General features: G+C 38.9%; 3 protein-coding genes and 1 non-coding gene across 4 annotated transcripts; 3 read left to right on the forward strand and 1 right to left on the reverse strand.

Moving 5' to 3' along the window:
• Positions 1-6,327: 6,327 nt before the first annotated feature.
• On the reverse strand, positions 6,328-6,415 carry LOC117279624 (small nucleolar RNA SNOR75). Its single transcript, XR_004510035.1, has one exon. It is a non-coding gene; the product is annotated as a small nucleolar RNA SNOR75 (small nucleolar RNA).
• Positions 6,416-16,174: 9,759 nt separating this feature from the next.
• Positions 16,175-17,853, forward strand: LOC138899089 (uncharacterized). Its single transcript, XM_070185205.1, has 2 exons — positions 16,175-16,346; positions 17,432-17,853. The coding sequence occupies exons 1-2, from the start codon at positions 16,175-16,177 to the stop codon at positions 17,851-17,853; spliced, it is 594 nt and encodes a 197-aa protein (XP_070041306.1).
• A 7,329-nt stretch (positions 17,854-25,182) lies between these two features.
• Positions 25,183-58,110, forward strand: LOC138899090 (uncharacterized). The gene is made up of 5 exons (XM_070185206.1): positions 25,183-25,677; positions 26,149-26,597; positions 26,984-27,041; positions 27,341-27,706; positions 57,961-58,110. The coding sequence occupies exons 1-5, from the start codon at positions 25,183-25,185 to the stop codon at positions 58,108-58,110; spliced, it is 1,518 nt and encodes a 505-aa protein (XP_070041307.1).
• Positions 58,111-66,587: 8,477 nt separating this feature from the next.
• LOC104108267 (protein JINGUBANG-like) lies at positions 66,588-69,007 on the forward strand. The gene is made up of 2 exons (XM_009617256.4): positions 66,588-67,284; positions 67,676-69,007. The coding sequence occupies exons 1-2, from the start codon at positions 66,736-66,738 to the stop codon at positions 68,522-68,524; spliced, it is 1,398 nt and encodes a 465-aa protein (XP_009615551.1). The 5' UTR covers positions 66,588-66,735; the 3' UTR covers positions 68,525-69,007.
• The last annotated feature ends 3,082 nt before the right edge of the window (positions 69,008-72,089 follow it).

Consider the following 72,089-nt stretch of genomic DNA (forward strand, 5'->3'; position numbering starts at 1 on the left):
TCACTCAGCATTGTCAATCACTCAGTACTCTCAATCACTCGGCACTCGCACTCAGCACTTATCAGTATCTGTGCTCACTGCTAGTATGTCAGACTCCAGAGGGACGGATCCTGCCCAAGCGCTAATATAAGCGAACAAGGCATGTTGCAGCGTACAGCCCGATCCCATCATGAATCAATAAAGCCTGCTGCAGCGTGTAGACTGATCCCATAAATATCACTCAAAATCAGGCCCTCGGCCTCACTCGATCATCAATCTCTCCAGTCTCTCGGGCTCACAAATCATGACAATCAGCCCAAACAATGACAATATGATGTAACAATAAATGGCAACAAAGACTAGGATATGATATGCAAATGATAGATGCCACTGAGTACATAACTGCAATTTAAGCAAATAATTCGATAGCAGAAACGACCTATGTGGGTCCCAACAGTACCAGCATATAGCCTAAACATAATATCTAACATAGATCACAACTCAATTCCTCTAACACGTGGAGATTAAATGAATAACAACAAGATTAAGTAACTACACAGTTCCATGGAATCAACCGAGTCAAAATTACTACGGTGCACGCCCACTCTCTCGTCACCTAGCATGTGTGTCACCTCAATACCAACCACATAACACGTAGTTCAGGGGTTCATATCCTCGGTACCAAGTTTAGAAGTGTTAGTTACCTCAATCCGCACAAATATCTACTCCAACAAGTGCTTGCCTCGCGAATCGACCTCTGAACGACTCGAATCTAGTTGCATATAACTTAATACAATCAATACGAGTTATAGGAATCAATTCCATATGATAAAGCTAGGTTCTTTAATCAAAATCAAAAGGTCAACTCCGGGATCGTATCTCGGAATCTAACAAAATTTACTAAATCCGAACACTCATTCAATAACGAGTCCAACCATACAAAATTACTCAATTCCAACCTCAAATCATCACTCAAATTCCCAAATCTTGCTCTCCAGGCCCTAGTCCAAAATTTCACAAATTCCACCTTAAACACACATAATCTAGTTGAGAAATTCAACGGGTAATCAATATCAATGAATACAAAATGGTCAAAGGTAGCTTTCCTCTTGAAATCTAGTGAAACCCCTCTCAAAAATTGCCACTACCCGAGCTGGCAAAGTCCAAAATGAGAAAAACCTCAAAACCCTTGATTTTATGAAGTCTGCCAGGCATCTCGCACGTGTGAGCCGAAAATCCGCTTTTGCGAAACGCATCTGCGGTGAAAGCTCCGCACCTGCAGAACTTACTTGGAGTTCCTACACTCTGCATTTGTGCCCTCAAGACAGCATCTGCGGAAGAGCTTCTGCGCCCAAACGTCCGCTTTGGCAGAAGCATCTGACCACCTCAGCCTCACCAATTTCCGCTTCTGCAGACCACCTCTCACATCTGCGACCTAGCAGCCCCCATCTCTCCTTCGCACCTACGCCACTCCTTCCGCATGTGCGATGACACCAGACATCAGGTGCTTCAGTAATCTTCTAAGTGCAAATTTCAATCCGTTAACATCCGAAATCCACCCGAGGCCCCCGGGACCTCAACCAAACATACCAACAAGTCCTAAAATATGATACGAACTTAGTCGAGGCTTCAAACCACATTAAACAATATCAAAAATACGAATCGCACCCCAATTCAAGCCTAATGAAACAAATGGATTTTCAACTTCTACAACCGATGTTGAAACCTATCAAAACAACTCTGATTGACCTCAAATTTTGCACATAAGTCATAAATGAAAAAACGGGCCTATTCCAACTTTCGAAACAAAAATCTGAGCCTGGTGACCACAAAGTCAACTCTCTGTCAAACTTCCCAACTCTGCAAACTTCAGTTTTTCCAACTTTCGCCAATTCAAGCCAAAATCATCTACGCACCTCCAAATCAATATCCGGACACACTCCCAAGTCCAAAATCACCATATGGAGCTCTTGGAACCATCAAAACTCCATTTCAAAGCCATTTACACATGAATCAACATCCGGTCAACTCTTTCAATTTAGGCTTCGAACCTTGGGACTAAGTGTCCCAACTCATTCCAAAACATGCCCGGAACCAAACCAACTACCCCGGTAAATCACATAACAACAAATGAACATAGAATAAGCAATAAATGGGAAAATGGGGCTAAAATACTCAAAATGACCGGCCGGATCGTTACATCTACCTTCCTCATGCTTGACGCACTTCACTTGGTCCAAGTCATGGGCCTTCCTTTCTCGCACCTTGGCTAGCATGTACAGCTTCTTGTCCTCTCCCTTGCCACTAATTTCTTCATACAGGCGTTCAAACGCGGCAGTCTTATCTGCTGTTGTTGACCGCCAATTTTGACCCTCCTTTTTAAAATTAATTTATTTATACTTAATAATTTAGAATGAATGTTTTGAAAATATTTTCAATCAATAAATACCTATTTTACAAAATTAACTAAGTATTAATAGTTGGAAATTAATAATTTAGTATTAGTGTTATGTAATTACCAATATACTTACTATTTTAAGATTATTAAAATAACGTATATATACACCACATAGGCTTTATAATCAATTTAACGAATTACTCCTTAATTTATAATTAATTAGATTACTATCCTAATAATTCGAAATTAGTATTACAATTTAGAAAAAAATTATTTTACAAATAATTAATTGCACTAATTAATAGTATATTTCATAATTATAATTTTACTATATTTTATTAAAAATGATTAATTTAATTTAATTTCAAAAGGGGGTTAAAAGGCTTAAAGGCTATAATTGTAATTCATAATCAAAACACAAAAGGCTACCATTTAAATTAATTCTAGCCCAATACATAAGCCCAATCCGAAAAATGACCTAGGTGCAATTACCTTTTCTCCACTTTTACAATTCATACCACTCCCATTAGACCAATCCACTCCTGCCATGTCACCCATCTCCCATCCTCACAAAACAAACACAACAAATCTGGACCGTCCGTTTCTTAGATCAATGACTCACGATTTTAACCATATTTTCTCTTTAATCTTTTAACGCCCTGAGATTTAATCTCGACCGTTGGATCTCAAGGATCCAACGGCCATAAAATTTTCCAACAAAAAATATTTTAACACCAAAATACCAGGACTGTTGATAATCTGATCCAACGGCCCAGATTTCGTCTCCCCATATTAACCTAGAGACGACCCCCCCTCCCCCCCCCCCCCCCGCTTCCCAACTCTCTCTAACCCTAAATCATTTCTACCCATACTCAGCCGCCCCTTCTTTCCCTTTCCTTTCTATTATCTCAACTCCCATCACCCTAATCAATCAAGAAAGCCTTGCACAAATTCATGCAAGGTCTCAAATCACCGAGAGATTCATCCTTACTGTCTCATGCATCCGTGAGTCCCGCTGAACCTTTCCTCTTTCACCGATCAAATTTGAAATCCCCAAATCCGAACCCTAAGACTCAAAGGTTAAATTTCAAATCTCTAGATTTCTTTGTGCGCTGTTGAATCAGATCATGCATGAGCACACTTCAGAGCCTCATCATGATTATTCGAGGTCCAGAGATCAAATGAAATGACCTCTAGACATTGGGGCTTACTCGATGGTCCTTGCCTTCAAACGGCCAATTTCCGCTCAAGTAAACTTTCTTCATCATTTTTCCCTCTGTCTCCTTAGATTTTTCCTGATTTTGCTTGCATCACCACTCCTTATCACTCTCCACTGTCGTGGTTTGAATCTGAAACCCTAATACTCAACGGCTTAATATCAGTCTTAAATGCTCTAAAGAGAAACACACCGACTACATCTATCATTTTGAGAAAATTAAGATACATTAGAGTATTGCTTAGAAATTTTCGTTTGAAGTTCGAGTTTTACTGATCTCTGCTTCTCTCTTTATTTCTTGTTCTGAGTTTTTTTACTAGTTGAAAGCTGAGCTTTTGGTTTCCTAAACGGCTCATTTGAGTACTCATTTGGTTCGCTGCCACAAAGGAGGTCAGTAAAACCTCGACCCTATTCTTATTGTCCGTTTAAATTACTAAGTATAAATTGTTCTGTTATTGAATGATATTGTTAGTAATGTATTAGTGGTTGAATGTTTTATATACTTGTTAATGACATATTGTTGTTAAGTAGGTTCTGAGATCATGAATTTCCTTTAGTTATTGAAATTAGGATTCTATAATGATTCCAATGAATATTTGATGACCTATCTCTATTGTTAAGTCTTAAGAACAGCTTAATAACTTTCAAACTAGCCTGATATCTAGATAGTCAATCTGAGTCCTGCCTATCGAACTCTAAAAAGTAACTAGGTGTTCATCCTTCTTCGGGAAACTAGAGTTAGCTATCACCAAATCAAACACCTTGGCAAAATCCAACAACGAAGTTCCACCTCCGTTCCTAACTCAAAAATCAAAGCCTCCATGCACATCATCGTAACCCCCAGATGCTGCCCCAATATGGCCATTGAAATTTTCTTCTATGAGAAGCTTCTGAGTGTGCGGGATACCACGCACAAACTCATCCAAGTTTTTCCAGAAGCGCCTTTTAACCTCCTCGTCCAAGTCCACTTGGGGAGCGTACACACTAATCACGTTTAAGGTAAAAAAAAAAAAAAAAAACATAATTTTAGAGTACCATAACTTGTTCTTACCAGATATCCCTATCAACCAAAATTCCTACCTTATTCTTGCTCCTCACGCGACTAGAGTACCATAATTTAAACTCGTCTATATCCAGTGTCTTATCTCCCACCCATTGCGTCTCCTGGAGACAAGCTATATCGATCTTCCTCTTATGGAGGGACCTTACCTTACCATCATTCAGAACAGTCACTATAAGCAAGACATATGTTACTTGAGATGATAAATTGGTGCAAGTTTAAGTAATCACGAGGCCGCTTTGACAAAATAGTAATAATAATAATAATAATAATAATAGAAGTTCACTACTAAGTCTAAATATTACTCCCAACAAGTAGTTATCACCTATATGAATTTTTCTCTTCAATTCTAACATTTTTTAAGCCAAGTCTATATGTATTCCAAGAATTTGTAACTTTTTCGAGACAATTTATTTCAATGTAATGTAATGTTTACCCTCTCTCTTTTCAAACCTTTCCCGCCGTAGTCATAACTATGGACCGGTACAGTTGAAAAAATATTTTACTTGTGCAAACTCAACATCCTAAATTGCTAGAGTATTATGAGCTAAGTTCATGTTGTACTAAGTTAGGTATTATAACTTTTGATTATGTTTTTGCAAAAGAGAAAACTTCAATTGTTCAAGAGTTGTTTGTTATACCGATTAGAGACTTAAGATCTACAAAATCAGGTAGTATGTTTTTTCAAATCTTATCCTAATTATATATAATATGCTGGGGATTACACAAAACTTATAACAATACATTTGATGTAGAAAGACACTCTTTTGCAAAAAGAATTAAACTTCAAGAAACACAAAGGACCATAAAAGGATGAAAAACTTATTAATTTCTTTTTATTATTTTTGCTACGACATTAGATTGGAAAACTTTGCTTCTATGAAATTTGAGAATCGTTTTAACATAGTTGATTGATTAATTGTCCAAAAATCACTAAACTGCCCACTAAGCGGAAAATCATCTCCCAAAACTATGCACATAAATTATTGTTCTTTTTTTATGTAAATAGAGATACACTTTTCATAAGAATTTTGCTAGTTATACAATGTAAAACAAAAAACCAGACACAAATCAATTGAAAAATCAAGCACACAAATTATGAAAGAAGAATAATCATAAACATAATTAGCAATAATTGCGGTCAGAGTTCAAACTTCAAAAGTACTAGAAAAAGAAAAGGCAGTGGCTCAAAAGTGCTTGAAAACAATCATAGCTACCCCTCAATTAGTTAAATGAAAGGTACCTCAATCGTTTGAGAAAAACAATTTCTCATCATTGCCACATTAGTCATAAAAATATCGTTTATACAACCTTCCCAAAAAAATCTAACAAAGATTATTTTTCAAATATACAAAAGTTTTGGAAAAAAACAATAACAAAAAAAATATACTACATCCATCCCTAAGGTCTACATTTATGTGACTATTTTATTCAATAAATGTGATTTTACGTGATTATAAATTAATTCATTACAATAAAATAATAATTTAAAATTAAACTAATAATAAATATAAAATATAATTCTATTAGGACAGCCAAAAAAAAATATGTCATTCAGTCCACTTGAAACTAAATTTGTTTTGTTAAGAACTAAACCAACAGAAGCAAAATCAAGTAAAGGGAAAGGCAAAGAAAAATAACAACAAAAAAATGAAGAAAATGGGTGAAATGAATTCCTCTCAGACAAATGCCTCGAATTGTCTTCACGATTTTAAGAATGGATTTCATCAGACTCGTCATCTTAGTTTGTTCATCACAGAGGAATCAAAAACAAACACACACACACACACACACAGTGGAAAGAGAGTAAAAAAATACGAAGAAAAATGATTGCTCTAATGATATATGAAAAGGAAAATCGATTACTCTCTGCAAAGAGATAGATTGAGCAAAGCTGACGAACTAGTTTCTACTTATAGGCGTGACTTACTTTAGGGTTTAGCTTTTGGGCTTTCTATCCGGAAAGAGCTGCTTAGTTGATTTCTCTCTCTCTCACACACACACATAGTGGGCTAAGATTGGGTAGCTAAACTCGGTCATGTGGGCTTATCTGGCCCAGTTCGTTTTCGAAATTATCTGGCCCATTTAGCTACACAGTAGCAAAAAATTACAGAAATATGGCACTTTTTGGAGCGGTCCTTAACTTTTGACTCTGCTTGCTTTTTGCATCAAAATTTTAAGGTTAAAACCTAAAAGTATTGTGCATGGGACAAGGGAGGGACAATACTTGTTAAACTTGAATTTATGCCCATAAGATAAGCGGGGATAAAAATTTAAGATCATTAACTATGAGGAATATTTGTGTACTTTACCCAAACAGTAGAGCTAAACAAGATTTAAGTTGTACACCCGAATTATGATAGGTAGAAATAGCCACGGATTTGTTTGGAAACAAATGGAATTAAGGTTGTTGACTTGTTGTATTGTTGATTTGGATTTTATTTTACGATTGAAACTCAATTTGCCTAGTGTTTTGGGGCTTAAAAGGTGACGAAATCCATTTGAAACTTTGTTTAGTGCGGTGAAGAAACTTGGTTCTTAGAAGGGTAAAGAACGAACAGAGAGGAGGAGGAGAAAGAGAAAACAAGGGGGAAGGGATAAGGTTTATCGAATTTGAGAAAAATAGATTTAGAAGCAGTTTTTAAAAGTTTGGTCAAATAATAATTGCTGCTCAGAAGTGCTTTTCAAATTAATTAGCCAAACACAAACTGGTTCTAACCAAAATTACTTTTGAAAAAAACACTTTTGAGAAAAAAGTACTTCTCAAAATAAGCTGATTTTTGCTATAAATAGTGGGGTAAAATAATGTATCAACTATCCGTTAAGTAGTAGTGGATTGAGAAGATTCGATTTCTCATTAAATGCAACTCCAATTAAACAGTACGTAATACCTTTTTATTTATTTATTTTTGACATATTTAGAATTACTAGAACAAATGATATTTGTCGGAAAGTGCAAAATTGTATGGATATGATTTTTATTTTGTATCTTGGTGATGTTCGACAAAAAAAATACAAATATTTAACTATTGTTGCCTCATATTCTAGTCATTTTAATCATCTTTTGAGTATTAATTATATTACTTTATACTTAATATTATATTTTAACTATATAAGAATAAAACGGTACGAAGATGAAAAGATTTGGAGCAAAATTGAATAAAACTCGAAAGAAAAACAAAAGAATAAAGAGTAAGGAGATAAAGGGGACACCCTTTCGTGTTTGTCCCCCCCAAGTAGAAGACAAAAACAAATCAGGAAATACAATTCAAAGTAAGCTAGGAATTGGAATTGCAAATCGTCCCTGGTTCCGGCGCTAGGCCAGCGCGTCGCGCTTGCCTGGATGCTGTGTTGGGTGATTTTTCCTATTTCATTTGGGACAAGGTTATTTCGGCTCTATACTGTCCCAATTCGTATAAAAAGAGTAATAAATCTAATTTGAAGGGGATCTAACATACTTTAAAGAAGAATTCACGTACGGGAATACAAATCATGCTTGGAGGAGGCTTTTAACTAGCTTTTCTTCTCTTCTCTTTCTTTAATCTTATAGTTTATCAGTTTTAGGGTTGTGAGTGCTACATGAACGTTGTAGTTTGAACCTTGAATTGTTCTTATTATTTTATCTTATTAGTTTATTTATTCAATCTTGCGCTTAATTATTCGATTGCTTGATCACCAATTGAATTCTATTTATGAATCTAGGATTGAACTCGAGAGAGGGATTTCTATATTGCATATAGGATTGAGTAGAGTAAGATCATGAACCTTAATTACGGAGAATATATTTGCGGTTAGAATAGAGATATGCTTAATCACTATTGCTTGGTTACTATACGGCAATTATTAACGTGTTCTTGTTAATCCTAATTCCATAGGAATATAGGTGTTATGTTAGTTTAAATAGGCGAATAGCACTTCAGGAGAATACTACGAGTAATATTAACCCTATCAATCAATAAACCAGATAAATTAATTAAACAGTTTAAGTAAAAGACTCAATGGGATTGTTAGTTAACCCATAGCTCTCGAATATTTTCTCCCATTGAATTTGTCTTTAAGCTTACCGGCTTGTTGTCTGTAATCACTTAGTTTGCTACTCTAGAGTAGTTTTAGTTAAATATTTATACTTTAGAAAAATACTTGAATAGATTAATTGTCTTAGTTTAATTTAGTAAATAGTTAATCACAAGTTCATGTGGGTACGATATCTGGACTTACAATCCTATATTACTTGTACGACCATGTATATTTGCGTGTGCGCTTGGGAGCAACACGTTTTTGGCGCCGTTGCCGGGGATTTAGAAATTAAATATTTTACTATATTAGATTTTTATATTTTATCTATTCAAGTTTTTAATTATAGTTTAGTGCAGTGAGTATTGCATGTGTTTACATGACATCTTTGGAAAAAAAAGGTGGTAGAATTGTAAGTATTCTTATTTTTGTGATCCTTGTCCATATTGTAGAGGACCCCGCTTGTGACAATAATGTAAAAATATTTCCAAGACTGAGTTGTGTGCATCATCTCAATCCTGTACTATTTGTAGTGGCATTGGAATACAATTCAAAGCAAGCAAGGAATTAAAATTGCAAATCATCTCTGGTTCCAGCGTTAGGCCAGCGCAACGGGCTGGCCTGGACGCTGCGTTGGGTGATTTTTTCTATTTCTCCCGGTACAAAGTTGTTTCGGTCCTACACGGTCACAATTCATATGAAAAAGGTCCTAAACCTAATTTGGAGGGGATCTAACATACTTTAAAGAGGAATTTACGTACGGGAATGCAAACCACGTTTGGAGGAGGCTTTTAACTAGTTTTTCTTCTTTTCTCTTTCTTTAATATTATTATTTATTAGTTCTAGGGTTATGGGTGCTACATGTACATTGTAGTTTGAAGCTTGAATTATTCTTATTATTTTATTTTATTAGTTTATTTATTCAATCTTGCGCTTAATTATTTGATTGCTTGATCACCAATTGAATACTACCTACGAATCTAGGATTGAACAGGATATGGAATTCTACATTGCATATTGGACTGAGTAGAGTAAGATCTTGAACCTGAATTACGGGGAATAAATTTGTGGTTAGGATAGGGATATACTTAATCGTCTTGCTTGATTACTATACGGGAATTATTAATGCGTTATTGTTAATCCTAATTCTATAGGAATATAGGCATTATGTTAGCTTGAATAGGCGAGTAGCACTTCGGGAGAATACTATGAGTAATATTAACCATATCAATCAATAAACCAGATAAATTAATTAGACAGTTTAAGTGAAAGACTCAACAACATTGTTAGGTAACCCATAGCTCTGGAATATTTTTTCCCATTGAATTCGTCTTTAAGCTTGCCGGCTTGTTTTTTGTAATCGCTTAATTTGCTACTCTAGATTAGTTTTAGTTAAATATTCATCCTATAGAAAATTGCTTGAATAGATTAATTATCTTAGTTTAATTTAGTAAATAGTTAATCTCAAGTCCTTGTGGGTACGATATCTGGGCTTACAATCCTATATTACTTGTACGATCACGTATACTTGTGTGTGCGTTTGGGAACAAGAAATTTTTGGCGCCGCTGCCAGGGACTTAGAAATTAACTATTTTACTGGATTAGATTCTTACTTTTTATCTATTCAAGTTTTTAATTGTAGTTTAGTGTAGTTAGTATTATATTTTTTTTACATGACATCTTTGAACAAAAAGTGGTGGAATGATAAGTATTCTTGTTTTTGTGATCCTTGTCCATATTGTAAAGTACCCCAATTGTGGCAACAATGTAAAAATATTCCACGACCGAATTGTGTGCACCATCTCAATCTTGTACTATTTGTAGTGGCTATTGGAATAATTGTCCTAAGTGTTGTTATCCTACTCCAGTCCCTTATTATGATGATTCTAATAATTCTTGTGAGTTTGACAAGAGTAATGAATTGGATGATGTGGAACATGATGTTCTATTTCTTGATATGCACAGGAAATTATCAAAGGACTATGGAGGTTTCCGTGAAAATATTATGAATGAGATGCAACACTTTATAGAAGGAAGAGTTAAATTGAGACAAGAGATCGACCAATTTGGTAGTTCTATTCACGGCTTGGAGGCTCAATTGTGTACAAAGGTTGTTGCATCTAATACCCAACGAAATAGTTATGAGTTGTGTGAAGCTGAAAAGGAGCTTATACGCCAAATTAAGGAGCTAAAAGTGAAGAGTCAATCATTAGACCGTACTTTTGTTGATGATGTCAATTTTGAGAAAAAGTACACTAGAGTCATGTGAGGAAGTATATAATATTGCACTTGAAGACTCTAGAGTGTGTACATATGAGAATGTCAAAAGTAAAGTGTTTTTAGAGTTGAAGTATATTAGACCTCATTCTAAACACTTTTCAACATTATGTTTGGTGGGTGACACGAAAATTGATCCATCCGAGCCTATGGAGGAGTCAATGGATGAGGAACAAAGTGCTTATATTATGAAATTTGTGATACCTAGAACACAAAATGACATACCTCACTTAAGGGCCAAGAAGTGCAAGATGTGATATCTATTGCTTGGTTCTTTTATTTTCACACCACCGCCCCGGGAACGTGATAGAAATTGATGCAAAATTGGGGGTGCAATTCATATCCTCAAAGTGGAAGAAAAAGTGGTGAAAGTGATGGCATCATGCCGTGACGTTAAATCAAGCGCTTCTTGGGAGGTAACCCAACTCTACTATTTCTTTTTGTTTTTGTTTTTTTTTTAATCGTGTAATTCTTTGTATTGCTGGTTTTATATTTTTTGTAGGAGTAGGAGTATGGAATCAAAGCCATTAGGCATGTTAAAAAGAGAGCAGGTGGTTGGAAATAAGTGTGGGATGACCGCACAAAGGACCATATTTGGGAGAAGTCTAAGTATCCCGTAAGTGGCTAATGTTTCGGCCTTTGGCCTACCAGGGAGGACCTTTTGCCCTCTTGTTATTTATAGTGTGTTTAACAACCCGACCAGTTGTTTTGATTTCTAGATTCTCGTTCGCTAAATTAAGACTCCCCGTATGTGCTTTTACTATTTTATGACTTGCGGGGATGGTTGGTTTGATTTTGGAAAGGTTAGGGTTGAAATCAGAACACTTAGTTCCTTAATAGTGGCCTAAGGTGGCCAAGTTTGACTTGAGTCAACACTATGATTAAATGACCTGAGAACCGGGATTTGATGGTTCCAATATATTCATATGATAATTTTGGACTTGGGCATGTGATCGGATCAAGTTTCAGGTGATCCGAGAGCGTTTCGGCACTTAATGTTGAATGTTGGCACCTAGAAGGTTTTCAAGTTTTTTAAATTTGGTTTGAAGAAGACTTTGGTATTATCGATGTCCGTTTGAGATTCCAAGCCTGCGAATAGGTTCGTATGGTGATTTATGACTTGTATGCAAAATTTGGCGTCATTCCGAGTTGTCTAAGTATGATTCATCGCATTCAGAGCTAGTTGAAGAAGTTTGAAGTTCATACATTGATTAATTCGGTTTTAGGGTGAGATTCTTAGTTTCGATGTTATTTTATGAGTTTCGAGGCTTCGAGCAGGTTCGTATTAGTTTTACAAACTTGTTGATGCATTTGGACGGGGTCCCAGGTAGCCCTGGTGAGTTTTGGACCACTTAAGCTAAGTTCAATTTCAGAAATTTGTTGTTCTAGTTTCCTTCTTCGCAAACGCGGAGAGGGCCTCACATTCGTGAAGAAAGAAATAGGGATGGGGACTTTTATTCTACGCGTTCGCGATAGCAGGGTTGCGATCGCAAAGCTTTGGAACACTGGCCTCCACGTTCGCAATCCCCTGGGCACATTCGCGTTCACGTAAAAGGCCTGGGCCTTGGGCTGGTCAAGTCAAATGCCCTTCGCATTTGTGAAGGGCGGGTCACGTTCGTGAAGTTGGGCGGGGTATGGTCTTCACGTTTACGTGGGTCTCTCGCGATCGCGAAGAAGCTTTTCAGGGGCCTTGGTAGATTTGCCTTCGTGATCGCGAGGGGCATATTCGCGATCGCGAAGAAGGAAGGCCTGGGCAGTGTCAAGTTTTAAAAAACAGGACTTAGGCCATTTTCTCCCATTTTCACTTTGCTTGGCCTATTTTGGAACTCTTGAAGGGGGATGTTTCATCTAACACTTTAATGTAAGTAATTTCTACCCAATATGAGTTTAATACATATATTATGGGTAGATTTTAATATGTAAATTGTGAAAGTTTTAGGAATATGTTGAAAAACATAGGTTTTGGTAAAAATGAGATTAAATCCCGAAAATAATTATGGAATTTTGTAAAAATTATATATTTGAGTTCGCAAGGTTATGGGTAACAGTTATTTACGAAAGTTTCCGGAATCTGGGTACGAAAGACCGTACGTAGCTAAAAATCATGCTTATATCTAGGTAGACTTAGGACCTTACCATGCAATACTTGTATTATTTGAACCCAACTTGTTAGTTTAATTACTTAAATTTATAATTAAAATCAGATATGGAATTTTATGAGATCGAGCTTTATTATCTTGAGTTTTGGTGGAATACTTGATTGATGGTGGAAATTGTGCCTTCTTTGAGTATTATTCCTGTGTTTTAGTCATTGAATGTAGTTTGTATAGTTCCCCTATTCATGTGTATTGGTCTGAACACCTCGGCAGTATATTTAGATGTATCTATGGTTCGTACCGGTTGACCATCGACAATGTGCACACTATTCAAGATCGGGCCGTACGACCTCTGCATAAATTGTGCGTGATATTGCTAGGAGTCTGAGAATACTTGATAATTCCTTCTTGACATGAGATTTGATAATTACTTGGTGGCTCTTCCGTGCAAAAATTGGCATGTGATAATTGGAAGTTTTAAATTGATATTATGTTCAAGAATCATTATTTATTGTTTCTTCTTCCATTGTTACTGTTGTATTTCATGCCTATTTATAATTATTGCATGTTATTTATTGACCTCTAGTAAGTGTCGATGTCTACCCTTCGTCACTACTTCTTCAAGGTTAGACTAGATACTTACTGGGTACATGATGATTACGTATTCACGCTACACTTCTACATAAATTGTGCAGGTACTGAGGCAGGTACATCTGGTGTCCATCCAGGCGCGCATCCGTTATCTGGAGGGCTAGTGGTGAGCTACTTTCCATGCTCTATTCTGCAGTACCCAGAGCCTCCTCATGTTGAATTTATTATTTCTATCTATTTTTCTTCAGACAATAGTTGTAGGGGTTTTTGTATATTCTACTAGATTGCTCGTGCACTTGTGAGATTGACTGGGTGATTTTTTTGTGCTATCTAAGTTAGTCGTAGTACTCTTTCTTTGTGTAATATTTGTTTTTAAAAAATATAGGTCTCACATAGGTCTCACAAGTCATAAGTTCTAGGTTATGACAGCTTGGTAATAGAGCAATAGGTTCACATAGGTCTCACAAGTCATAAGCAGGCCTAATAGAGTCTTGCGAATCAGTGCGGAGACTTCGGTACTTATCTTCGAGAGGCTATAGTGTGTTAGGAAACTTCTCCTTCTTCATGTCCCAACGTGTAGTTGATGTTGTGCTAAGTATATTTCTCTTATTCTCATAGTGATGGTGAGTACGTGCACGACAAATGTACTCGACGGTAAAGGAGCTGCTCCCCCTGTTGGTAGAGGCTGAGGCAGAGGCCGAGGGAGGGCTCCGGCTCCTATTAGAGGACGATGGAGTCCTAGAGTTTCTCTCGTTGTACCACTAGTGGATCCAGTGGAGGATCCTGTCATTGAGGAGCAAGGTGAGGTGCCTGCAGCTGAGCTGACCCCGATAGATTTTATGACTGCACCGACATTTCAGGAGGTCATGGGCCGTATGCTGCGGTTCATGGATTCTATGACATATGCTGGTTTATTTCCCGCAGACCCAACCACATCTCAGGAGGGAGGGGAATCAAAGACCCCTACCGCTCAGGCTGCATTGCATGCTGCTTCCGTATATCAGATCCCAGGTGCACTACCTGCGGGCAGGGCTCAGCCAGTACAGAGGCTATACCAGAGCCCAGACCAGCCGCGACCGTCAATCAGTAGAAGCAGTTCAACAGGTGGACCAGGCTACATCCCCTTGTCTTTGGTGGTGAACGACATGAGGACCCACATTACTTCATTGATTGTTGTAGGGACATGCTACATAACATGGGAGTATTGGAGTCCAACGGGCTGGACCTCACCAAATTTCAGTTGGAGGGCAAGGCCCGTAGATGGTGGCAGTCTTATCTCTGTCGCAGGCCAGCAAGTTCACCTCCCTTTACTTGGGATTAGTTCACACGTTTATTTTTGGAGAGATATATTCCACCCTCTCAGAGGGAAGAGTTGGGGGGTCAGTTTGAGCAGCTCCAGCATGGTCATATATCAGTGTCTGATTATGAGGCGATGTCTCTGAGTTGTCTCGCAACACACTTATGATACTTCCCACAGATACAAAGAGGGTGCGGAGGTTTTTTGCGAGCTTGCATTACGGCATCCAGATTACTATGGCCCGAGAGGTTGAGATAGAGACTTCTTACGAGTAGGTTGCGGAGATGCTCGGACGATCGAAGGTATCCATCAGCAGGGCCGAGAGCATGCATCGAGGGACAAGCGACCTCGATATTCGGGAGGATTTAGTGGTGCTCCGTCTGGGGGTAGAGGCCAGTTTATGAGGGGCCAGTCTAGCAGGCCCACATATTCAGCACCACCGCCTTCTCGAGGTGCTCCAGCGCGGACCTATTTCAGCGCCAATCCAAAGACCTCCTATCGTCCACCGACTGTTCAGGGTTCTTTCATTGGGTATTCAGGTCACCAAGATCAAACCCAAGGTTAGTCATCTTCTGCATAGAGAGGTTGCTATGAGTGCGGGGAGCTTTGTCATACGAGGAGATTTTGCCCCAGGCTTCGGAACAAGGCAGTACAGCAGGTCCATCAGCCCATGAACACTGCACCAGCTGCCGCATCGCCCGTCCGGCTGGCCAGAGGCGGAAGGAAGATGAGTAGGGGTTACCATAGAGGTGGAAGCCAGCCAGGTGGTGTACCAACTAGGTTCTATGCCTATCCAGCCAGACCAGATGCAGTAGCCTCAGACGCCGTCATCACAAGTATTATTTCTGTCTGCGGTAAGGATGCTTCGGTACTATTTGATCCAGGGTTTACATATTCATATGTGTCTTCTCTATTTGCTCCTTATCTGGATGTATCTCACGAGTCCTTGGGTGCTCCTATATATGTATCCATGGCTCCACGCTATTAGGTGATTTTGTTGTTGTGGATCGGGTTTACCGATCCTGTGTTGTGATATTTTGTGGTTATGAGACCAGAGCAAATTTTATGTTGCTTGATATGATTGACTTTAAGGCCATCCTGTGCATGGACCAGTTATCTCTGTACCATGATATTCTATATTTCCATGCCAAGACTATTACCTTGGCGATTCTAGAGTTTCCTAGATTGGAGTGGAGGGGTTCATCTAGTAGTACATATAGTTATCTCTTTCTTGATGGCTCAACATATGGTCAAGAATGGTTGTTTGGACTATATATCTTATGTTCGAGTTACTGCTGCAGACACTCCCACGATTGATTCAGTGCCCATGGTGCCAGAGTTATCCGATGTGTTTCCTTCTGATGTAACAGGCATGCCACCTGATCGTGATATCAATTTCAGTATTGATTTGGCACCAGGTACCCAGTCTATCTCTATTCTACCGTACCGCATAGCTATGAATGAGTTGAAGAAGTTGAAGGAACAACTTGAGGAGTTGCTCGCGAAGGGGTTCTACAGGCCGAGTTGTCTCCTTAGGGTGCACCGATATTGTTTGTGAATAAGAAAGATGGGAGTATGCGGATGTGATTGATTACCTCTAGTTGAACAAAGTTACCATTAAGAACAAGTACCCGTTACCGCGCATCGATGATTTGTTTGACCAGTTACAGGGTGCCAAGGTTCTTTCTAAGATCAACTTAAGGTCTGGGTATCATCAACTGAAGATTCGTGCTTCAGATGTTCCGAAAATGGCGTTCCAAACTAGGTGTGGGCAGTATGAGTTTCTAATGATGTCATTCGGCTTGACCAATGCCCCAATGGCGTTTATGGATTTGATGAATCAGGTGTTCAAAACATATCTTGACTCATTTGTCATTGTGTTCATTGATGACATATTAATCTACTCGCATAGTATGGAGGAACACGAGTAGCATTTGAGAGTTGTGCTTCAGACCTTGCGGGAACATAAGCTATATGCTAAGTTCTCCAAGTGCGAGTTATGGTTAGATTCTATGGCGTTCTTGGGATATGTTGTGTCAGTTGAGGGTATTAAGGTAGATCCTAGGAACATCGAGGCAGTTTAGAGTTGTCCTCATCCTACCATAGTGATCGAGATCAAGAGTTTCTTGGGGTTAGCAGGTTGTTATCATCGTTTTTTGGAGGGCTTCTCGCATATTGCAGCACCTTTGACTAGATTGACCCAGAAGGGTGCTCCGTTCAAATGGTTTGATGATTGCGAGGCAAGCTTTCAGAAGCTCAAGACCGCATTAACTACAGTACCAGTGTTAGTGTTTCCCTCCGGTTCAGGAATGTATACTATGTATTGCAATGCTTCACGCATTGGCTTGGGTTGTGTATTGATGCAGGAGGGAAAAGTTATTGCATATTCTTCACATCAGTTGAAGCCCCACGAGAAAAATTACCCGTGCATAATTTGGAGTTGGCCGCGATAGTTCATGCTCTCAAGATCTAGAGGAATAATCTTTATGGGGTTTCCTATTAGTTTACACCAATCATCACAGTTTACAATATTTGTTTAAGCAGAGGGATCTTAATATGAGGCAGCGCAGGTGGCTTGAGTTACTGAAGGATTATGATATTACTATCCGTTATCATCCGGGCAAGGCGAATGTGGTTGCAGATGACTTGAGCAGAAAGGCTGAGAGTATGGGTAGTTTGGCATTCATTTCGGCAGAGGAGAGATCATTGGCTTTGGACATTGAGTTCTTAGCTAACAAACTTATGAAGTTATATATTACAGAGCCTAGTCGAGTTCTTGCATGTGTTATGGCTCAGTCTTCATTATTTGAGTGGATCAAAGCTCGTCAATATGATGATCCGCACTTGTTGGTTCTTAGAGAGACAGTGCTACATGATGGTGCCAAGGAGGTTACTTTTGGTGATAATGGTGTTATGCGACTCTAGGGTCGCCTATGTGTTCCTAGTGTTGATGGCCCGAGGGAGATGATTTCAGAAGAGGCACACAGTTCACGATATTCTAATTATCTAGGTTCTACGAAGATGTATCACGACCTGAGAAAGCATTACTGGTGGCGGCTGATGAAAAAGGATATAGTTGAGTATGTGGCGAGATGTCTAAATTGCCGGCAGGTTAAGTATGAGCACCAAAGGCCAGGTGGCCTACTTCAGCAGATGGTTATATCGTAGTGGAAGTGGGAGTGCATCACTATGGACTTTGTAATTGGGTTACCGCGGACGTTGAGGAAATTTGATGCCGTTTGGGTCATTTTCTACAGGCTGACCAAGTCGGCACACTTTATTTCGGTTGTGACTGCGTACTCTTCAGAGAGGTTGGCCCAGATTTACATCCAGGAGATTATTCGGTTGTATGGTGTGCCCATTTCAATCATTTTAGATAGAGGCCCTCTGTTCACTTTGCATTTCTAGAGAGCAGTACAAAGTGAGTTGGGTACCTGGGTAGAGCTCAGCACAACCTTTCATTTGCAGACCAATGGCCAGTCAGAGTGGATAATTCAGATTCTGGAGGACACACTCAGAGCGTGTGTGATTTAGTTCGAAGTGTAGTGGGATCGATTCTTACCATTGTTTGAGTTTGCTTATAATAACAATTATCAGTCCAACATTGAGATTGCTTTATTTGAGGCTTTATATGGTCGGCAGTGTCGTTCCCCCATTGGTTGGTTCGAGCCCGGCGAGGCTAGGTTATATGGTACTGATTTGGTAAAGTATGCCTTGGATAATGTAAATTTGATCAGGAGCGGCTTTGCACAACATAATCCATATATAAGAGTTACACAGATCAGAAAGCGCGTAATTTATCATTTATGGTGGACGAGAAAGTTCTCTTGAAAGTCTCGCCAATGAAGGGTATCATGAGGTTCATAAAGAAGGGCAAGATGAGTCCGAGGTTTATTGGCCCATTTGAGGTGTTGAGGCGAGTTAGGGAGGTTGCTTATGAGCTTGCATTGCTTCCCAATCTATCGGGAGTTCATCCGTCTTTCCATGTGTCTATGCTCCAAAAGTACCATGCTAACATGTCGCATGTGTTAGATTACAACACAATTCAGCAAAATGAGAGCTTGGGTTATGAGGAGGAGCCAGTTGCCGTTATTGACAATCAGGTTCGCCAGTTGAGGTCTTAGAAGATTTTTACGGTAAAGGTTCTAGTGGAGGGGTCAACTAGTCGAGAGGCGACTTGGGAGACTGAGGAGGACATACAAAACAAATATCCACACTTATTCAACACTCCAGGTATGATTCTAGACCCATTCGAGAACGAATATTTATTTAAGAGGTGGAGAATGTAGTGACCCGACTGGTCGTTTTGCTTTCTAGATCCCCATTTTCCTAATTTAAGAATCCTCGTATGTGCTTTTACCATTTTATGACTTTTGGGGATGGTTGGTTTGGTTTTGGAAGGGTTCAGGTTGAAATCGGAACACTTAGTTCCTTAATAGTAGCCTAAGGTGGCAAGTTTGACTTGAGTCAATATTTTGAGTAAACGACCTTGAAACTAGGATTTGATTGTTCCAATAGGTTCGTATTATGATTTTGGACTTGGGCGTGTATTCGAATCGAGTTTTGGGGGTGATCCGGGAGCGTTTCAACGCTTAATGTTGAAAGTTAATGCCTTGAAGATTTTCAACTTCTTTAAATTTGGTTTGAAGTAGATTTTGGTGTTATCGATGTCTGTTTGGGATTCCGAGCCTGGGAATAGGTTCGTATGGTGATTTATGACTTATGCACAAAAATGAGCGTCATTCCGAGTTGTCTAACTGTGATTTGTCGTATTCGGAGCTAGTTTAAGAAGTTCATAACTTGATTAATTCGGTTGTAGGGTGATATTCTTAGTTTCAATGTAGTTTTATGTGTTTAGAGGCTTCTAGCAAGTCCGTATTATGTTTACGAACTTGGTGGTGCATTTGGACGAGGTCCCGACTGGCTTGGGTGAGTTTCGGACCACCCGGAGCTAAGTTCAATTTCTGAAATTTGTTGTTCTGGTTTCTTTCTTCGGGAACGCAGAGAGGGCCTCGTGTTTGCGATGAAGGAAATGAGGCTGGGGACTTTTTATCTACGCATTTGCGATATCAAGATCGTGATCGCAAAGCTTTAGAACACTAGCCTGCGTGTTCGCGATCCCCTGGTCGCGTTCATATAGAAGGCCTGGGCCTGGGGCTTCGCAAGTCAAATTCCCTTCGCGTTCGCAAAGGGCGGATTCACGAAGTTGGGCGGGGGCTGGTCTTCGCGTTCGTTTTGGTCTTCTCGCAATCGCGAAGAAGCTTTTTAGGGGCCTTGGCAGTTTTATCTTCGCGATCGCGAGGGCATATTCGCGAAGAAGGAAGGCATGTGGCAGTGTCTTGTTTAAAAAATGGGACTTAGGCCATTTTCTCTCATTTTCACTTTGCTTGGACGATTTTGGAGCTCTTGGAGGGGGATGTTTCATGTAGCACTTTAAGGTAAGTAATTCCTACCCAATGTGAGTTTAATACATAAATTATGGGTAGATTTTTGTAAATTGTGCAAGTTTTAGGATTATATTGAAAAACCTAGAGTTTGGTAAAAATGAGATTAGACCACAAAAATGATTATGGAATTGAGTAGAAATTATATATTTGAGTTTGCAAGGTTATTTAAGAAAATTTCCGGAATTCGGGCACGTGGGCCCGAGGTGACTTTTAAAAATTTTCCAAATTGGGTTGGGTAATTACTCTAATAGTTAATTTTTGAACTTTTGAGTTTATATTGATTAGTTTGTACGACCTTTGAGTGTTTTAAAAGGCGTTTTGGGGACGAGGCACACCAAAAGCTCCCCGAGGAGATGATGTGGGGAGAAAGTCTCAAGAGGCGTCTGCCCAACAATTCGGGGCGTAGCCCGGGCATTTGAGGCGCATTTTTATAGTGAGACGTAAACCCTAGAGACTTTTTCAAATTAAAAATAAATTTGTTGAATAAGTCTTTCATATAATACCCAAATTCTCAAAAGTCGGCTTGTAATTACTCAAAAGTTTTAAAAAGAAACTGAAATGTATTAAATTTAAATGTCAAGACCTTTTTTTATTGATTAAAGCCCTAATTCATGGTCTTTCCCAATTCTTTTTCTTGTCTGCTAGTCTGCTAATATCTCCCAACAACAACAAATATTCAATGTTTTTTACAAATACAAAGAGAACTCCATTCTCCTTCATAACAACAAGTTCAAAGTTCAAATTGCAGGTTAGTCATCCTTTTTGTTCCTCTATGTAGAAAACTTTATTCTTTTCGACTCAAGTTACTTGTGTTGTAAGTAGCGTATAATAAATTGCTTTGACTAGTTTTTAGTGGGGATGGAGCGCGTACACACACACACACACACACATATATATATATATATATATATATATATATATATATGTGTGTGTGTGTGTGTGTGTGTATATATATATATATACACACACACACACTCTTTTTTCACATATTTATAGTTTTCTTCAATTTTTATGTAATTTTACATGTTTATAAATATTTACTGTAATTATATTATTTTATAAAATATTAAAATTTAAATACCTATGGGGCTTATGCCCCGTGCCTCGGGGCTTACGCCTCGCTGGGGCATATGTAAAATGCCTCTCCTTATGCCCACGCCTTTTAAAACGTTGCCTGGCACCGATTTGAGGCTTTGAGTGTGATTTATAGATCAGGAAGAGGACGTGGAAACGAGGTAAGTCTCTTACCTAACCTTGTAAAAGGGAATTATCCATGTAGGTATTTTAAATTATTAATTGCTAATAATTATGGGTTCTACATACGTACAAAGTAACGAGAGTCACCACGTAGCTAAAAAGCATGCTTATGTCCAGGTAGACTTAGGACCTTACCAAGCAATACTTGTATTATTGAACCCAAATTGTTAGTTTAATTACATTAATTTATAATTGAAATCGGATATGGGATTTCATGATACCGAGTTTCATTATCTTGAGTTTTGGCTGAATACTTGATTGATGGTGGAAATTGTGCCTTCTTTGAGTATTATTCTTGTGTTTTAGTCGTTGACTATCGTTTGTAGAGTTCCTCTATTCCTTTGGATCGGGCTGAACGCCTCGGCAATATATTTAGATGCATCTATGGTTTGCGCTGGTCGACCCTCGGCATTGTATACACTATTCAGGATCGGGCCGTACGACCTCTGAATAAATCGTGTGTGATATTGCTAGGAGTCTGAGTATACTTGATAATTCCTTCTTGACTTGAGATTTGATATTTACTTGGTGTCTCTTCCGTGCTAAAATTGGCATGTGATAATTGGATGTTTTAAATTAATATTGTGTTCAAGAATCATTATCCATTGTTTCTTCTTTCATTGTTACTGTTGTATTTCATGCCAATTTATAATTACTGCACTTTATTTATTGACCTCTAGTAAGTGTCGATGTCGACCCCCTGTCACTACTTCTTCGAGGTTAGACTAGATACTTACTAGGTACACATTATTTACGTACTCGCGCTACACTTCTGCACAAATTGTGCAGGTACTGAGGCCGGTACATCCGGTGTCCGTTCAGGCGTGCATACGTTATCCGGAGGGCTAGTGGTGAGCTGCTTTCCATGCTCTTTTCTGAAGTACCCGGAGCCTCATATTGTTGTATTTATTATTTCTTTCTTTTTTTGCTTCAGACAGTAGTTGTAGGAAATTTTCTATATTCTACTAGCTTGCTCAAGCACTTGTGAGACTGACTAGGTGATATTTTTGTGCTATCCTTGCTTAGTTGTGGTACTCTTTCTTAGTGTAATATTTGTTTTTCAAAAATATAAGTCTCACATAGGTCTCACAAGTCATAAGCACTAGGTTATGACAGTTTGGTATCAGAGCACTAGGTTCACATAGGTCTCACAAGTCATAAGCATGCCTAATAGAGTCTTGTGGATCGATGTGGAGACCTCTGTACTTATCTTCGAGAGGCTAATAGGTGCTAGGAAACTTCTCCTTCTTCATCTCCCATCGTGCATTTGATGTAGTGCTAAGTATATTTCTCTTATTCTCTTAGTGATGGTGAGAACGCGCATGACAGATGTACCTGGCATTAGAGGAGCTGCTCCCCCTATTGCTAGAGGTTGAGGCTGAGGCCGAGGGAGGGTCCAAATTCTATTAGAGGATGAGGGAGTCCTAGAGTTTCTTCCGTTGTACCACTAGTGGATCCAGTAGAGGATCCAATTATTGAGGAGCAGGATGAGGTGCCTGCAACTGAGCTGGCCCGACAGATTTTATGACTTCATCGGGATTTCAGGAGTTCATGGGTCGTATGTTGCGGTTCATGGATTTTATGTCACAGTCTGGTTTATTTCCAGCAGATCCAACCACATCTCAGGCGGGAGGGGCAGCAAAGATCCCTACCGCTTAGGCTCCAGGGCACACTTCTTCCGTATATCAGACCCCACGTGCACTACCTGCGGGCGGGGCTCAGCCAGTTGTATGGGCTATAACAAAGCCCAGCCAGCCGCGACCATCGATCAGTAGAAGCGGTTGGATAGGTGGACCATGCTACATCCCCTTGTCTTTGGTGGTGAGATACATGAGGACCCACAGGACTTCATTGATCGTTGTAAAGACAAGCTACATAACATGGGAGTATTGGAGTCCAACGGGGTGGACTTCACCACATTTCAGCTGGAGGGTAAGGCCCGTAGATGGTGGCAGTCTTATCTCTATCGCATGTCAGCAGGTTCACCTTTCTTTACTTGGGACTAGTTCACACGTCTCTTTTTTGATAGATATATTCCACCCTCTTAGAGGGAAGAGTTGCAGGGTTAGTTTGAGCGGCTCCAATATGATCAGATGTCGGTGTCTAATTATGAGGCAAGGTTCTCTGAGTTGTCTCACCACATACTTATGATACTCCCTACAGATGTAGAGAGGGTGTGGAGGTTTATCACGGTCTTGCATTATGGTATCCAGTCTACTATAGCCTAATAGTTTGAGATGAAGACTTCTTATGAGTAGGTTGTGGAGATGCTCGGAGGATCGAGGGTATCCGTTAGCAGGGCCGAGAGCATGCATCGAGGGACAAGCGTCCTCGATATTCGAGAGGATTAAGTGGTGCTCCGTCTGGGGAAGAGGTTAGTTTATGAGGGGCCAGTATAACACGCCGACATATTCAGCACTGCCGCGTTCTTAGGGTGCTCCTGCGTGGCCCTATTTTAGCACCATTCCAGAGACCTCCTACCATCCACCGGCTATTCAAGGTTCTTTCAATGGGTATTCAGGTCACTAGGGTCAAACCCAGGGTCAGTCATCTTTCGCACCACGAGGTTTATATGAGTGCGGGGAGCTTGATCATATGAGGAGATTTGGCCCCAAGCTTCGGAGCAAGGCAGTACAGCAGGGCCATCAACCCATAACCACCGCACTAGCTGCCGCACCGTCCTTTCGGCTAGAAAGAGGCTGAAGGCAGGTGGGTAGGGGTCAGCCTAGAGGTGGAGGCCAGTCAATGGTGTTCCAGCTAGGTTCTATGCCTATCTAGCCAGACCAGATGCAGTAGCCTCAGACGTCGTGATCTCAAATATTATTTCTGTCTGGGGTAAGGATTCTTCAGTACTATTTGATCCAGGGTCTACATATTCATATGTGTCTTCTCTATTTGCTCCTTATCTGAATGTATCTTGTGAGTCCTTGGGTGCTCCTGTATGTGTGTCCACACTGGTGGATGATTATGTTGTTGTGGATCGGGTTTACCAATACTATGTTGTGACTTTTTGTGGTTATAAGACTAGAGCGGATCTTCTGTTGCTTGATATGACCAACTTTGAGTCATCCTAAGCATGAACTGGTTGTCTCCATACCATGATGTTCTAGATTGCCATGCCAAGACTGTTACCTTGGCGATGCTAGAGTTTATTAGATTGGAGTAGAGGGGTTCAACTATCAGTACATCTAGTCGGGTTATCTCTTTCTTGATGGCTCGACATATGGTAGAGAAAGGGTGTTTGACCTATCTGGCTTATGTTCGGGATACTGTTTTGGAGACTCCCACGATTGATTTAGTTCTCGAAGCGCGGGAGTTCTCCGATGTGTTTCCTTTTGATCTACCAGGCATGCCACCTGATCGTGATATCGATTTTAGTATTGATTTGGCGGCAGGCACCCAACTTATCTCTATTCCACCGTACCACATGGGTCCAAAGGAGTTGAAGGAATAACTTGAGGATTGTCTCACGAATAGATTCATTAGGCCGAGTGTGTCGCCTTGGGGTGCACCGGTAATATTTGTGAAGAATAAGGATAGGAGTATACGGATGTGCATTAATTACTGCCGGCTAAATAAAGTTACCATTAAGAACAAGTACCCATTTATGCGCATTGATGATTTGTTTGACCAGTCACAAGGTGTCAGGGTGTTCTCTAAGATGGACTTGAGGTTTACGTATCATCAGCTGAAGATTCGTGCTTCAGATGTTTTGAAAATAGCGTTCCGGACTAGGTATGGGCACTATGAGTTTCTAATGATGTCCTTTGGCTTGTCCAATGCCCTGACGGCATTTATGGATTTGATGAATTGGGTGTTAAGTCCATATCTTGACTCATTTGTCATTGTGTTCATTGATGACATATTGATCTACTCACGTGGTATAGAGGAACACGAGCAGCATTTGAGAGTTGTGCTTCAGACCTTTCGGGAACATAAACTATATGCTAAGTTCTCCAAGTGCGAGTTCTGGTTAGATTCTGTGGCGTCCTTGGGACATGTTGTGTCAGGTGAGGGTATTAAGGTAGATTCCAAGAATATCAAGGTAGTTCAGAGTTAGCCTCGTCCTACCACAACGACCGAGATCAAGGATGTCTTGGGGTTAGCAGGTTATTATCGTCGGTTTGTGGAGGGCATCTCGTCTATTGCAACACCTTTGACTAGACTGACCCATAAGGGTGCTCCGTTCAGATGATTCGATGATTGTGAGACGAGCTTTCAGAAGCTCAAGACCGTATTGACTATATCACCAGTGTTAGTATTGCCCTCCGGTTCAGGAATGTATATTGTGTATTGCGATACTTCACGTGTTGGATTGAGTTTTTTATTGATGTAGGAGGGGTGAGTTATTGCATATGCTTCACGTCCGTTGAATTCCCACGAGAAGAATTATCCCGTACATAATTTGGAGTTGGCCGCAATAGTTCATTCTCTCAAGATCTGGAGGCATTATGTTTATAGGGTGTCTTGCGAGGTTTACACAGATCTTAACAGTTTGTAGTATTTGTTTTAGCAGAGGGAACTTAATTTGAGGCACCGCAGGTGGCTTGAGTTACTGAAGGATTATGATATTACTATCATTTATCATCCGGGCAAGGCGAATGTGGTTGTGGATGACTTGAGCAAAAAGGCTGAGAGTATGGGTAGTTTGACATTCATTTTAGGAGAGAAGAGGCCATTGCCTTTGGACATTCAACCTTTAGCCAACAGACTTTTGAGGTTTGATATTTCAGAGCCCAGTCGAGTTATTGCATGTGTTGTGGCTGAGTCTTCATTATTTGAGCAGATCAAGGCTCGTCAGTACAATGATCCGTATTTGCTGGTTATTAGAGAGACAGTGCTACATGGTGGTGCCAAGGAGGTTACTATCGGTGATGATGGTGTTCTGCAACTCCAGGGTCGTTTATGTGTTCCTAATGTTGATGACCTGAGGGAGACAATTCTAGAGGAGACACACAGTTCACGGTATTCTAATCATCTAGGTGCTATAAAGATGTATCGTGACCCGAGGCAACATTACTGGTGGTGGTGATGAAGAAGGACATAGTTGAGTATGTGACGAGATGTCTAAATTACCAGAAGGTTAAGTATGAGCATCAAAGGCCAGGTGGCTTACTTCAGCAGATGGTTTTATTTGAGTAGAAATGGGAGTGCATCACTATGGACTTCGTAGTTGGGTTGCCATGGACGTTGAGGAAATTTGATGACATTTGGGTCATTGTCGACGGGCTGACCAAGTCGGTGCACTTTATTCTGGTTGTGACTGCGTACTCTTCAGAGAGGTTGGCCTAGATTTATATTCAGGAGATTATCTGGTTGCATGGTGTTCCTATTTCCACTATTTCATATAGAGGCCCTCAGTTCACTTTGCATTTCTGGAGAGCAGTACAGAGCAAGTTGGGTACCAGGGTAGAGCTCAGCATAACTTTCATCCGCAGACTGACGGGTAGTCGGAGTGGATAGTTTAGATTCTGGAGGACATCCTCAGAGCATGTGTGATAGACTTTCGAGGGCAGTGGGATCGATTCTTGCCGTTGGTCGAGTTTGCTTATAACAACAATTATCAGTCTAGTATTGAGATGGCTCCATTTGAGACTTTATATGGTCGACGGTGTCGTTCCCTCATCGGTTGATTCGAGCCCGACGAGGTTAGATTATATGGTACTGCTTTGGTATAGGATGCCTTGGATAAGGTAAATTTGATTTAGGAGCGGCTTCGCACAGCACAGTCTAGACAGAAGAATTTTGCCTATCATAAAGTGCGTAATTTATCATTTATGGTGGGCGAGAAAGTTCTCTTGAATGTCTCGCCAATGAAGGGTATCATGAGGTTCAGAAAGAAAGGCAAACTGAGTCTGAGGTTTATCGGCCCATTTGAGGTGTTGAGACAAGTTGGGGAGGCTGCTTATGAGCTTGCTTTGCCTCCCAGTCTATCGGGAGTTCATACAATTTTTCATGTGTCTATACTCCAAAAGTACCATGCAGACATGTTGCATGTGTTAGATTACATCACAGTTCAGCTAGATGAGAGCTTGGGTTATGAGGAGGAGCCAATTGCCATTACTGATTGGCAGGTTTGCCAGTTGAGGTCTAAGAAGATTTCTATGGTAAAGGTCTAGTGGAGGGTCCAACCAGTCCAGGTATGATACTAGACCCGTTCGAGGATGAATGTTTGTTTATGAGGTGGAGAACATTATGAACTGATAGGTCGTTTTGCTTTCTAGATCCTCATTCCCCTAATTAAGACTCCATGTATGTGCTTTTACTATTTTATGACTTGCGGGGATGATTGGTTTGGTTTTCGAAGGGTTCGGGTTGAAATCGGAACACTTAGTTCCTTAATAGTGGTCTAAGGTGTCAAAGTTTGACTTGAGTCAACATTTTGTGTAAACGACCTCGGAACCGGAATTTGATGGTTCCAATAGGTTCGTATGATGACTTTAGACTTGGGCGTGTGTTAGGATCGAGTTTCGGGTGATCCTAGAGCGTTTCAGCGCTTAATGTTGAAAGTTGGCACCTTGAAGGTTTTCAAGTTCTTTAAATTTGGTTTGAAATAGACTTCGGTGTTATCAATGACCATTTAGGATTCTGAGCTTGAGAATAGGTTTGTATGGTAATTTATGACTTGCTCACAAAATTTGACGTCATTCCGAGTTGTCTATGTGTGATTCGTCGTATTTGGAGCTAGTTGAAGAAGTTTGACGTTCATAAATTGATTAATTCGGTTTTAGGGTGCTATTTGGTCATGACCCAAATCCCATAATAAGTCGTGATGGCGCCCAACTATGCTACTAGGCAAGCCAACGCGTGAACCTCCACTTAACTATCCATTTTATCTTTTTTTAAATCAGGAATTTCATTAAATAAATAGAATAAAATCTAGCACCCAAATTTTTGAATATAAATAAATTATAAAGTGAAGTGATAATAATAACGTGAAATAAAATAATAAACATCCACTAGTAACTCCCAAAACCCGGTGTCACAAGAGTATAGGCATCTACTAGAATATTACAACGCTACCACAACCTCTGTCCGGAGTATAAAATAGACAAGATATAATAACTGAATAAGATGGAAACTCCATGTGGTGTAAATTGTAGCGTAGAATGCAGCTCACCATAAAGTCCCCTCATTAGCCGCGCCAATGCGCCAAGATGACCACCTATTGTACATGCCTCAATACCTGCACATTTAGTGCAGAAATGTAGCATGAGTACGTAAATCAATGCGTACCCAGTAAGTATCTAGCCTAACCTCGAAGAGGTAGTGACGAGGGGTCGACATTGACACTTACTAGTGGTCCAATAAATCAAATATAATAAGGTAGACAAGTATGAAACATGGTAAGTAAACAGTGAGAACAGATATAGGCAAATAATATGGTCTACAACTGAAAAGTTAACACAAAGTTCTCAATTATCAGATACCTCTTCAAATGGAATAAATAGTGGTCAATACCAAATCAACGGTCACATCTCAAGTCAGAAAACTCATGAGTACGCGGACTCCTTATAAAGTATTTCACACAATTCTGTCGAGACGAGCGGCCCGATCCCATAAGAGTGTTTCATAGAACTGCCGAGGCAAACGGCCCGATCCCATAAGAGTATGATACATAATCCTACTGAGGCGAACGACCCGATCCTATAAGAATACGATACATGATACTGCCGAGGTGAACGGCCCTACCCTATAATAATATATTACTCTGCCGAGGCAAACGACCTGATCCAATAAGAGTGTGTTACATGATACCGCCGACACGAACGACCCGATCCCATAAGAGTATTGTTGAGGCATTCAAAATCCCATTAGAATATGAAACTTTGACATGTCACTGACCCAATTGACGAATATATGTGTGAGTTATAAAATTTAAGAAAATCTATCGGACGAATACGCACTACGCGGAAGAAATCCGTAAAGGAAAGTACAATTTTCACGGCTAATCAAGTAGCTCTTCAAGTATCTAAAATAGCAAGTCTTATTCTCTATACGAGTCTAGTCTCAGGCTAAATGTAAATTAAAGCATTTAAACATGAAAAAATAACTCAAATAGTATAATTAAAGCATGGCGTGAGTCTAAGTCTACTCGGACATAATCAGGAATTCTAGCATATGCATGGACACTCGTCACCTCATTCGTGCGTAGCTCCCACAACATGTAGCACATAATAAATATAACAACTACGGGGTAAATTCCCCCTCACAAGGTTAGACAAGAGACTTACCTCGCTTCGAAATCCGATAATCGGCTCCAACGCCTCAAACTGATGCCAAACGATCCGAAACTAATCAAACAACGTGCAAACCAATCAAAATATACTCTAATAGTCATAAATTAACAATTTGTAATAATTTCCAACTCCGCTCGAAAAGTCAACAAGGTTGACGCCCGAGCCCACATGCCCAGATTCTAAAATTTATCGAAAATAAATATTACCCTTACTTATATAGTATAAATCCATAAAATCATCAAATTGCATCCACGAATTGACCCTCAAATCAAGGATTTTCCATTTCTCAATTTTGGGGCTCAAAACCCCAATTCTACAATCCAAATACGGATAAAAATAATAATCAACGAAAATAATCATGGAAAAACATTAAAATAAAGGTCATATATTTACCCCCTTGTTGATATGAGAACAACGCCGTGAAAATCACCTCCAACGGAGCTTTAGAACTCTAGATATGCTCAAATTACTAAAATACTCGGCTTAAAACACTGCCGAGATGATTTTTGTTCATCTCTTCGCGGGAGACCTTCGTGTTCGCGAAGAGAAATTTTTCGCGTTGACCGGTCTACCCAGAAATCCTTCTTCGCATCCGCGGAACCTCTCTCGCGTTCGCGAAAAATAAAAGTTCGCACCAGAAACCAGCAATCTTCCCCAACAAGGAAATGGACATAACTCTCCCATACAACCTCGAAATTTGATGATTCTTGTTGCTATGGTTCCGTAATTACGATACAGATCTAATGGTTCAATCTAATTACAAATCAAATGTCATTTTCTCAATATAGTACCCTTTATGCCCAATGAAATGATGCCAAAACATCAAATAAGAGTGCGACACAACCCAAACACATTCGAAACATACCCCAAGCCCCTGGGACCCCGTCCAATCACACAAAACCAGTCCAAACACATAACACGAACCTACTCGATGCCTCAAGTCACACCAAACAACATCAAAACCATGAATCACACATCAATTCAAGCCTAATGAACTAATAAACTTTTAAAATTCTAAAATGCATGCCGAACCATACCAAATCAACTCGGAATGACCTCAAATTTTGCATGCAAGTCCCAAATGACACAACAAACCTATACCAACTCTTGAAACTATTATTTGGATCCGATATCAAAAAGTCAACTCTCGATAAACCTATCAACCTTCTAAAACCTTCAATCTTCCAACTTTTGCCAAAAAGCATCAAATCAACCGACGAGCTTCCAAATCCAAATCCGGACATACGCCTAAGTCCAAAATTATCATCGGGACCTAACAGAACCGTCAAAACTCCGATCCGAGGCCGTTTACTCAAAATTCAAACATTGGTCAACTCTTCCAACTTACAACTTCCAAATTAAGAATTATTCTTCCAAACCAACTCTGATCTTCCCGAAAATCTAATCTGACTACACGTGCAAGTCATAATACATGAAGTGAAGCTACTCAAAGTCTCAAATGACCGAACGATATGCTAGAGCTCAAAACAATTGGTCGGGTCGTTACATTCTCCCCCACTTAAACATACGTTCGTCCTCAAACATGCAAAGAATTGTTCCAGAGTTGTCCAAAATCATTGTTTAACACCTCGTGCACCTACCCATGCCACCACAACCCATATGAGAACATTAGCTCAAGCCATACTGAAGATCCTTCCAGCTACCTTAGCCCACAAGCCTTAGAACCAAATTCCAACATACGGAATTCTCTACCAGGTCTTATTCTAACATATTCATGCCGTATCAATCTCAACATGCTCTACCAAAACATGATCATGCACCCATGCTGAATTCAAGCAATGTATCACATAATTCATATGCTCAAAATAACATCCTCAAACCACAATAGCTGCAAATTCACGAACCCGATGCTTGTAATATACCTCATAACACATATAAGGCCTGTTCCACCCCTCGCAATACTACAACAATGAAAGAGATGTGTAGAAATTCATAACCACCTGCAAAATCAATAACTTATGGAGTCTCTTTGCTTGGAGAGAAGTATTGCCTCATTCTGATCTGATTAGTGACATTTTCCCTCTAATATACATTATATAAATCTGATTGCACTAATCCCAAGTCCAACAATCTTGTCTTACCCAGTACAAGCTGCTCGAGCAATAAGCCACCTCAAATACCATCTAAAATCTCATACGACACCATCAATGCGCCAACAAGACATTACTCGAATATGACCAATAAGGAATAACAAACCCGAATAAAAGACTATCTAGCATGCATAACGAACCAAAACAACCAAACCAATGCTATGGACCTATCTCAGAGATAAAAAAAAACACAAAAAACAAGTATAAAGATCTGTACTCAATATCTCACCGTTGCAGCGTGCAACCCAATCTACACACCATAACCGTGGCGGCGTGCCACCCGATCCGCACATAACAATCAATAAGGAAATACCCTCGAGCCAAAATGCTCATACCTACAAAATGCCCGAATATCGACCAAAAACACGCCAAATGCATAAACACAACCCTGGGGAGACAGATAGCACCATGCACTACAAAATGCGAAGCTTGACTAAGGTGCAATAAACGACCTGCATCTCGAGAGCCATCTCGCTCACATAACACCACAAGCTACATAGGATCTCAACACACGTGTGAGTAATCAAGTCGGCTCACAACCCACATAGCATAAAGAGTAGCACTTGAAATAGGCAAAGGCAGGAATATCATCCACCACGCCCGAAGACCCATCCACGCATGAATAAGCATATTTGATCTAGTATAAAGTATACATTCACATTAGGCCTACCAACGGACCTCAAGCCGATTCCGATCATCCCCAAATGGATCTATAACCTCCCAAAGATCCACAATGACCATATCCATGACACATACAATCAACCGTCAAATCAAGAACAAACTTCCACGGTTCGCAACCAAAGAAATAGAGTGCCTCTCAGACATAAACTCTCCCATCATCGACAATACTAGAATCTCCATACCTGATTTCAATCTCTACCATAGAAATCGCTAACACATCACACTAATACAATCATCATGCTGGAGATACTCCCACGACTTTCTGCATCAGGTAGCAAAATCTGCACATCCATGACTACCAACCATACTATTACTGTAATGCAAATCAAGAATCCATAAATCAATACACAGTGCCTCTTCCACAGAACACCATTCTCAGGTGACACAAAAATAACGCCTACATACTCTGAACCTCTAAAATCTCTCCCCAGCTCTTCCAAGCTTGTGACATTCCTGTCAAAATTGGATCGCAAACTTGATCCTCAAATTTCAATTTCATACCGCTCACAGCACCTATCATGGTGCTACACGAGAGTACAAGAATTTCATCATAACTCCTGAACCATCAGTAGAATAAACATTTCATCAGATAGAACCTTTCACTTACTCATTTTAGAAGAAGAATCGCGACACCCAACCAACTTCCCGTAGCCGCAAAAGACATAGAACTCAAGTCGTGTTCTAAACCGCCATAACTCTTCCGAGACCCATTTACACATAATCAAAATCATCAGAATCAAATATCTCCAAAATCAAATTACGGAGGCTTTCAAGTTCGCACGTACAACCACAAAATACCTGTATTGCCTTACTGCACCGAAGGAATCGATCATTTCCTTAAACATGCCGATGCAAACCACTACTAGGCTGACTCAGCTTCTTCTGATTTCTTCTTGATTTGCCTTCAGAATCAATACCTATATTCAATCACATAACGGATCCCAATCAACACTCATCTCGAGTGACCTAAATCATGAGACCACATCATTTCAATACCCATAAGCCATTTCATACCCTCCTCATGCAGTTTATAGTAACTCCAACTGATACACCTGCGCTAATTAGATCTTCTGCGAATCCGTAGTTATTTCTCCAATTTTTCTAACACTGCACCGCAGACCCGTTGATAACATAGAAATGCTCTAAGTACCCTTCTCACTCTACTGCAGAACCTAATCCTCAACCACATAACGAACCTGAAAATCCTTAAGCATCACACCTAAAATCTTGAAACCACTAGAACAATTATTGAGAGACGCCCACTCTAGTCCAGTCATGATTATTTAACCAAACCACTAGTGCTCCATTAGCCTATAAGCACTCTAATGAAGCAACCGGATGAATACCTTCCCTTGTACATCATATCAATCAAATCCCCTGCTCAAATTACCCCTGATGTTTTCTTTCCTTAATAATAACTAATCCACCAATGTACCGGTAACCCAAAATTGCAAAGGCACATAACCACGTGACCCAATCATAGACGGTAGGCTCTCCCACTTAGCTTTCAGCCACAATCACATAAATTTAGAACCCATAATGACTCCTCCTCCTCAGTTACCACTATCTCGCACCGTTGCTCAACCAAATTTCTCATAAGTTCTTGTTGCACTAATCATAACACATCTCACATTATCAGCCATAATCGCACACTCGACCTCCTGACAGTCGTACCATCTTATTCAAGCGATCCAAGCTCACATCGTAGTACATGTATCCCATTGGATAGAAGGCAGAACTCTTTAAAGAACTTCATTAGGAGTCATGCAGCCCCTAACCTTCTCATAGGAGATAGCCCACCTGTGTAACCTCATACCGACATCCTCCATTTACATAGCCATAACCACACCCATTATGAAATCAGATGATTCTCCTAGGTCCATACTCATCCTCCAGCTGCAATATTCCGTTCGACCCATTAGCATCAATTGAAGGTCCAACAATACGTTCTAAAACTCGAAGTCATGTTGCATCCCAAAACGATAATCAAGCTTACACATCCCTCTACATTCCAAGAAAACTCTTCCCGTCACATTCAAACTTCCTAAGCAAACTACTCGATCTCTACTGCTCGTACTTGACCTGCTAACAACTCATATACCGCGAGACATAACCCTCCAAGCCCTTCCTCATCCTTCGTTACTAAAATACTACCTCAAATCATAATCCATCTCTGTGGCATCTGAACTAATGAATTGCCACCAACTCTAAGCCTCCATAAGGATAATCTTTCTTGACCCATCCACACTAGAAACACCGATTCGATCCTGAAGCTACCGCACACCGCCATCTCTAATACCCACTTCTTAGGTACTATTTCACAACACCGCAACCCGAAGGTAAACCAATGAAGACCATCACACCGACGTTCCTAAATGCGTTCAAACAAAGACGACGGCAACACATCACAAATAAGAATTACACCAAGTTCAAAAATATCCAATCTCGCTACTCCATCAACCAAAGCCTGAACATCCATAGTCTGATTGCCTCTCCTCTACTGTAATTAAATGCCGAATCTCAAAACCATGAACCGAGAAATCCTCCTCTTGGGACATCCACTACTGCGACACATAAATATGCACCCTACCATTCACTTTAGCACTGCGCGATAACAATGCATGAACATCACAATATACTGTGCATAGCCTCAAAACCATACACAACTCTAACACTGGGCTGAAATGACATAACACCCCTCCATAAGGCGACGATAATAGTCTGCCTGAATATGTAGGGAAAAATATCCCGCACCACATCTGCAACACCACTACAACCCCTTGATGCCCAATTGGTAACTGATGCTCAACATCATATAAGAATGAGTAGAAAGGTAATGAAGATATAAGATTCAATGAGATCAAACCACACGACGAGAAGTAAAGAAGGGAAGTTCTCCTAATAGCCTCGTAGCCTCTCAAAGATAAGTACAAACGTCTCTGTATTGATTTGCAAGACTCTACTCGACTTGCTCATGACTCGTGAGACCTAAGTGAACCTAGCACTTTGATACCAAGCTGTCACGACCCAAATCCCAAAATAAGCTGTGATGGCGCCCAACTATGCTGCTAGGCAAGTCAATGCGTGAACCTCCACTTAACTATCCATTTTAACTTTTTTTCAAATCAGGAATTTCATTAAATAAATAGAATAAAATCTAGCACCCAAATTTCCGAATATAAATAAATTATAAAGTGAAGTGATAATAATAACGTGAAATAAAATAATGAACATCCACTAGGAACACTAAAAACTTGATGTTACATGAGCATGAGCATCTACTGGAATATTACAACACTACCACAACATCTGTCTAGAGTATAAAATAGACAAGATATAATAACTGAATAAGTTGGAGACTCCGTGTGTTGTGAATCGTAGCGTAGAATGCAGCTCACCATAAAGTCCCCCTAGCAGCTGCGCCAATATGCCAAGATGACCACCTAATGTACATGACTCAGTACCTGTACATTTAGTGCAGAAGTGTAGCTTGAGTACGTAAATCAACGCATACCCAGTAAGTATCTAGCCTAACCCCGAAGAGGTAGTGACGAGGGGTCGACATTGACACTTACTAGTGGTCCAATAAATCAAATATAATAAGGTAGACAAGTATGAAACATGGTAAGTAAATAGTGAGAACAAATATAGGCAAATAATAGGGTCTACAACTGAACAATGAACACGAAGTCCTTAATTATGGGATACCTCCTCAAATAGAATATATAATGGTCAATACCAAATCAACGGTCACATCTCAAGTCAGGAAACTCATGAGTAAGCGAACTCCTTATCAAGTATTTTGCACGATTCTGCCGAGGCGAGCGTCCTGATCCCATAAGTGTGTTTCATACAACTGCCGAGGCGAACAACCTGATCCCATAAGAGTGTTTCATAGAACTATAGAGGCGAACGACCCGATCCCATAAGAGTGATACATAATCTTGCCAAGGCAAACATCCTGATCCCATAAGAATATGATACTTGATACTGCCGAGGCGAATGAGTCTATCCCATAAGAATATGTAACTCTGCCGAGGCGAACGGCCCGATCCGATAAGAGTGTGTTACATGATACCGCCGGGGTGAATGACCCGATCCCATAAGATTATTGCTGAGGTATTCAGCCTGATCCTATTAGAATATGAAACTTTGATTGGTCACTGACCCCACTCATGAATATACATGTGAGTTATAAAATGTAAGAAAAACTATCGGACGAATACACACTACGCGGAAGAAATCCATAAAGGAAAGTACAATTTCCACGGCGAATCAAGTAGCTCATCAAGTATCTAATATAGCAATTCCCATACTCTACACGAGTCTAGTCTCAGGATAAATGTAAATTAAAGCATTTAAACAGGCAAGAATAACTCAAGTAGTACAATAAAAGCATGGCGTGAGTCTAAGTCTACCCGGACCTAATCAGGAATTTAAGCATATACACGGATACTCGTCACCTCATACGTGCGTATCTCCCACAACATGTATCACATAATAAATATAACAGTTACAGGGTAAATTCCTCCTCACAAGGTTAGACATGAGACTTACCTAGCTCCGAAATCCGATAATCGGCTCCAACACCTTTCTAACTCTTCAAACCGATGCCAAACGATCCGAAACTAATCAAATAACGTGCAAACCAATCAAAATATACTCCAATACTCATAATTTAACAATTTGTAATAATTCCCAACCCTACTCGAAAAATCAACAAGGTCAACGCCCAGGCCCACATGCTTGGATTCTAAATATTATCGAAAATAAATATTACCCTTAACTTATATAGTATATATCCATAAAATCATCCAATTGCATCCACTAATTGACCCCCAAATTAAGGATTTACCATTTCTCAACTTTGGGGCTCAAAACCCCAATTTCTACAATCCAAACATGGATAAAAATAATAATCAATGAAAATAATCATGGGAAAACATCAAACTAAAGGTCATAGATTTAACCCCTTCTTGATATGAGAACAACGCCACAAATATTACCTCATACGGAGCTCTGGAACTCAAGATATGCTCAAAATATTAAAATACTCGGTTTAAAACACTGCCCAGATGATTTTTGTTCATCGCCTTCGCGGGAGACCTTCACGTTTGCGAAGAGAAATTTTTCGAGTTGACCGGTCAACCCAGAAATCCTTCTTCGTGTTCGTGGAACCTCTCTTACGTTCACGAAGAACAAAAGTTTGCACCAGAAACCAGCAATCGTTCCCAACACGGAAATGGGCATTACTCTCTCATACGACCTCAAAATTCGATGATTCTTGTTGCTATGGTTCCGTAATTATGATACAGATCTAATGGTTCAACCTAATCACAAATCAAAGGTCGTTTGATAAATACATTACCCTTTATTCCCAATGAAACGACGCTAATACATCAAATAAGAGCGCGACACAACCCAAACACATCTAAAACACACCCGAGGCCCCTGGGACCTCGTCCAATCACACAAACCGGTCCAAAAACATAACACAAACCTACTCGATGCCGATGCCTCTAATCACACCAAACAACAACAAAATCATGAATCACACATCAATTCAAGACTAATGAAGTAATGAACTTTTAAACTTCTAAACTCATGCCGAACCATATCAAATCAATCCAGAATTACCACAAATTTTGCATGCAAGTCCCAAATGACACAACGAACCTATACCAACTCCCGAAACTATAATATGAATCTGATATCAACAAAGTCAACTCTCGGTCAAATCTATCAACTTTTTAAACCTTCAATCTTCAAACTTTTGCCAAAAGCATCAAATCAACCTACGGAATTCCAAATCCAAATACGGACATATGCCTAAATCCAAAATCATCATCCAGACCTAATGGAACCATCAAAACTCCGATCCAAGGTCGTTTACTCAAAATTCAATGCTTGGTCAACTCTTCCAACTTAAAGCTTCAGAATTGAGAATTATTCTTCCAAACCAACTTTGATCTTTCCGAAAATCTTATCCGACTATACGTGCAAGTGATAATACATGAAGTGAAGCTGCTCAAGGTCTCAAATGACCAAATGACATACTAGAGCTCAAAACGACCGGTCGGGTCATTATAAATTCTTAATTTTGAACTTGTTGGTGTCCCGGATGGCTTGGGTGCATTTGGATGGGGTCCCGGCTGGCTTGGGTGAGTTTCAGACCACCTCTAGCTAACTTCAATTTCTGAAATTTGCTGTTCTAGTTTCCTTCTTCGCGAATACAGAGAGAGCCTCATGTTCGCGATGATGGAAATGAGGCTGGGTACTTTTGTTCTATGTGTTCGCAATAGCAGGGTTGCGATCGCAAAGCTTTGGAACACTGGACTCCGTATTTGCGATCCCCTGGTCACGTTCGCATAGAAGGCCTGGGCAAGTCATATTCCCTTCACGTTCGCGAAGGGCGGGTCATGTTCACGAAGTTCGGCGGGGCCTGGTCTTCGTGTTCACGTGGGTCTTCTCACAATCGCGAGGAAGCTTTTCAGGGCCTTGGCAATTTTTCCTTCATAATTGCGAGGGCATATTCGCGATCGCGAAGAAGAAAGGCTTGGGCAGTGTCTTGTTTTAAAAACGGGACTTCGACCATTTTCTCTCATTTTCACTTTGCTTGGCCGATTTTAGAGCTCCTGGAGGGGGATTTTTCATCTAGAACTTTAAGGTAAGTAATTCCTACCCAATGTGAGTTTAATACATACTACCTCTGTTCCAGTTTATGTGAACCTATTTTCTTTTTGGTCCATTCTAAAAAGAATGACCCCTTTCTAAATTTAATAATAATTTAGCTTAAACTTACAATTGTACCCTTAATGAGAAGCTTTTATAACCACACAAATACTCTGGGCCCATTTTTGACTTGTTTAGGACCACAAATATCAAAAGTCTTTATTTTTTCTTAAATTTCATGCCCAGTCAAACAGGTTCACATAAATTGGAATGGAGGGAGTATAATTTATGGATAGATTTTAATATGTAAATTGTGGAAGTATTAGGATTATGTTGAAAAACCTAGGTTTTGGTAAAAATGAGATTAGACCATGAAAATGATTATGGAATTGAGTAGAAATTCTATATTTGAGTTCGCAAGGTTATGGGTAATAATTATTTAAGAAAAATTTCAAAATCCGGGCACATGGCCCCGGGGGTGACTATTAGGAATTTTTCAATTGGGTTGGATAATTACTCTAATAGTTAAATTGTGAACTTTTTAGCTTATATTGATTAGTTTGTACGACCTTTGGCTAGTTTCGGATTGCTTGGCACCGATTTGAGGCTTTTAGTATGATTTGTAGATCAAGAAGAGTGCTTGAAAACGAGATAAGTCTGTTGCCTAACCTTGTAAGAGAAAATTATCCTCGTAGGTATTTTAAATTTCTATTTGCTAATAATTGTGAGTTCTACGTACGTACGAAGTGATGAGAGTCCATACGTAGCTAAAAACCACGCTTAAGCCTGGGTAGGCTTAGGACCTTACCAAGCAATACTTGTATATTTGAACCCAACTTGTTAGTTTAACTACTTGAATTTATAATTAAAATCATATATGGAATTTTATGTGACCGAGCTTCATTATCTTGAGTTTTGTCGGAATACTTGATTGATGGTGGAAATTGTGCCTTCTTTGAATATTATTCCTATGTTTTAGTTGTTGACTATAGTTTGTAGAGTTCCTCTATTCTTGGTGTCCGTCCAGGCATTCATCCATTATCCGGAGGGCTAGTGGTGAGCTGCTTTCCATGCTCCGTTCTGCAGTACCCGGAGCTTCCTCTTGTTGTATTTATTATTTCTATCTATTTTGCTTCAGACAGTAGTTGTAGGGATTTTTGTATATTCTACTAGATTGCTCGTGCACTTGTGAGACTGGCTGGATGATGTTTTTTGTGATATCCTAACTTAGTTATAGTACTCTTCCTTAGTGGGATATTTGTTTTTTTTAAAGAAAATAAATAAAAAAATTTAAAAAACAAAAATAAAAAAAACCCCAGAAAATTTGGACTTTTTCCCGACGATGGATTTTGTGGACAACTTTCTTGAGGGATTAAGGTCCAATAAAATAAAATTCAAAATATTTTATTTTTGTTCTAGTTAGTTTTAGTTAGGTAATAATCCCCCTTGATTTTTCTTTGTGCGTCGGTTCTTCTCCAAGGGATGTAACTTGAACTGGATAATTTTTTTTATTTTTAGGATTAGATTATTTTTTCTTTGTTTTAGGAGTAGTAAAAGAAGGAAAGAAAGACCTTTTGTGACTTGTTTTATACTAACATATTGAGGCCTGAGCTTGAGTATTACTTTCCTCTGATTGCTTGAGTAATGAATAAAACAACAGACTTTCTGACACCTAGGCTCAGGATTGTGACTCTGTATATAGATTATTCTTATTTTGTAGTTCGCTATGATCCTGTCTGTCTTAGAGTAGAATTGATCCATCTTGATTGATACTTGTGCCATGTATGGTGAGGATTTCTTACATATATTTCATATTTTACATCTTAGTCTAGAACTTGCCATGCATGTTATTGAAGCGAAATAAAAGCGTTGCTTTGTTTGGAAGATGATAATAGGCTTTCTTTAATATGTCTTGTGAATTTTAGCATTTTCAGATATTGTATCACTAGTTAGCCCTTTGAGCTTGTAGCCTTTTGTTTGGAAGCCATATTTCTGCCTTGATTCTTTTGTTGAATCCCTAAATTTTGCACCCTGCTTCCTTGAGCAATATTGCTTAGACTGTGATATTAATTGATAAATTTGAAGAAAGAGATGATTAAGTAAAAAATGATGACCAACGATAGATGAAAAGTTATAAAAAGTCCCTCTTGAAAAGAATGTGACATGAAAAGAAAGAGAATGAAAAAAATTACTTTGAAAAAGAAAATGAAACGTTATTTATATGAGAGAAATACCTGTGAAACAATTGATGAAGAGAGGGCTGAAAAATAAAATTAAGAAATGAAAATAATGGGAGATGAAGTCTATAAGTTCAAAGTGCTTAGGGAAGTATAAGTCACTATTATATAGTTCTCCTACCCTTCCCCTAGAAAATATTACAACCCGCTAAAGTCCTATTTGATTCTATTCGAGCATAATTAATTAGTAGAGATGTACATAGTGGGCAAGCCTATGGTTCTTTGTGCATACATGTGAATTCGTTTGCGAGTGTGAGAGTTGTTCTTTGATGCTAAGTCGTTAGTTTATATTCATTATTTGATTTGAGTGTATGGACTATTTATTCTGTGAGGGCACTAGTTTCATGATAGATAGGTGATGTTATTAGCTTTATTTGACAAAGTAGGTGAGAGAGCTTAAATTTGGCGAGTTAGAGTCCCTCTCTGAGGTTAGGGGGTTAGAAGTTTGTTGTTTATTTGTGACTTGTATATCTTGCACGATGATCAGGAAGTGTATATCTAATGGTTTGAGTTTCTATAGGGACTAATTGTTAGTATCAACCAAAGTAGTGGTATTTCAAGGCTTGATTTATTGAGAGTGGTTTTTTGTAACAACCCGACCAGTTGTTTTGAGATCTAGCGTGTCATTCAGCAGTTTGAGACCCTGAGCAGCTTCACTTCAGATATTACGACTTGTACGCATCGTCGGAATTTAATTTCGGGGAGTTTGGAGTTGATTTGGAAAGAAGATTCTAATTTTGGAAGCTTTAAGTGGGAGGAATTGACTAAAGGGTAATTTTTGAGTAAACGACCTTGGAATCGGGATTTAAAGGTTCCAACAGGTTCGTATGATAATTTTGGACTTCGGCGCATGTCCGGATCGGATTTCGGATAACCCGGGAACGTTTCGATGCTTATTGTGAAAGTTGGCATTTTGGAATGATTTCATAAATTTGGGTTGGAGTGCATTTCAATGCTATCGATGCCCGTTTGGGATTTGAGTCTGGGAATAGCTTCGTATGGTAATTCTGGTATTAGGAGCGCATCCGGATGTGGATTTGCAGGCCCATAGGTCATTACGACGTCATTTGGCAAAACTTGGAAATTTGAAGATTTTTAAGAAATTTGACCGGGAGTGGACTTTTTTATATCGGGGTCGGACTCCGATTCTGGAAGTTGGAGTAGGTCCGTAATGTCGAACATACTTGTGTGCAAAATTTGAGGTCAATCGGACGTGATTTGATAGGTTTCGGCATCGATTGTAGAAGTTAAAAGTTCCAAAGTTCATTTAAGTTTGAATTGAAGGATGATTCATGTTTTTAGCATTGTTTGATGTGATTTAAAGGCTTGACTAAGTTCGTAATGTGTTTTGGAATGTGTTGGTATATTTGGTTGAGGTCTCGAGGGCCTCGGGTGGATTCCGGATGGTTAACAGATCGAGTTTGGACTTGGAAGAAATGCTAAGGCAGCTGGTATGTGGTGTAACCGCACCTGCGAAGTTTCGGCCGTAGGAGCGGAGCCGCAGAAGCGGCCTAGAGGGTCGCAAAAGAGGTTCTGGCTGGGGAAAGCTGAGACCGCAGATGCGGTCAAGTTTCGCAAAAGCGGAACCGCAACTGCGCATGAAGAGCTGCAGAAGCGGACGCGTATATGCGCTACAAGGGGCACAAATGAGGGGATTGTTGGGCCGAGCTGGAGCCGCACCTGCGATGGAGTTTCCGCAGGTGCGAAGGTCGGGATGGGCAGAATGTTTTTAAAGCGGGGTTTGGGTTTATTTCACCCATTTTTCATTTGGTTGGGCAATATTTGGAGCTCTTGGAAGGGAGATTTTCGTCATCTATGTCAAGGTAAGTGATTTCCACCTATTGCAAGTTAAATACTTGGATTATATGAGTGTTTAGACTTGAAAATTTGTGGAAATTTGGGATTTTGGAGAAAAAACTAGAAATTGGTATTTTTGGATTTTGACCATGAAATTGGACATGGAATTTGGAATAAATTATATATTTGAGTTCTTGGTGTTATGGGTAAAGTTTATCTTCGAAAATTTTTGGAATCCGAGCACGTGGCCCCGAGGGTTGCTGTATCGATTTTTCTAGCGGAGTTGAAAATTATTATAAATTGATTAATTATGAGTATTAGAGTATATTTTGATTGGATTGCATCTTATTTGACTATTTTTGGATCGGCGGTCACCGGTTTGAGGTGTTAGGGCGGCGTTGGAGCTGGTTTTGGAACGTCAGAGTGAGGTAAGTCTCATTTCTAACCTTGTAAGAGGGAATTAACCCCATAGGTGAAATAATTCAATATGTGCTTCTATTTATGGGGGCTACATACGCACGAGGTGACGAGAGTCCGTGCGTAGCTACTAATATGTTTATGTTCGGGTAGTCTAGGACCCAGATCATGTTATAATTGCGATGCTTGCATCCTACTTGTTAATTAAATTGCCTAAATCATATTGGATCTTGGTAAAGGAACTTTAAAAAGGTTAAACTTCATTTACTTGACCGTTAAATGAGATTTTGAAATTTTGGAATATTTGCCCCTTAATAAATCTTGAATTGGTTGTTTAATGTGTATTTTCTCTTTTGTGGAGCGGGCCGAACGCCTCGGCAGGTTTAATAGATGCATCTATGGTCCGCGTCGTTCGACCCTCCACAATGCACAGTTTAAATACTTATGTTGGAGCAGGCCGTACAACCTCGGCTTGATTTGCGCTTGATATATCTTTGGAATTGATAATAATTGATATTATTTTTATTGGCCCGAGGTCCAAAAAAATGTTAAATGACGAAAATAAATTTGGAAATTTCTTATGAACAAAAGAATTGTTTACTTATTTTATGATAATCGAGCTTACACTCGTTCTACGTAATCCATGCCTAATTATATCATTGGTATTTTATTTATAGCACATAGTAAGTATCGAAGTCGACCCCTCGTCACTACTTCTTCGAGGTTAGGCGGGATACTTACTGGGTATGCATTGATTTACGTACTCATACTACAGTTGCTGCACATTTTTGTGCAGGTGCATATATGTCTAGTGGCGTGTGGGTGCAAAGGCGCCAGATATTGCGGAGAATTATGTGAGCTGCATTCCACGTGTAAATTCCACCTTTTACTATTTAATTGAAAGAAATATGATTTCAAAAATATTAAAATGCGAACCCAAACAAGTATTTATTTTTGGCTTGCCTGATAGCGGTGTCCGGCGCCATCACGACCTTTAATGGATTTTGGGTCGTGAAAACATGGTATCAGAGTACTAGGTTCACTTAGGTCTCACGAGTCATGAGCAAGTCTAGTAGAGTCTTGCGGATCGGTACGGAGACGTCTGTACTTATCTTCGAGAGGCTACAAGACTGTTAGGAGCACCTCCCTTCTTGATTCCTCATCGTGCGATTCGATTCCTTTGAGGCTTATGCCTTCATTCCCTTCCTCTTCAGTCTTATGCGATATGAAGCGCTTGTTATAAATTGGGAATCGAGAAATTTTAATAGTACTGCAGATGTGGTGCATGATGTTTCTCCTTGCATATTTGATTGGGCTATTGTCGTCACCTTACGGATGGCCGTTCTGTCATTTCAGCTCGGTATTAGTATTACCTAAGGTTTTGAGGTTTGGCATTAATTGTTATGAGGATTCGTACATTGCTATCGCACCGTGTTTGCGTAATGGTAGGATGCTTGTCTATGCATCGAAGCAGTGAATGACTTGGAAGGAGGTTTACTCAGTACATGATTCAGAGATTCAGTATTTTATTTCCGGCGAAGGAAAGGCAATCGGACTATGAATGTTCAGGTTTGGGTTGATGGAGTAACGAGACTTGGTATTTCGAGCATGGTGGAATTTTCATCTGTGATGTGGTGTCGTCACCCTGGGTTGAATGTTTTATGTTCGCCGATGTTATGGTCTTCATCAATTTGCCTTCGGGGCAGGGTAGTGTGAAATAGTGGCGGGGAAACGGCTGTCAGAGATCGCAGTGTGCAGTGGTTCAGGACTTAATTGGTGGTTCGGGTGTTGAGGGCTCAAGGAAGAAGATCTTCAGAAAGGTTTAAAGTTGGTAGCGATCGATTGGTTCAAGTGCTACAGAGGTAGATTTTGATTTAAGGCAACAACTGGGCAGCGAAGGATGAGGAAGAACATGTGGGAGGTGTCTTGCGGTGGTTAAATTTCTTGAAGGCCAAGTGTGAGAAACAGAAGTCGGGTAGTTGCTTAAAGGAGATAGTTTGACCAAAGTGGGAAAGTGGTAGATTAGCAGATGGGTTCTGTGGTAGGATAGCTACACGCGTTGAGGAAAGTTTAAAGTGATTTGGAACTCATGGTGGACAGTGACTAAGTCTATGAACTTAATTTGGAATATTGGCTGCTATACGGAGAAGGGTTGGATACAATGAAAAAGAGTTGCATGATATGAAGAAGGATACAACATGACTTTGGATTGGAATGTATCATCGCACATTTAGTTGATGTCAATGGGGAGTGAACGGGCTTGTACATCTGGTGAATGAGCATGGGCTCAGGGTGGTTTATTGGTTTCGTGGTAATTGTGCTCGGTACAACATTGTTGGAAGATGTCAGCATGGAATTTCCACATGTGGGTTAAATCTGATGAGCAGGTTAACTGTTGCGTAGTGTTGATAAAGCTTCTACGAAGAATTTTACTGGCTATCCAGTAAGAGGTCGAATATGTAAATGTGGTTAGTGATTCAAAGCGTTCATGAAATGATTAACAAGAAGATTTCGAGGAATTTGGCGAGTCGATTGCGCAAGGTCATGTCAGTAAGGAATCTTGGTAGGTTCCAGGGTCGTGTAATGGTAGCTTCAAGCTTAAGTGGGAGAGCCCCACCGCCTACGATTGGATTGCATGATTGTCTACTTATGAGGTTTCTGGTTATCGGCATATTGGTGGGTTGCTATGACTAAGGAAAGTGAACATCAGTGGTGATTTGAGCCAAGGACTTAAGGAATGTGTGCTACAATTGGCCTTATCGATTTATGTTCAGGTTTTGGGAAGACTTAGAGTTTATGCTTCGTGTAGATGTGATGTACAAGGAAAGGAATTCAGCCGGTTGCTTCTTTGAGAGGGTGTTCATGTGCCAACAGGGCCTTGGAGTTTGATTATATTCGAGAACAAGTCAGAGTGGGTGACTCTCAACAATGCGGTGACTAAGGATTTCGAGCCAGTAGTATGGTTAAGTATCGAGCTTTTGCAGTGGATTATGAAAGGGGCTTAGAGTGTTCTATATTATCATCGGTCTGCGGTGTAGCATTGGAGGAATGGGAGAAAATAACTTCGGATTCATAGAGGGATTTTCAGAATGGGTGTACTAGTTGAAGATGCGAATATGCGCATAAGGAGGGTATGAGATGGTTCGTGTGTTTTGGAGACAATGTGGTCTCGTGAAATAAGGTCACTCAGGATGAGTGCAGATTTGGGTTCATGATGTTTTGAATGGAGCTATTATTATTTCTAGGGCAAGTCCCAAGTAAATTAGAAGAAGTGGCTCGGTTGGTAATGGTTGAATCAGCACGGTTATGGCAGTGACCAGTTTCTCTAGCGTGAAGTTATACATGTGGTTTGTGGTTGTACACTTGGGCTTGAGCACCACCACAACTTGGTTGATTTGGGAGGTATTCAATTCTTATGGCTTTGTTGTGTAAAGGGATTTTCGGAAGAGTTATGGTAGTTTAGATTACGACATGAGGTTGTATTTTTTGCGGTTTGGGAATTTAGTTGCGTGTTGTATTGGTTCTTCTGAAATGAGCTAAGTAAAAGGTTTCTATATGATGAAGTGTTTATCCTATTAGTGGATCAGGGGTTATTATGGAATTCCGGTACTCACACGTATTGGCATATTAGGTGCAGTGAGCGGCATGGGAAATTGGAAGCTGAGGATCAAGGTTGCGGTTCGGTGTTGACAAGAATGTCACGAGCTCAAATGATCAGGGAAGAATTCAGATGTTTAGAGTAAGGTGGTATTGTCTTTAGCATCACCTGATATTGATGTCCTGTGTAAGAGGCTTTGTGTACTGATTTGCAGCTTCTTGATTTGCGTTACAGCATTAGTGTGGCCGGTGATATGGATATGCGGACTTGTTACCTGGTGCGGAAGGTCGTGGGAGCATATCCCACGGGAAGATTGTATAAGTGTGACATGTAGTCACTCCATTGATTAAAGATTTCAAACCAAGTATGGAGATTTGGTACTATCGCTAATGTGAGAGTTTAGGCCTGAAAGATGCTCTATTCAGTTGGTTGTGAATTGTGGAAGTTTGTTCTGGATTTGACGGATGTTCTTGTGTGTCATGGAAAAAGGGGTGTTGTGGATCCTTGAAAGGTTATTAGCCCAGTGTGGTACGATCAGAATCAATTTGGGGTCCGTGTATGGGTCCAAATGTGGATGTGTACTCTACACCAGCCTGGGTGTGTTCATTCAGCATAGCATTCCTTATGGAGGAGTATTCGGGTGTTGGATGTTAATTTCGTCATTAGCTACTTCATGTAATAAGCTATTGTGCCTAGTGGGTTGTGAGATGGCTTGATTATTTGTACAATGTGATGAGGTCCCGCGTAGCGTTGGTGTTATGTGAGCGGGATGGCTCTCGACATGCAAATCATATATCACACCTTAGTTGTACTTGAATTTTATAGCATATGGTGCTACCCGTCTCCTCAAGATTTGTATTATGCACTTGATGTGCTTATGGTTGATATTCGGGCATTTCGTAAGGTATAAACATTTCTGGCTTGATGGGTATTTCCATATTTATTTCTATATGCGGATCGGGTGGCATGCTGCCACGGAGATGTTTTTTGGATCGGGTTGCATGCCGCAACGAGTATCATGATTGGATCGGGTTGCTCACCGCAACGGTGTCATGTGTGAATCGGGTTGCACGCAACAACAATGTGATGTTTAGTACAGTTCCCTATACCTATTCTTGTGTGTTTTGCTTCTCATTTTCTGAGGATGGTTCATAACATCTTTTCGGTTGTTTAATTAGTCACGCGGGTTGAGCAGTTCTTTCCGGAGTTCATTTTTCCTTATGTATCACATGCGAGTTTGTGGATTTTTGGCACATGTTGGCATCATATGAGACCTTTGGTAGTGTTTGTGGTGGCTTATTGGATGAACAACTTATATTGGGTGAGACAATATTATTGGACCTGGGATCAGTGCGATCGGATTATATGAGGCATATTAAAAAGCAAATATCATTATTTGGTTCATAATGGGGTAATGGTCCTTGTCAAGAGAAGGAACCCAATGATTTGCTGACTCGGCAGTTGGTTATAAATTTCTGCACATCTCTTCCGTCGTGGCAACATTTCAAGAGTTGGAACATGACTTATACGTGTCATGAGGTGTATTGTAGGCATCAGATTCGTGGAATTTTGGCTATTGTTATTAGAGGATGTTATTATGGTCATGTGAATTATGCGGTGCATGGTAAGAATTTAGTAAGGGTACACAATCGTGTTTGGTGCAGTGTGTAGTGATTGATACGGTGTTCGTATGTTGGAAACAAGCCTGGTGGAGAATTCCGGATGTTGGAATTTGGCTCTAAGACTTACTTGACTAAATAAAGAGGAAGATCTTCAGATTGGCTCGAACTAATGTGCTCAACTGGGTTGTGGTAGCACAGGTAGGTGCACGAGGTGTTGACTAATGATTTCGGCAAATTCCGGAGCAGTTCTTAGCACGTTCGAGGACGAACGTATGTTTAAGTGGGAGAGAATGTAACGACCCGACCGGTCGTTTTGAGCTTTAGCACGTCATTTAGTAGTTTGAGACCCTGAGCAGCTTCACTTCAGGTATTATGACTTGTACGCATGGTCGGAATTTAATTTCGAGGAGTTCGAAGTTGATTTGGAAAGAAGATTCTAATTTCGGAAGCTTTAAGTGGAAGGAATTGACTAAAGGGTGATTTTTGAGTAAACGACCTCGAAATTGAGATTTGAAGGTTTCAACAGGTTTGTATGATAATTTTGGACTGGGGCGTATGTCCGGATTGTGTTTTGGATGACCCGGGAACGTTTCAGCGCCTATTGTGGAAGTTGGCATTTTGGAAGGATTTCATAAATTTGGGCTGGAGTGCATTTCAATGCTATCGATGTCCGTTTGGGATCTAAGTCTGGGAATAGCTCCGTATGGTGATTCTGGTATTGGGAGCGCGTCCGAATGTGGATTTGGAGGTCCGTAGGTCATTTCGGGATCGTTTGGCGAAAGTTGGAAATTTGAAGGTTTTTGAGAAGTACGACCGGGAGTAGAATTTTTGATATCGGGGTCGGACTCTGATTCTGGAAGTTGGAGTAGGTCCATAATGTCGATCATGACTTGTGTGCAAAATTTGAGGTCAATCGGACGTGATTTGATAGGTTTCGGCATCAATTGTAGAAGTTTGAAGTTTCAAAGTTCATTTAAGTTTGAATTGGATGGTTATTCATGTTTTTAGCGTTGTTTGATGTGATTTAAAGGCTCGACTAAGTTCATAATGTATTTTGGGACATGTTGGTATATTTGGTTGTGGTCCCGAGGGCCTCAGGTGGATTCCGAATGGTTAACGGATCGAGTTTGGACTTGGAAGAAATGCTAAGGCAGCCGGTATCTGGTGTAACCGCACCTGCGAGGTTTTGGCCGCAGGTGCGGAGCCGCAGAAGCGGCCAAGAGGGCCGTAAAAGCAGTTATGGCTAGGAAAGGCTGGGACCGCAGATGCGGTCAAGTTCCGTAGAAGCGGGACCGAACCTGCGTATGAAGAGCCGCAGAAGCAGACGCGCATATGCGCTACAAGGGGCACAAATGTGGGGATTGTTGGGCCGAGCTGGAGCCGCACCTGCGATGGAGTTTTCGCAGGTACGGAGTCGCAAAAGCGGCTATTTGACCGCATGTGCGAAGGTCGGACTGGGCAGAATGTTTTTAAAGCGGGGCTTGGGTTCATTTAACCCATTTTCATTTGGTTGGGCGATTTTTGGAGCTCTCGGAAGGGAGATTTTCGTCATCTATGTCAAGGTCAGTGCTTCCCACCTATTGCAAGTTAAATACTTGGATTATATAAGAGTTTAGACTTGAAAATTTGTGGAAATTTGGGATTTTGAAGAAAAACTTAGAAATTGGTATTTTTGGATTTTGACCACGAAATTGGACATGGAATTTGGAATAAATTATATATTTGAGTTCGTGGTGTTATGGGTAAAGTTTATCTTCGAAAATTTTCAGAATCCGGGCACGTGGGCCCGAGGGTTGCTTTATCAATTTTTTGAGCGGAGTTGGAAATTGTTATAAATTGATTAATTATGAGTATTAGAGTATATTTTGATTGGGTTGTATCTTATTTGACTAGTTTTGGATCGACGGTCACCGGTTTGAGGTGTTAGGGCGGCATTGGAGCCGGTTTTGGAACATCGGAGTGAGGTAAGTCTTCTTTCTAACCTTGTAAGAGGGAATTAACCTCATAGGTGAAATAATTCAATATGCGCTTCTATTTGTGGGGGCTATGTACGCACGAGGTGACGAGAGTCCCTGCGTAGCTACTAATATGTTTATGTCCGGGTAGTCTAGAACCCAGATCATGTTATAATTGCGATGCTTGCATCCTACTTGTTAATATAAATTGCTTAAATCATATCGAAACTTAGTAAAGGAACTTTAAAAAGGTTAAACTTCATTTACTTGACCGTTAAATGAGAATTTGAAATTTTAGAATATTTTCCCCTTAATAAATCTTGAATTGGTTGTTTAGCGTGTATTTCCTCTTTTGTGGAGCGGGTCGAATGCCTCGGCAGGTTAAATAGATACATCTATGGTTCACGTCGTTTGATCCTCGGCAATGCATGATTTAAATATTTATGTTGGAGCAAGTCGTACGACCTCGGCATGATTTGCACTTGATATATCTTTGGAATTGATAATAATTGATATTGTTTTCATTGGCCCGAGGTCCAAAAAAAGGTTAAATGACGAAAATAATTTGGAAATTTCTTATGAACAAAAGAATTGTTTACTTATTTCATGATAATCGAGCTTACACCCGTTCTATGTAATCCATGCCTAATTATATCATTAGTATTTTATTTATAGCCCATAGTAAATGTAGAAGTCGACCCCTCGTCACTACTTCTTTGAGGTTAGGCGGGATACTTACTGGGTACGCGTTGATTTACATACTCATACTACACTTGCTGCACATTTTTGTGCATGTGCATATATGTCTAGTGGCTTGTGGGTGCAAAGGCGCCAGTTATTGCGGGGAATTAGGTAAGCTGCATTCCACGTTACGAGTCCGCAGCCAACAGAGTCTCCTTCAGAGTATTTATCTTTCTCCTGTCCGAATTTGTATTCCGGAAAGATGTTGTATTTTATTTTATATTCCTAGTTAAGGCTCATGCACTTGTGACACCGGATTTTGGGGTGATTTGGGTTGTCCTGTATTGAAATTTATTAAAAATATTCTTATTTACTCTATAAATTCCACCTTTTAATATTTAATTAAAGGAAATATGATTTCAAAAATATTAAAATAAGAACCCAATCAAGTATTTATTTTTGGCTTGCCTGATAGCGGTGTCCGACGCCATCACAACCTTTAATGAATTTTGGGTCGTGACAGTTTTAATGCTTACTCGAGGACGAGCAAGCGTTTAAGTTTGGAGTGGTGATGTTCGATAAAAAAATGCATATATTTAACCATTGTTGCCTCACATTCTAGTACTTTTAATTATATTTTGAGTATTATTTATATTACAATATACGTAATATTATATGTTAATTGTGTAAGAATAAAAAGGTGTGCAGATAAAGATATTTGGAGGAAAATTGAATAAAACGTGAAAGAAAGAAAAATAAAAGAGTAAAAAGGAAGGAGACAAAGGGGGACACCCTGTGGTGTTTGTCCCCCACCCCAAGTGGAAGACAAAAAATAAAATAAAGAAATACAATTCAAAGCAAGCAAGGAAATGAAATTGCAAATCGTCACTAATTCCAGCGTTAGGCCAGCGCGTTGTTGCATTGCGTGATTTTTCCTATTTCTTTCGGGATATGGTTATTTTGGCCATACACGGTCCCAACTCGTATAAAAGGGGTCCTAAACCTAATTTGGAGAGGTTCTAATATACTTTGAAGGAGAATTCACGTATGTGAATGCAAACCACGCTTAGAGAAGGCTTTCAACTAATTTTTCTTCTCTTCTCTTCCTTTAATCTTATAGTTTATTAGTTCTAGGGTTGTGGGTGCTACATGAACGTTGTAGTTTGAAACTTGAATTATTCTTATTATTTTATATTCTGGTTTATTTATTTAATTTTGCGCTTAATTATTTGTTGATTGATCAACAATTGAATACTATCTACGAATCTAAGATTGAACTTGGGAGAGGAAATTCTAGATTGCATATAGGATTGAGTAGAGCAAGATCTTAAACTTTAATTACGGGGAACATATTTGCGGTTAGGATAGGGATATACCTAATCGCCTTGCTTGATTACTATACACGAGAATTATTAATGTGTTCTTATTAATCCTAATTCCATAAGAATATAGGCGTTAGGTTAGCTTGAATAACGAGTAGCACTTCGGGAGAATACTACGAGTAATATTAACCATATCAAACAATACTCCAGATAAATTAATCATACAGTTTAAGTGGAAGACTCAACGGGATTGTTAGCTAACCCATAGAACTGGAATATTTTCTGCCATTAAATTCGTCTTTAAGCTTGCCGACTTGTTTTCTGTAATCACTTAGTTTGCTACTCTAGATTAGTTTTAGTTAAATATTCATCCTTTAGAAATTTGTTTGAATAGATTAATTGTCTTAGTTTAATTTAGTAAATAGTTAATCACAAGTCCCTGTGGATACGATATCTAGACTTACAATTTTATATTACATGTACAATCAAGTATACTTACGTGTGCGTTTGGGAATAACACTTGGTTAATTGGATCGTTTCTTTATGGATTCCTATCCTAATCTCTTTGAGGTGTGTTTCCGAGTATTCCTTGATCATTTCGTCCACGAAGAGGAGTTCCTTGACTCGCGTTTTCGCTATAAGATTGAGTGAGGTGACAAGAGCTGAAGCCAAGGTTCCTTGCTGCGCTACATAGATGTTATATAGCATTGCAAAACACTAATTGTAATGACTCGACTTGTCATTTTAAGAATTAACGCCCCGTTCAATAACTTAAGGTCTCGAGCAACTTCGTAATAAGAATTATGATCCGCGGGTGTGGTCGAGTCGATTTTCGGAAGATTCAGAATTTAATTAAAAGAATAATTCTTATTTAAGAAGCTTAAAAGAAAAGAGTTGACCGGGGAGTTGACTTTTTGATATCGAAGACAGAATCCGATCCTGAAAATTGGAATACCTACATTATATCATTTATGACTTGTGTGCAAAATTTGAAGTCATTCCGGATTGATTTGATACGTTTCAGCACAAAACATAGAAGTTGGGAGATTCGAAAACTCATAATTCGATTCGAGGCGCGATTCGTAATTTTGACATTGTTTGACGAGATTTGAAGCCTCCACTAAGTTTGTATTGTATTTTAGGACTTGTTGGTATATTTGGTTGAGGTCTCGAGGGGCTTGGGTGTATTTTTGGATCATTGGTTGAGAGATTAATAAAGTTAAGAAATTTGGGAGTTTGGCCATGGTCAATATCGGGTCAAGACGACCTCCTTTCAGTGTTTTAAGTGCACGATCAGGTCCGTAGCATGTTTTATGATTAAAATTCATATATGATTTGTATCCGGGAGGTTCCGAATGAGATTCGGGGTGAGTTTTGAGCGAGTCCAGACATTTCGACACTCTAATATTGTTCTGGCACTTTTGGGGGCGCGGACCTTGCATTTTTGGGCGCTGAGGCGAAGGAGGGACGCGGACCGCGCATTTAGGTGAACTGAGGCGAAGGAGGGGCACAGACAGCAGCAGAATTTCGCGGCCGCGCTCAAAATTTCACGGACCGCGCATTTCTGTCCGCGGCCGCGCTCCAGGAAGTTCTGCAGATCCGCTGGTCCGACTTCAGAAGCCTATATCTTTCGATCTACAAGGAATTATAAGATGATTCAAAAATGTAAGTTGTAGCCCTTCATGTCTAGTTTCCAGAAAGATAAAACAGTCATCATTTGGATATTTGTAGAGAAAGTTATGGCCAAAATACTAAAGCCTGGCAGTGCAATCCCAAGAATTTTGCGGCTGCACCATTATTTTTGCAACCGCGGGACCTGGGGCGCAGCCGCTCTTGGAATTTTGTGGACCGCGTAGGGGAGTTCAGAAGGTGCACTATATAAACGGGGTTTAGGGCATTATTACCCATTTTGGAGCTAGGGAGCTCGGTTTGTGGCGATATTTCGAGGGTTTTTCAAGAAATTCATCGGGGTAAGTGATTCTAACTCGGATTTGGTTAATATACATGAATATATCACTGATTTTATCATTTAATTAGTACTTTGAGATGGAAATTTGGGAAAAATTGTAGAAACTTCATAAACCACAAATTTAAGATTTGGAGGTCGAGTTATTATTGAAATTCGATAAAATTGGTATGGTTGAACTCGTATCGGAATGAGTGTTCGGATTTCATAAAAAATTTGTCGGGTTCCGAGGGGCGGGCCCCGCATTGAATTTTGTTTACTTTTTAGAATAAATTTTTAAGTTGACCTATTATTATCCGAAATTATTTTCGATGAATTTTAATGAAGTTATACAATTAATTTGGATAGATTTGAGCGGTCCGGAGGTCAATTCAAGCAAGAAGGCGATTTTGGAATATCGGCATAACTTCAAAAAGGTAAGTATCTTGCTTAACCTCGAGTGGGGGAATTACCCCTTAGGCATTGAGTTTTATGTGCAATTTGTATAATTGAAAATCATTTACGTAAGGTGACGAGTACGTACTTGGTTTATATGTGCAAGTTTTATTGAGTTAAAGTCTCGAGCATATTGGGTAGTAAATTGGATAATTGTTGACATATATTTAATCATCTATTTGTCGTGCCTAAATCCTTGTTGTTGAATCTATTGTTATATGACAATTTGATGTAATTGTTACTTGATTATTTATGAAACTCCGTGAATTTGCTGGTTTATTAATTATTGGAATTTAATTTCATTTTGAATTTTTCTCTCTGCAAATAATTAATTAAATGAGCTTAAGAAGAGATGTTTATATAATTATTAAAAATTTAGAGTTAATGAAGACTTTGCTTTATGTTGAGAAATTTCTATCTCTGTTGATTGTTTTTGGGTGTTGTACACATTGCGTGGAGCCTTCGGCTATTTGTTGTGAAATTAATTGACTTTGTTGTAGATTTGGAATTTGGTTGTGGCCATTGGGCAAATTGTGATATGAATTGATTTTGTTATATTGCCGTGATAATTTTCCGTGTAAATTGTCGTGTTGTGTTAATTATTATTGTGAGGATATAAGGGTGACATTTCACCGTTGATATTATGTGGGTATAAGGGTGACATTTCACTGTGGTTGTGTTTGTTAGAATATTGTCTGGGCGGAGCGATAAGGGTGGCAATAGGAGCGATAAGGGTGGCTATAAGAGTGATAAGGGTGGCAATATGAGCGATAAGGGTGGCTATAGGAGCGATAAGGGTGGCTATAGGAGTGATAAAGGTGGCTATAGGAGCGATAAGGGTGGCTATAGGAGCGATAAGGGTGGCAATAGGAGTGATAAGGGTGGCAATAGGAGCGATAAGGGTGGCTATTATCAGGGACGATATGTGATGATGTGGGGTTGTGGTGTTGATGATTTTAATGTAATATTTTGATTTTCTTGTATTTATTTTTATACCTTGTGCAATTTGTCTTGTTGTTGGTAAATTGATAACAATCTGAATTGTGTTGAAATCGAGAGCCTGTGGCTATTGCTAGGCGGATTATAAAATGAAATCTGGGCACGAGGTGTTGTGAGTAAATGATGAGGATATGTGGCACGTGAATTGTTCGTGCAGTTGTGATATGAAATATGGGAATGAGGTGCCGCGAAAATATGATGATTTAATTATGGGCACGATGTGCCGTGAAAATATGAAAAATGGGTTGAGACCCGTGTTTACGAAATATATGAAAATGGGCTGAGACCCGTATTTTTATAATTTTGAAATGAGGTGTCATATGGTGACTCTTTAATCGAAAGAATTATATTCAAAATATTTAATTTAAAGGATTTTTATTCAAGAAGAATTATATGAAAGAATTGTATTTGGAAGATATTTATTCGACGAAATTATATTTGAAAAAGAGTTTTATTCGTAAGAATTATATGTGAAAGATATTTAATTGAAGCACTTGATTTAACTGGGCGTAATTGTATTTATTAATTGATGAGCGATATTAAATGGTGATTTTATTGTCTTACTGTGCATATCATTGGTTGTTTTATGTTGCCTTGATGTTATTTGTTTCCTATTATTTTGTATATTATATTGCACAGGTTATTAGACTAGTGAGTGTCTTGACTGTACCTCGTCTCTACTCCATTGAGGTTAGTCTTGATCCTTACTGGGTACCGACCGTGATGTACTCATACTACACTTCTGCACAATTTTGTGCAGAGCCAGGTATTAGAGATATCGGGCTTGAGCGGAGTTAAAGCGGAATCGTAAGAATTCAAGGTAGAGCTGCTTGGTCGTCGTAGTCCCTTGGAGTCTTTTCATTTCATTGTACTGTTAAATTTTAATCAAACAGTATTGTATATTCGGTCCTGGTGATCATTCCATGTATTCAGTAAGAGTTCGTGACTCAGTACTACCAGTCTTGGGAAGGTTGTATATTTATATTTGTTCCGCTGTTAGTTTTGATTACTTATAAAAAAATAGCTTCAAAATGTAATTAAAAATCGGCTTACCTAGTCTTGGAGACTAGGTGCCATCACGACGCTTGAAGTGGGATTTTGGGCCGTGACAAGTTGGTATCAGAGCTCTAGGTTCATAGGTTCTACGAGTCACGAACGAGTCTAGTAGAGTCTTGAGGATTGGTACGGAGACGTCTGTACTTATCTTCGAGAGGCTATAGAATTGTTAGGAATTTTCCACTTCTTTTATTTCTGTCGTGCGGAATTTGTTGATTTTTGAATTTGAGCCTTTGTATCTCTATTCTCTCACAAATGGTGAGGGCACGTGCTACCGGGTTAGCTGAGCAGGCATCCGCACATATTGCTAGGGCTACAAGAGGCCGGGTCGAGGTAGAGGTCGAGGAAGGGCACGTGCTGCGACTAGAGCACCTGTCAGACCAACAGTTGAGGAGCTACTAGTAGCTCCAGTTGGGGGACAGGTACCAGAAACACCTGTTGTTACCTCCAGATTTCAGGAGACCTTAGCACAGTTTCTGAGTATGTTTGGTACATTAACTCAAGCTGGATTGATCTTTGTTGCACCAAATATTTGGCAGATTGGGGGAGTAGCTCAGACTCCTACCACGACTCCAGAGGAGCAGGATCACATTGGTCAGGTTGCGGGTGTAGTACTGGTACAACCTGTTATTCCGGTTCAGCCTGAGGTCAGGCCAGGGGCATCAGTAGAAGAACAAAAGAGAATTTAAAGGTTTAAGAGGTATAGTCCACCTACTTTTAGTGGCACAGCTACAGAGGATGCCCAAGGATTTCGAGAGAATTATCACCGTATTCTCCGCACCATGGGTATTGTGGAAGTGAGCGGAGTTGCCTTTACTACATTTCAACTGTCAGGCGCAACGTATCGGTGGTGGAAAATCTATGAAGAAGGTAGACCAACCGATGCAACACCACCAACTTGGGCTTAATTTTCGGAAATGTTCTTGAAAGAGTTTGTTCCCCAGACTCTCCGAGATGTGTGGCGCACAGATTTTGAATGATTGCGTCAGGACACTATGATAGTGTCATAATATGCTATCAGGTTCAGTGAGTTAGCCCGTCATGCACCTATCTTAGTTCCTACAATCAAAGAATGGTACGCAGATTCATTGAGGGGCTCGATTATGATATTTAAATATGCATGGCTCGAGAGTTGCAAACTGATACTCCATTTCAACAAGTAGTGGAGATTGCAAGGAAGATTGAGGGTGTTTTAAGCGAGGAAAGGGAATCTAAGGAGGCCAAAAGGTCTCGAAGATCTGGAGGGTTCAGTGGATTTTACTCTTCAGCTAGGACCCATTATAGCGGAGGCTCGAGTAGTCAGCCAGCTCAGTCCGCACATCAGATTACTCGGAGTGCTCCAGTAAGTTTTTACCATGCACCACCGGCACGAGATTCTTACAGTGGTTATTCTACTTATCCATCACAGACTCAGTACGAGCAGCCGCGACCTCAAAGGGGTTGTTATGAGTGTAGTGATACTAGGCATATCATGAGAGATTGTCCCAGACTTGAGAGGGGTGGGTTTCATCAGAACACTCCAGCTACAAGCTTTATTTCAGTTGATACTCTACGTGCATAGTCAGCTAGAGGTGGAGGACAGGCGGGTAGTGGGCGCCTAAGAGGTGGAGGCCCGATCCGTTGATTTAATCACTATGATTTGGCTAAGGCCAATACACTAGATGGTATCGTTACATGTACGATCCTGATTTTTTTTTATTATAAAAGGATATTTTCCTTAATTTGATTCGGTTCTGAATATTGAGGTAAGTCTTCCTATTATGCTCCACTTATGGGTGAGCTTCGTAAATTTGTGACCCACTTATATGTTTATCACTGTTGGGAGATTTGAAGGTGTGAGTCCGTGTCTGTCATTTTTATATTTGGGCTCCATTGAGGACTATAAGTCCAAAAGTAACTTTTATTACTCACTAAAGTGGGTTTTGATGTGATTTCGGGATATTTGATTTCAATTTTATGAATTATATGTCCTACCGGTATGGAGGTTCGTTATGTGTTATGAAAAATGTTTACGAAATTTATAGAAAAGAAGAAAGAAAGGAAATTGAAAATTTCAGTTGGCACAATATGCAACATACTTGTGATTCGGAGTTGAGGACGAAATCCTTGCATTTTTATATGATATGAAATATTTAAATCGGGCTGCAAGCCGCGGTGGAGGTTATGAAAGGACGAGGTCCTTGTGGTAAAATATTTATGAGTTTAAATTCTCCCTTTGTGAAATTTAATTTGTACAATAATATTAATAGGGAGTCATGCCTGTTAGGCTTATTTGATAATTCTTGTATATTTTCTGTGCATATTCAGCCATTTTCGTGCTGTAAACATTGAGTTTTAGCCTATGAGATGAGTTCTCAGGTGGCGTTAAATGTGACTCATTAATCCGAGTAAGTGATCATGAGGTCTTCATGCCTCACATTCTGTTGTCAGTGTTGTGCAAAATCGAAATGAGATGGTGGTTAATATGAGATTAATTGATGATGCTGGAACTAATTATGAACATATTTTAAGACTAGAGATGTGGTGATGAGCATACATATGATGTGCTTCATGTTCTGACATCATTGTGATAATGTAGGGCTTGTAATGCTGAGATTGGTGTTATTGATATATACATTATGGATGTATTGTTAGGAGTTATTTTTGTGTTACTCTGGCAGGTGGATAGGCCCAATTACAGGGGAGACTCTGTCATAATTTTTGAAAAATTTGGGAGTTAGAAAAATTTGGGAGATTAAGACGTGCAAAAGAAGAGATAAGTTATGTTATGTGGTTGAGGGCGAATGATCATAAGCGGGGGAGAATGTAACACCCCAGAATTTTTTTTGAAGTACTTCAACACTATCAAGAAAGTTGATGTGTGCGTAGGCACGATTTGCTATAGCCGGTTGAGACTAACACCGTGTCTTGATGTAGGGAATTTGAAATTTAATTGGAGTATAAGGAATTGGCTTAAAGCCTTACAAGTGTGAATAAAAGAAATAATCTCAAATGAGATGGTGTTGTCGGGCTTATCTCAAATGCGGTAGCGTGGAATCAACTATGAGTATATGTGTAAAAGTAAAATCATCAATTTGGTAACCTCAGAATAATTCTTAGAACGTTCGAGGACGAACGTTTGTGTAGGAGGTAGAGAATGTAACGACCCGACTTGTCGTTTTAAGAATTAACGCCTCGTTCAGTGACTTAAGGTCTCGAGCAACTTCGTAATAAGAATTATGACCCGCGGGTGTGATCGAGTTAATTTTCGGAAGATTCGAAATTTAATTAAAAGAACAATTCTTATTTAAGAAGCTTAAAAGAGAAGAGTTGACCGGGGAGTTGACTTTTTGATATTGGAGTCAGAATCCAATTCTGAAAATTAGAATACCTACATTATGTCATTTATGACTTGTGTGCAAAATTTGAAGTCATTCCGGATTGATTTGATACGTTTTGACGCAAAACATAGAAGTTGGGAGATTCGAAAACTCATAATTCGATTCGAGGCGCGATTCATAATTTTGACATTGTTTGACGAGATTTGAAGCCTCCACTAAGTTCGTATTATATTTTGGGACATGTTGGTATATTTGGTTGAGGTCCCGAGGGGCTTAGGTGTATTTTTGGATCATTAGTTGAGTGATTAATAAAGTTAAGAAATTTGGGAGTTTGGCCATGGTCAATATCGGGTCAAGACGACCTCTTTTCAGTGTTGTAAGTGCGCGAGCAGGTCCGTATCATATTTTATGATTGAAATTCATATATGATATTTGTCTGGGAGGTTCCGGATGAGATTTGGGGTGAGTTTTGAGTGAGTCCGGATATTTCAGCACTCTAATATTGTTTTGGCACTTTCGGGGGCGCGGACCGCGCATTTTTGGACGCTGAGGTGAAGGAGGGACGTGGACCATGCATTTTGGGGTGCTGAGGCGAAGGAGGGGCGCAGACAGCAGCAGAATTTCGCGGCCGCGCTCAAAATTTCGCGGACCGCGCAATTCTGTCTGCGGCCGTGCTCCAGGAAGTTCTGCAGATCCGCTAGTCCGATTTCGGAAGCCTATATCGTTTGATCTATAAGGAATTTTAAGATGATTCAAAAACGAAAGTTGTAGCTCTTCGTATCTAGTTTCCAAAAAGGTAAAGAAGTCATAATTCGGACATCTGTAGAGAAAGTGATGGCCAAAATACTAAAGCCTGACAGTGCAGCCCCAAGAATTTTGCGGCCGCACCATGTTTTTCGCGACCGCGGGACCTGGGGTGTGGCCACGATTGGAATTTCGCGGACCGCGTAGGGGAGTTCAGAGGGTGCACTATATAAACAGGGTTTAGGGCATTATTTCACATTTTGGACCTAGGGAGCTCGGTTTGTGGTGATTTTTCGAGGGTTTTTCAAGAAATTCATCGGGGTAAGTGATTCTAATTCGGATTTGGTTAATATACATGAATATATCACTGATTTTATCATTTAATTAGTAATTTGAGATGGAAATTTGGGAAAAATTTTAGAAACTTCATAAACCACAAATTTAAGATTTGGAGGTCGAGTTGTTATTGGAATTCGATAAAATTGGTATGGTTGAACTCGTATCGGAATGGGTGTTCGGATTTCCTGAAAATTTTGTCGGGTTCCGAGGGGCGGGCCCCGCGTTGACTTTTGTTGACTTTTTGGAATAAATTTTTAAGTCGACCTATTATTATCCGGAATTGTTTTCGATAAATTTTAATAAAGTTATACAATTAATTTGGATAGATTTGAGCGGTCCGGAGGTCAATTCAAGCAAGAAGACGATTTTAGAATATTGGCATAACTTCAAAAAGGTAAGTGTCTTGCTTAACCTCGAGTGGGTGAATTACCCCTTAGGCATTAAGTCTTATGTGCAATTTGTGTAATTGAAAACCATTTACGTGAGGTGACGAGTGCGTACTTGGTTTATATGTGCAAATTTTATTGAGTTAAAGTCTCGAGCATATTGGGTAGTAAATTGGATAATTGTTGACATATCTTTAATCATCTATTTGTCATGCCTAAATCCTTATTATTGAATCTGTTGTTATATGACAATTTGATGTAATTGTTACTTGATTATTTATGAAATTCCGTGAATTTGCTGGTTTGTTAATTATTGGAATTTAGTTTCATTTTGGATTTTTTTTCTTTGCAAATAATTAATTAAATGAGCTTAAGAAGAGATGTTTATATAATTATTAAAAATTTAGAGTTAATGAAGACTTTACTTTATGTTGAGAAATTTCTATCTCTGTTGATCATTTTTGGGTGTTGTACATATTGTGTGGAGCCTTTGGCTATTTGTTGTGAAATTAATTGACTTGGTTGTAACTTTGGAATTTGGTTGTGGCCATTGGACAAATTGTGATATGAATTGATTTTGTTATGTTGCCGTGATAATTTTCCATGTAAATTGTTGTGTTGTGTTAATTATTATTGTAAGGATATAAGGGTGGCATTTCACCGTTGATATTATATGAGTATAAGGGTGGCATTTCACTGTGGTTGTGTTTGTTGGAATATTGTCTGGGCGGAGTGATAAGGGTGGCAATAAGAGCGATAAGGGTGGCTATAGGAGTGATAAGGGTGGCTATAGGAGCGATAAGAGTGGCTATAGGAGTGATAAGGGTAGCAATAGGAGCAATAAGGGTGGCTATTGTCAGGGACGATATGTGATAATGTGGTGTTGATAATTTTCATGTGATATTGTGATTTTCTTGTATTTATTTTTATACCTTGTGCAATTTGTCTTGTTGTTGGCAAATTGATAACAATCTGAATTATGTTGAAATCGAGAGCCTGTGGCTATTGCAAGGCAGATTATAAAATAAAATGTAGGCACGAGGTGTCGTGAGTAAATGATGAGGATATTTGGCACGTGAATTATTCATGCAGTTGTGATATGAAATGTGGGCACGAGGTGTCGTGAGTAAATGATGAGGATATTTGGCACGTGAATTGTCCGTGCAGTTGTGATATGAAATATGGGAACGAGGTGCCGGAGAAATATGGTGATTTAATTATGGGCACGAGGTACCGTGGAAATATAAAAAATGGGTTGAGACCCGTATTTACGAAATATATGAAAATGGGCTGAGACCCGTATTTTTATGATTTTGAAATGAGGTGTCATATGGTAACTCTTTAATCGAAAGAATTATATTCAAAATATTTAATTTAAAGGATTTTTATTCAAGAAGAATTATATGAAAGAATTGTATTTGGAAGATATTTATTCGACGAAATTATATTTGAAAAAGAGTTTTATTCGTAAGAATTATATGTGAAAGATATTTAATTGAAGCACTTGATTTAACTGGGCGTAATTGTATTTATTAATTGATGAGCGATATTAAATGGTGATTTTATTGTCTTACTGTACATATCATTGGTTATTTTATGTTGCCTTGATATTATTTGTTTCTTATTATTTTGTATATTATATTGCACATGTTATTAGACTAGTGAGTGTCTTGACTGTACCTCGTCTCTACTCCATTGAGGTTAGTCTTGATACTTACTGGGTACTGACCGCGGTGTACTCATACTACACTTCTGCACAATTTTGTGCAGAGCTAGGTATTGGAGATATCGGGCTTGAGCGGAGTTAAAGCGGAATCGTAAGAATTCAAGGTAGAGCTGCTTGGTCGTCGCAGTCCCTTGGAGTCTTTTCATTTCATTGTACTGTTAAATTTTAATCAAATAATATTGTATATTCGGTCCTCGTGATCATTCCATGTATTCAGTAAGAGTTCGTGACTCAGTACTACCAGTCTTGGGAAGGTTGTATATTTATATTTGTTCCGCTGTCAGTTTTGATTACTTATAAAAAAAATGGCTTCAAAATGTAATTAAAAATCGGCTTACCTAGTCTTGGAGACTAGGTGCCATCACGACGCCTGTGGTGGGATTTTGGATGGTGACACTAATAAATACAGTAAAGTAACCTGAAGAGTTATAATTTGTTAGCCATTCCTAAAAGGACATATGGTCCCCCGACGTCCTTGATAAAGCTATCACTTTCTTGATTGATCCAAATGGTGTTAGTCGTAATGTGCAATAATCAGCTAAGATTGCCAAAGTCATTGTGTTATATTATGAGTGGATACTTGTTTCTATACAATATCTTGTAACCTGTCTGAATGATTGTTATATCGAATAATATACGGGGACGAAATTTTCCTTCTGAGAGGGGGAGAAATTGACAAGACTCCAAGTCTCCAACCATCATTTCAAAGAGATTGTTATCTAGCTAACAAAGATAGACATTGCTTTATATTTTATCCAACCATTTGAACATAAAAGATATTGTTATCTAGTTGATTAATTTTTTTTTTTAAAAGAAAGGTTGATATCTAGTCTAGCTAATAAAGAAAGGAACAATTTTAAATTTTAAAATTTTGTTTTTGTCTATCCATGCATCTTGATGTTGGTAGGAGTTGAAGCCTATAAATTGGCTTCAACATCAAAGATATTGTTATATAGTTGATTAATTAAAAAAAAAAAAGAAGAGATTGTAATGTAGTCTATCTAGCTAATAAAGAGATTGAAATAGTTTAAATTTTAATGCATATAGTTTGGTAGGAGTTAAAGCCTATAAATAGGCTGTGGAGTTGAACTCAAACGAGTATTAGAAAGTTTATAATAAAAAAAAAAGGTAGATTAGTAATACAGAAATTAGAGATGTAGAGGAATTATAATGTAAAGATTATTTTTCGTGTCATGTTTAGTTTGGTTATAAATAGGTATAAATGTACAATAAACATATGTTTTTACTTTCAAATAACATAGAAATTTGTATCCAATTACCACTGTGAGTTTTATCATTTTAGTTGTTTTAATGCATATATTAATAATATTCATGTTCTTATTCCACTTTCTATCCTACATAAAATAATACATACAGTTCTGCATAATTTAGAATAAAAAAGTAATAACCAAGCATTGTACTAAAATATGTTGGATTTTATGAGAAGATTAAATCTCCTAATCGAACCAACCAAACACCCTCTTATATCCATTCTTTTTTTGAGAAAAAATAACACTTTTTTTCTTTTTCCTATGCTTGATTGAGTATATTTTATTTTATTTTATTATAAGCTCGTGTAATAATGTATCCCCTATCCCTTTTATTTTCTTGCTGAATCAATCTACTAATAGGTAGCATATTTAAACATATTCCTGTTTATCTTTTTCTTTAAATAAGTTTAGGCGACGGAATTTAAATTAAGAAGAGATGTTGCTGTAGTTTTTCCAAGTAGATATATGGGCGGTGACAGTTATATCATCAAGAAAAAACGTATATTTTGCTCTCTTCGTAGTTTTACCAGAATCAATCTATGTTTTAACTATATTATTGGATATAGTTTAATGGAACTTCCTTCTTAATCTCCTTTTTGAAAACTGCATACTATCCACCATAAAAATTTATGTATTCACATTTAATATTTACACAAAATCAATCAATACATATACAAATATGTTATTATTTGACTATGGACTTGTATAATTACCAAAATATATACTTAACTATAAAATATGTACGTGATTTGGTGTAAATACTCGGAGTCCATCTTTTTATCCTTCTACCATACTCTCGCAGGAGAAAATGTAAATTTACAAGCTATGATTTTCAGAAAACAAACCAATTCTGAAAATATTGACGCAAGATATACGTATTAATTGAATAACAAGTGAATTATGATCAACCACTGAAAAAAAAAAGCGCAAAGGAGAAAAGCATCAAAATTAAAAGTCGGGCGTTCCTACTGCCAAAGGAAATTTTCGTAAACATGTGTGGTGGAATGTCAAGTACACATTCATATTAATCAGAGATTTCGGATTCAAGCTCTGGGTCAAAAGTTATTTTTGATAGAAGCGCTTTACTTTTCAACATAAGAGTTTTTGACACGAATCCGAACTTAATCGAGCCTTGTATAGATAACGAACGAACATCGGATGGAAAACAAAAAGAAATCTTCGTTGATAAATTGCACGTCAACTATCCGTGAGAGCTACGTCTTTAATTTTGCCCTGCCAAAAGTCTTGTACCAAAAAATCTTCATGACCGTACCTTATTCTCTCTTCTTTTGAATAATTCACAAACATATACACATATTTTATATATATATATATATATATATATATATATATATATATATATATATATATATATATATATATATTCTTCTCCAAACATCTTACGTAACTTTTCTTTTCTTTATTCCACCCTATTAATAGGGATTACATAGAATCTAATTTTCTATTTGTTCTGTTCTTGTTTCATTATCATCAACCTTGAGTTTGTTGATTGATTTTGGAACAAGACATGATGAGGAATAATTCAAGAAAACAACACAATATGGTGAAAGAAGACAACATCAATATCCCTAGGAAACAAACATTTGGGAGCATGTTACAATCTGATCCAAATCATGATCAAGATGAATATACTAATTTTCGTACGAGCAATATATCTGAAGCTGCGGGCCCTGCAAATTTCGATAATCGCCCTTCTCCATTGAGCTCTGATTACAATATGGTCTCTCCTTCACCTAATTCAGACGACCATTATTCATTATCTTCTCCATATTCAATGCCTTCTATGGACCTAACATCTCCATTATCAAAATCTCCATGGTCGTCACACGTCGAAAGTTATCCTTACACAGGTCTTATGGGGTCCCTTGTTCGTGAAGAAGGCCATATATATTCATTAGTAGCTTCTGGAGACTTGTTATATACTGGATCAGATAGCAAAAATATTAGGGTATGGAAGAATCAAAAAGAATTTGCTGGATTCAAATCAAACAGTGGATTGGTGAAGGCAATAATCATTTCTGGAGAAAGAATCTTCACGGGTCATCAAGATGGAAAGGTACTTTTTCTTAATTATGTCTTGCGCACTCACGTGCGAAGTTGAGTCTTGGAGTAACTGGTAAAGTTGCTGCCTCGTGACCAGGAGGTCGTTACAGGTTCGAGCTGTGAAAACACCCTCTTGTAGAAATGCAGGGTAAGACGGTGTACAATAGACCCTTGTGGTCCGGCCCGTCCCCAAACCCCGCGCATAGCGAAAGCTTAGTGACCTGGGCTGCTTTTTTACGCGCTCTCACATGCGAGTCTGATACTTTTTCATGATCCAAGTACATAAAAAAATCTTTTTGACATAAGGTGGCAATATCATGTTGAATTTGATGTGTTAAATTCATCAAAAAACTTAAACTGTTACAGAGAGAGCATTTTATTTACTTAAAGTTTTTCTTAAACAGGCACGAGTCTGGAAGATATCTTCTAATGATCCAAACGTTTACAAGCGCATTGGAACATTACCAACTTTGAAGGCTTATATAAAAAGTTCAATGAATCCAAACAATTACGTTGAAGTGAGAAGAAATAGAAATGCCGTCTGGATCAAACATTTTGATGCTATTTCATCTCTTAGCATGAGTGAAGACCAAAATCTTTTATATTCAGCATCTTGGGATAAAACCATAAAGGTTTGGAGAGCATCAGATTTTAAGTGTTTGGAATCCATAAATGCCCATGAAGATGCTGTAAATTCAGTGGTTGTAGGGTTTGATGGGCTAGTGTTTTCAGGCTCCGCTGATGGAACAGTAAAAATTTGGAGAAGAGAATTACAAGGAAATAAAACAAAACATTTTTTTTCACAAACGTTGTTAAACCAAGAATGTGCAGTAACATCATTGGTTGTAGACCCTACATCCAGTTTCCTATACTGCGGTTCGTCTGATGGACTAGTCAACTTCTGGGAACACGCAAAGTTTTTGTCACATGGAGGAGTTCTCAGAGGTCATAAATTGGCAGTTCTTTGCTTAGCAACTGCAGGAAATTTAGTTTTTAGTGGATCAGCTGACACAAATATTTGTGTGTGGAAAAGAGAAGGTGGTGATCATATGTGTTTATCAGTGTTGAAAGGACATTCTGGTCCTGTAAAGTGTTTAGCTGTTGAAGAAGATCATGGACCAATTACAAGTGGTGATAGGCAGTTTATTCTGTATAGTGGTAGCCTTGATAAATCAGTGAAGATTTGGAGAGTGTCATCATGTCCCCCTTCCATGCAAGCGCAGCAACTTCGAAGCCAATCTCATGGGCTATGAGCTAGCAAAGGTGAGTCACGACTCACGAGTAAAGTTAGCGAGTTCAAAACGAATATGATTATGTAGTATGAGTGTATATTTTAATTATATTCACATATGTTCGAGTCGAAAATCAAATTCAATTGAACTTACAAAACTCGTTTAATTCCGGCTCGGAATTATTAGCACCAATTTCCATTGGTGGCTCATCGTTGCAATGTAGAAGAGTTAGCCGATGAAAAAAGATAGCAACGATCGAACAAGAAAAAGGACAGGACATGCAAGCTCAGCAACTTCAGATTCAGTTCGTTCTGAGTTGGAAGCCAATTTAGAATCTAGAATATGTAAGTCGGAATGAATCTGATCTTATTATATGTGTACATTTTAATTTTTTATACGTACATAGTTCGAGCTAAATACAGTGGATGCGATTGAACTCGAACAAAGAAAACGCCTTGTAAATCTGCCTCAGTTAGCCACCAAAATTTTAGTCCGTTTGTTGTTTATTGTTGCAAGGCAGAAGAATTAGCCAAACGAAACAATAGTAACGGTCTGAACACGATGGAAAGGATTTGACAAATCTGTAGGCTGAGCTAGGTTTTGGGTTGACCAAGAAAATTAAAGTACAAATATCTCCTTTTATGTACTCATTATAGCTTCTTTTCGGAGCAATTGTACATACGATTTAATTTATCTTTTAATTTTCACCTTTATAGTTCGACACAAATGTCTATATATGGTGGTGAGGATAGAGGATGTTAATGTACGTAAATTATTTTATTTGTTATACATGAAATCAGCACAGAGAAAGCATTATATTGCATGATCCTACTTAACACGATAATCTTCTTCATTTTGGCCTTTGGTCCGATTGAGAATTTAGATATCGAAAATTATGAGTCAAGAAAATGAGTTCTGAAATATATATTTAATATTTTTATAATTCTTTTTTGCAAATATACATAGGATTCGACTTTGAATATAGTACATACTCATCCACACTTAAAGTTTACACTACATACATATCCCATACTTGCATTTCTTGATTTGGTATAATATTGTAAATTTTGCTGAACTCGCTAACTCATTATTGGATCCGTCGCTGCTTTTGGTATGTATTGTCGCCAGGAGATTTGAAATGTCTCAATTTAAACAAACGTTGCGACTTAGTGACGAGTCTTGTATGATGGATGTTAGAACCTGGAATTTGAAACTCTTGGCCGTTGTGAAGGTTTGAAAAAATACAGTTCTTCATCCAAATACCAGTTTTAGACTTTTAAGAAGAAACAAGAACAACCAATTGACTTTTCGCCTGACCATGATCTTGAGATTGTGACAGGAAGTTAACATTTCAATAATTCAAGGCTGTTCTAGGTACAATGGAAGGAAAACTCCACAATACAGACAAACTAGCAAGAAAAGAAAAACACAAGAGAGAGAAGGTCGAAGTCTTATAAAAGTAGTTCTTTTGGATTTTGGTAGTATGCTTTAATGTGAATTAATAAGGTATACTTCTGTACAAAATGGGCATTGACTTTATAAAGCTTATATAAACATATTAATTTCATGATGTGAAACAATGTAAATGTTGACTTTGTTGATCCCCAAAGCCAAAGGTCTCCTAATTGATTTAATGAAGGTGGTGAATTATTTTCTTGACAATTTGACCTTGATGCAAGCTTTTATTGTTTGTCTTTTCTTGTTGAAATTCTCATTTGGACTTTCGCTGTCTCTTTAGGTAGTTGTATATCAAGTAGGTTATCCCAAACTCAAAGGATGTAAGGTCATGAATGAAATTTCTTTATCCTTAATTAGAAATTTTGGGTTCAAGTCTCGAGAATTGAATTATTTCTATTAAGAAGTGTTTTTCATTTTAATTGGTCTTGTACGACGCGAATCCGAATTAGTCGGATCAATTGGCATTAAATACCGGATGATTATACACAAAAATAGATATATTAAGTAGGTTACGGGGGAAAAGATTACATATTTACTGGTGGGTGGAAAGGTGGGGACTGTTTCAGGTCTCAATTGGATTTGTTTTAAGTGTGAGTCAAATTGTAAGCCAACTGTATATATAAGGAGAGTTGACAAAATGTGAGTTGTCACGGAGATTGAGTGAGCAGTCTTAGTTCGCTCTGTGATTTTGTAGGATACATTACAGGCCACCAATACTGATTAAAGCTCATTACGAAGCTTTATCCAATACTATAGTTGCACCAAACCAATTATATATCCAAGCAATAAAGCTTTGCTGTGGCAAACAACAAGCTGGAAATGATTTGATTTGCATTTGTATGCATTTATAGATAAGTTTAAATGTTGGCTAAGATAAAATGATAAGATGTCTTCTGAATATATATATATTAGATAGGGTCTATCTGAATGGATTTAGCTTCCTTTCTGTCCATGATCTCTCCATTTCCGCAAGTTGGACCGTGTATTGCTTACATCTGTCCTCTTAATAATCCAATGGACCAGAATTTTGCTATTAACCAAGTTACTCTCTCTTATCCCATTTTCTTCTCTTTCCTCCCAAGAATAATCCTTCATCTCCCATATCTTTAGGGGGAAATAGCATAATAACATATTCTAACTTTAATAGTTTAAAACTTCAAATCCCGGCAAAGAGTACAATTTGACTCGAAAATCCCATCAAGCTCATAGATGGAGACTGGAAGCTCTCTTTTCTCTCTCAATATAAGTCTAGGCAGATGTAGTGTGCTAGTTATGGGTTGAACTCATAACTTTTGATGTGGAGTAAAAATTTATGTACAAAAATTTATTAAAATTATAAAAATAGGAGATATGAACCCATAACTTAAAAAACATAATGGGTTCATGTCACGCCCCGTCCTGGGGGAGCGCGACCAACGCTCAACCAAGATACCCCAGTCAAGCAAGCCTACTAGATGCTTTCTACCCGACCTTACCCATGAATAAAGTGAAGATGTATTCCATCAATTAGACAATGAGAATATTACATGAACAATATCAATTTCATTACCATTAGAACTTCATTCAAAGTTTTCCAAAATATTTCATTACACATTCTTAGCTTAGAGGTGGAAACATGTGATACAAATTACAACATTTCTAGTTTGACTTTTCCAACACCAATATACAACTCACACTATGTCTACGGAGCCTATAACAGATACAAAAGAGTACTATGATAGTGCCGACAACAAGGCCCTGGCTATACCTCAAAACATTATACATAAGGAACAAAAGATACAAGACCCCAAAATGAAGTGGGGCTCACCAAGTCGGTGGGGAAGAGGGTGTACCACTATCACTGATCGGTCCCGCCTGCTGTGGAACTACCTGCATCCATCAAAAATACAGCAGCCCTGGCAAAAGGGACGTTAATACATATGGAATAGTACTAGTATGTGATACTAAACACCCTCTCAATAGAACGAGTAACAATACAATGAGAAAGAGCATGGAATCAATGAGAGCCTCAAAAAATATAACAATGTCAAGTTAAGAGAAAGGTAAATTTCAAGTAAATAACAATGTTTTAGGTTGGGAGATCTTTAGTACCGATACACCACTGTGTTTTTAGCACGAAGTCCGATCT

This window comes from Nicotiana tomentosiformis, chromosome 9 (genome assembly GCF_000390325.3).
Source record: "Nicotiana tomentosiformis chromosome 9, ASM39032v3, whole genome shotgun sequence".
In the NCBI taxonomy this organism is placed as follows: domain Eukaryota; kingdom Viridiplantae; phylum Streptophyta; class Magnoliopsida; order Solanales; family Solanaceae; genus Nicotiana; species Nicotiana tomentosiformis.

Bases quoted from the DNA above. Each gene is read 5' to 3' on its own strand.
- LOC138899089 (XM_070185205.1), top strand. From the start codon at position 16,175: ATGGTCAAGAATGGTTGTTTGGACTATATATCTTATGTTCGAGTTACT. The intron at 16,347-17,431 runs GTACCCAGTCTA...GTTTCCTATTAG, and splicing joins CAGTATTGATTTGGCACCAG to TTTACACCAATCATCACAGT.
- LOC104108267 (XM_009617256.4), top strand. From the start codon at position 66,736: ATGATGAGGAATAATTCAAGAAAACAACACAATATGGTGAAAGAAGAC. The intron at 67,285-67,675 runs GTACTTTTTCTT...TTTCTTAAACAG, and splicing joins CGGGTCATCAAGATGGAAAG to GCACGAGTCTGGAAGATATC.
- LOC138899090 (XM_070185206.1), top strand. From the start codon at position 25,183: ATGTGCATTAATTACTGCCGGCTAAATAAAGTTACCATTAAGAACAAG. The intron at 26,598-26,983 runs GTATTCTAATCA...TATTTCATATAG, and splicing joins GAGGAGACACACAGTTCACG to AGGCCCTCAGTTCACTTTGC. The intron at 27,707-57,960 runs GTTTGCCAGTTG...AATATTTGGCAG, and splicing joins TTGCCATTACTGATTGGCAG to ATTGGGGGAGTAGCTCAGAC.